At 45.6% G+C, this 72,089-nt stretch overlaps 1 pseudogene; it reads left to right on the forward strand.

Moving 5' to 3' along the window:
- Positions 1 to 501: 501 nt before the first annotated feature.
- Positions 502 to 55,528, forward strand: LOC121048308 (annotated as a pseudogene).
- Positions 55,529 to 72,089: the final 16,561 nt, after the last annotated feature.

Below are 72,089 nucleotides of genomic sequence, written 5' to 3' on the forward strand. Positions count from 1 at the left end.
AGGACTACAAGGTAGGAATGAAGCGGAAGTTGCTGCGACCAACAGCGGTGACGACTCATTTCCCATTGTATTCGTCGTACATGCAACCAGCAGGTTCAAAAAAGCCCAGAAAACTTGTTCGTGCGCCACCTAACGCGTTCACGTCGCATGCGAGCGGTAAAAGTCAACTACGCAAAATCCAGTTTCCTGCAGAAAGAAGACCAGCTGTTGATGAGTGCGAGGCTATTGAACCTTGCCTGCAAAAAGAGCTTGAAGTGGAAGAATGTCAGACGTCATTTAATTTGACAGGCTTCATGGAAGATGCCAAGAAAAATGCGCACCGCCTTCAAATGCAAGTCAAACGACTGAAGGAGTAAATGGAAAAACTGCGACAAACCAGCGACGAATTTCAAGAGAAATTAAAGCAGTGTGAAGTGGACAGAGCTGTGCAGGTCTTGATGAATGTTTCAAAAGCCGCATCGGAAGGGGACAAAACTGCAAACATTTGTCATGGAACAAATAATGAATTTTGACAAGGCAAGACCAGCATGGCAAGACCCAACCCTGAGAGAATGCGCACTATGGAAAGCGACATCATGCAAAAGATATGCTCACGTACGCGCAAGGAAACTGCTCAAGGTGCCCTGCCGAAGTACGTTGCAGAAGTTTGTCGGGTCGTCCACGGGAGAGACCGGGGTCACGAGCCTCATCAACAAACGGCTGCAGCTGGAGAGAAAATGTCTTCGCTCAGAGAAGGAGCCCTACTGCAGCCTCATCACTGACAAAGTGTCGATCCAGCAGAAAGTGATTTATGATCGACAATTTGACAGAATTTTCGGGCTTGTTGACATCAGATGAAAAGCGCGATCAAGAGCCACTGAAGTAGCCAACAGGCTCCTTTGCTTCGTGCAACGTGGGGCCTTCCACGGCTTACGTGATTCCAGTCCCCTACCTCTTTACAAGAAATCTGAAGCACGATCAGCTCCGGATTATTACGCTCAGTGTCATAAAGGTGGTTGAAGAGGCAGGATTTCGGATAGTTCGCATCGTCACTGACAACCACCAGACCAACACGGCGATGTTTCGACAGATGTCTGACGACAACACGCTCCAGCATGTTGTGCCGCATCCGGTACGTGAAGGTGAACCGTTGTTCCTTTCTTTTGACCCCAATCACCTCATCAAAAACCTCATGGCGAATCTGCTAGAAAGAAAGATGTTTGATGGATAACAAATCATCAAAGGTGGCCTTTTTAAGACCTGTACAGCATTAAAAAGAATCCGTTGGTCAAACTAGTGCGACTTCCGAGCCGAGCTCATGTGGAACCAAACAATCTAGAGAAGATTACAGTGTGCCGTGCAACGTTAATATTTTCACCTGTTGTAATCAGCACCCTCGAGTACCAGCTGAAGAATCCCCAGTCCCACGAGAGGGCTCCAGAATTCCAGGATTGTATTTCAACCATCATATTTATGAAAACGGTTGAAATGTGGTTCGACCTCCATAATATCTCTGGCTGGAAATCCAGACAAACGCCTTTCGTCAGAATAGAAGACGATCGGCTCTCATGGCTTGAATTTAATCTCATCAGCCAACTCGAGGATATTAAACTCGAAAGTACGAAGTCTTGGGTCAAGTCCCTCACGAAAAAGACCTATGAGGCAACCATAACGACAACCATGTCAACGGTCGCTGTCATTGAGTATCTTCTGGTTGACCTCAAGAGAGCAGAAACGTTTGCAGCAAAATAGTGTTTTGTAAGACAAAATGTTGCTTCTAGAGTGTATTTTTTTGCTATTTTTTTTCATTTCATTTCAGATTTAAGTACGGTCTGACGCAACCTCTCAACAGTGACCCGGTTGAGTCTCTGTTCACCTGCTTCCGCCAATTCAACGGTGGTAACGACCGAGTTGATGCCAGAACAGCAGTTTTCACGGCAGAAAAATTACCTCAAGGTTCGTTCGTTATATTGCAACCAAACTGATATTATGTCCGGCGCCCAGTTTCTCGAAAACAGTGTCAGTGCACACCGATCAAGTTTCCTAAATAGTCTCAATCTCGGAGCGCAGGTTGGCATTTTGGAGGCTGCCAGAAGTGGAAATGCGCTCTTTGGTTCTGAGTGCCAGACGGCGCTGAAATTTGCCAGCTCCTCGCGTGAAACAGGAAATCCTGCAGTTCCTGGGGCAGCTCTTGGTGTGCTTTGGAAAATTCAGCACTTGATGAAGTACAATGAAGTCCCTTCTGGTTCGCACCGCTAACTTACATGGATGGCTTCCTGGCCCTCGTTTGCAAACAAAAGGTGAACATTTTTATTTGAAGCAATTGTCGTTATTTCAAACTAATTGGCTGAAACATTCAGCCTTCCAAAACAATAGAAATGTCTTAGTGAAAGCAAGCAAGGCTAATGTGTAGACCCCGCTCAACTTTGCAGGTGACGTGTCCTGAATGCAAGCAGCAACTTAAGGGAAATGCACCACGTGACGGAGCATATCAGTTCGTGTTTAGCCTTCACCAAAGAGGACTCAGCTATCCACGACCTAAAGCTGTCTGGCTGTGCAAGCTCGTCTGCCACTTTTTCCAGAGGGCTCTACAGTCGGCAGAGATTTGTCGTTGTGGACGGATTTGCAAGGTCCTCTCGAGCGCTCTGCTTACACACCTTATGAACTGCCCGCTGATGTTGTGCAATAACTGCAGAGACCCGTACCACAACGAAGAGACCTGCGAGCTCGTTCACAGGAAGCTCCTCAGACCTGTTTTGGCAAAATGAGCTGGTGACCTAAACAGTTTTCTAAAGAATATATTGAGGCTTTCAAGGCAGCCACTTTCCCGAAAGGTACTCCGCTTGCGAACTATATGACTCCCTTGATCTGTTTGTGAACAATCCAGTTTATATCGCTGAAGTCATGCACGAGGAATCCGTTTCTTATTGTCCTTCACAGATAAATAAAAGGCACTCCTCGAGCGTGCTCCAGCGTCGGTTAAAACCTGGAATTATACGGCCTAGCTATATCCAACCGGAACCCCTATATCACAGTGGTATTGGAAAGGGGGCAACACTTACTGGAACAATTAAACGACTATTCGTTCATGCTGCCAGCTGAATGCGGCTCTAACGTGCAGCCTGCAGCTGAGTGAGCTCCTCGCAGAAAGAATCGCGTGCTTTTATTCAACACAGATTTCTCACATTCTTCATCCAATCTGGCACTCGCTTCAATTGAGACTTGTCGCTTCACGAAAAACAATCTAAATAGCCACACCGGGCCGGGTCGGACGGACTGCTCCTCTCTCGCCGATAACGACCGCCACGGCTGGCGCTGCGTAATAAAGTCGAACTATCGCTCTCACTGGCGGAGTGAAGTATACGGCAGGCTGCTCCCAAAGGGAGTCCTAATCGAGCGGTCGCGCTCCAACCTTGGCGTTCCAGGCGCGTGACGTCGTGCCTAGAGTCGCTACGTTCTCCTTTTGTACCGTTTTTTTTTTTTTGCTGTTTTTAAGCTGTTCGCAGATGACATATTATTCGCGATGGGTTTCATAGTCCACTCAGCGGACTCCCCCGTTGTTTTTGCGTGTCATTCCCCCCCCCCCCCTAACCCTCCCCCTTGCTGCGCACGTGACCGGTGGAGCTCGTGGCGTGAGTGTTTCGTAGCCGGCCAACTTTCTTCAACCTTGACACGCGACGCGCACTACGTTCACTGGAGAATTCGGGGTTTGGTGTAGTAAGAATGCATTCTACAATCAAAAAGCTTGTAGATTAAATTTATGTCTTTTATGAGTGTATATTTCATATAAAATGTCCACGAAGAGTGAACTGCGTGATATAAAACGCACGAGAAACCGCGAGCGTATTGAGTCATCATTAAAAATATTCTAAGATGTGTTTTTTAACTATTTGCAAAGGAACTTGTAACTAATTCTATGTGTCCCTTTCACTGAGTGCCTTCCAACATAATGTTGCGAGTCCTAGCAAAGGAGTTCACAAGTCAGATTGACTCCTTAGTCCGGAACTTGACCAATGCAGCTGTTCTGATCCTTGGCTTCATTTTGCGCGACGTACTCTCGAAATAATGGTGCGTGCTAATCAGCTTTTGTTAAAGATTCAACAAGATGAACAAACGTGGTAGGGATATAAGTACAGGTATTCCGTAAAACGATATAATTGTCATATTATCTGCAGAAACGCACACTCACGCATATATCGACAAACAAAAAAGTCTCACTGCATTTCTACCGATGATGGTCAGCCAAAATCTTGACCGTGGACTACACAAAACCTAAGTGAGGTACGCCGATGAAATTGTCTATTAAGAAACAGAAACAACCGTAGCTCCAGAGAAGGCGACCCTCCTAGCGAAAACGTGCATTTTACGAGCAGACATCCCACGCTTGTCAAAATCTCCAGGCACCATTTCCCCAGCTCAGAGGTCAAGATGTGAAGCAATAGGGCGGGTATTAAATACACATCGCTGCAGTCGCAAATATACGAACATACGCGTTTAACCAGCTCTGAAATTGGTTCCTAAGCTTCGAGCGAAGCGTGGACAACCCCAGTGAATCGAGGTTACAGCATTGTCCGTTGCTCATTTCAAGTAATTAAATTACTTGTAATGGATGACATTTTAAAGTAATTTTGCAATGATTTCATGAAATTTCATAGGATAAAATCGCAAAAGTGATGTGATTACATTTGGAAGTCCTAAAATATATTTTAACAATTTCTACTTTCCTTCCCCTTTCTAATTGCACTCTTGGTTCGTGCAAGTTTCCTACCAAGGAATCTTTAATAATAATAATAATAATAATATTAAGAATAGTTTTATTTACTGTGTCCACAAACGGCGCCGCGCCTTTTGTGTGGTACACAGCAAATGCCGACAAGATAAAAGTATAAGCATTAAAAAAACATAGCTATCCCAAGAATGAACTCGCAAAACAAACGTAGAACACTTAGCGACATTTGACAAGCAAGATAAGGTAACAGAAGAAGAGGCACTGAAACTACAAATACAAAAACCCCAAAAGAGCAAGAAACGCTCAAAATTGCAAACCACTGGGATCATGCAGGTAAATAACCCTCTAGATTACGCCAAAAAGTTGACTTGCCACTTAATATTTCTAGGAGTGAACAATCCAACTTATTGAAAACATGCTGCATTCGTATTAGGGGAGACGTGTGAAAAAACGTGCATGAATAGAAGAAGTTGCGATTACGGCTCGAACGTGGTGGGGCGTGAAAACATGCAGCGCTTGACAAGACAGGACAGTCCACAAGCCTATTGAGAAGTTTGTGTGAAAACAAAATATTCCGACAACATCGTCTGTCAAACAGAGTACATAAACGAAGTCTCTTGAGCAGCCGATCATGAGTATAATAAAACTTACGTCCAAAAAACAATAAAAAACGATGCGAATAAAATGGTTCTCTATACGCTCGATAGAGCAAGATGCTGTATCATTTATACAATTCCACACTTTAACTGCAAACTCGAGTTTCGATCGAATTCGACAACAGAATAAACAAACGATACATGCATAGGAAGAAAATTGCCTTACGAAACGTGGAATTGCTCCCAATGTTCTAGGTGATGCGTGGCATGTGAACTACACGATGATAAAAAATTCAACGCCTTATCTATAAAAACTCCAAGATCAAGAGCAACACCCACTCATTTGATGACGACGCTATCTAAGATATAACTGAACGCAAGGGGCTTTCGCTTTCTAAAGAGATCTATAGCCTGTGTTTTATGTTCATCAAGCACGAGATCATTATGAAAGCACAACCTAGCTATGTTATCAACATCGCTTTGAAGAAGTGTGCATTCAGAATGTGAACTAACATGAGGAAACAAGTTTATATCGTCGTCAATTAAAACCACTTTAAAATTTTTTGCCGAACATACAATGTCATTTACAAAGGTGAAAAACAAAAGTGGACCCAGGTTGCTCCCCTGAGGTACCCCTGACGACGAAATAAATGTTTTCGACATAAATCCCGATACACGAGCACAGTTTGTACGATCGTTAAGGTAGCTCCTAAACAGCTACAATACGTTGAGCAGAGGCCGTAGTCATCTAGTTTACGCAGGAGCCGATCATGATTAACCCTGTCGAACGCCTTCGACATGTCAGAGTAGATGACGTCTATTTGTTGATGCCCATGAAAAAATTGTACAGCTTAATCTAAGAATGTGCACAAATTTGTTTCCACCGACTTTCCCTTCAAGAATCTGTGTTGCTCAGGACGCTCGTTTTTACGGAAGTATTTCTAAAGACGATAGTTGCTGACAATTGTGTTATGGCCTCATTTAAATATCGGAACTATCACTGAGTGCTTTCATATAGACGAGAATCTGCCGATTGAAGAGACAGGTTACAGATATGAAACAATACCGCAGTTAAAAGATAAGCACATCCTTTTAAAATAAAACTCAATATTCCGTCTGCGCCAGCAGAAAACTTCGACTTCATCTCCCTTACGCATATCTTTATATCAAGCTCATCTATTGGAACAAACGAAAAAAATCAGAGGTATTTGGGCAATTCACAGCAGAATGCGCGTTAGTTCCAGAAGAGAAGCTTAACATAAAAAACTGAGCAAACATGTCCGCCAATTCATTTGGGTTCGATGTATAGCCGGAACTACCCCGTAAGAGGGAAATACTACTACTACGCTTGTTTTGGTTGTTGTTGTTGTTGTTGTTTTGAGTGGGTACGAATTTTAAAAGATTTTGGGTGTTTGAATTTAGAGCAGACTCAGTCAGAGAAACGTGAACTTTCTCATCTCTTTTAAACAGCCGCTTTGCAGAAAAGCGACACTCGGTGTCTCCGCCAGGAGGGTGATTTACGAAAATAGGCGAATGAAGAACATAATTATTTTATAATTCGTTGACTATAATTCAAGAATGGGCAGTACAAGACATTCGTTTTGAAACCGGGAGCAACATCTGTTGTTGTGAAAATTTAAAGTTATTATTAAAGTACCGGTTACTTTCTCAAGTTACCGCCAATTGCTTTTCCTCTGTAGTAATTATGGTCCTCTCAAGAAAGTGAATTATACACGCATAAATATTCAGAACGACCTCCACAAAACAGCCTATCGAAACTTCAGTAACTTTGATTGAGCGCCAAGACTCATGGAGAGCGCGTAAAAAAGGTATTTTAAGTACGCGATAAGGTTTGCGTAACCGAATAATGGTATGCCTGGAATGACGTTGCTAACTCCCGTGCTTGGCTGCCACTATAGCAGCCCCCCCCCCCCCCCCCCCCCCCCCCCACGTACTGATGAATAACCCTCGTACGCTGCCGAAACTAAACAGCTTCGCCTTTTAAACTTAAATGCGCAGAGGATCGTAAGCAACACTGATAAACTTGAACTTATTTTATTAAATTACGATGCACATGTCACTGTAATAACGGAGACATGGAGACATGATAATATGTGCGATGGCAGTATTGTTCCCCCATCTCGCAAGATATTCCGTTGAGACTGCCGAGCACGTGGTGGAGAGGTAGCTCTAATATAGAGAAGTAATATCTATACCTAGCTTTTAGATCAAATTGAGCAAAATCAGAGCTCGTGTATAAAGCTAAATTGTTGGGGCACCACCGTTGTTTTCTAGGGTGTTTAAAAGAGCAACCAATTCACAACCCGATTTTCTAAACCAGCTGTACAACCAAATGTCTCTTAACCAATACTATAAACTTGCAGTTATTGGGTATTTAAACCTTCAAATGAAAGATTGGGCTCGTTTTGCGGTAGATTTATGTCAGCACAGTGAGATTATTTTGACGCTAGGTTCGCTCATGATCTACAGCAGGTTATAATCGAAACCAGGCGAGATCAGGGTTCAAGGTGCTTTTTTAGATGTTCTCTTTCAAATCAGATGTATATCTGAATATACGGTCAGTATAGCAAATGGGATTTCTGATCGCAAGCTTATTTATTCTTTTGCACTTCGGCGGAAGGACATTCTTAAGGAAAAGCACGGTTAAAGCCATTAAAGACTTCTCAAAATCTAAAAAGGAAATATTTGGAACTAATTTGAATTACAATTTGATAGTTTTATGTTTTATGGAACAAACTCAAGACAATTTATCAACCTTCGTCTTGATCATTTTATTCCGAGCGAAATCAAGCGCGTAAGAAAGTCCAACCCCTGAATTAACCGAAATATAATTCATTTAAAACAAAGGATAAAACATCTGAAAGAGGCAAAACGTGATAATAACGGTCGCCCTGAGAACATGCGGGACGAGTTTGGAAGACATGTTATAGAAGCGTGTGATTATTATTTTTATTACTCTCACTAATATCCTTAAACACGAAAGCTAAAGGCTTTGGAGCATTATGAGCAATAGAAAAAAACCAATATTTCAAATATATGTTGACAAAATGCTGGTTGCTGATGAGACAGAGATCACTCGTCATTTTAATCGTTACTTTCAGTCTTTTTCTCTGACACTAAACATATGGGCGTGAAATCTTTGTGGCGTCACTTCTGAACACTGATTTTATAGCTCACTCTGGAATTTTTTTCATTGTATTAAACTTAAAAACAAAACCAAAAACTGTCGTTCATGAGAGGCTACCCTACGCATTTTTGCGTCGCTTCGAAGAGTCCTTAGCTGAATTTGTAACAGTGATGTTCCGAGACTCATTTTCATCCGTTGTTCTGCCGAATGATTGGCTTCCGGCACGAATTGTGACGCTGTTAAAAAAAGGTGAACGTTTGTCTTTGAGCAATTACAGCACGATTTCTCTGACACGTTCATTGTGTAAGCTATCAGAGCACGTTATTTAGAATATGATCAGTGACTTACTCAATAACATAAATTTAATCCAATTGTTTCAACGTGAATATCAAAAAGGGTAGTCGACAGTGACTCAGCTAGTTAGCACAGTGCATAAAAATATAGTCACTTCGTATAATTCGAGTCAAGTAGACGGTATATTACTTCACTTCAGCAAGGCTTTTGATAGAGTACCACACGGGAGCTTGATATATAATTTGGAAGGTGGTGGTCTTGACCCAGTCATAGTAAAATGAATGGACTCATAATTGAATGGCCGCAACCAATGCGTGGAGTCTGGCGCTGGCTGCTCAAAGATGCTAGACGTGACTTCCGGAGTATCTCCATGAAGTGTCCTGGGGCACTATTTTTTTAATCTACGTCAACGATATTACTTCTATTGTTGTCCCGTGCGTGAGAATGCCACTCTTTGCGGATGACTGCGTATTATTTAAGGATATAACATGTACTGATGGTCAAATTGCACTAAATACGAGTTTACATTAGAGAGTTTTAGTAATACGTATAGGAGCAAACGCAGACCCCATACGTTAACGTTAACGTTGCGTCCTCCACACTGCGCATGCGCCATACGTACGTACTGCGGCGAGCCTTGCGTGCGTACGCTCGCTATCAATTTTTGCGAACGTACGTAGCGGTCCCCTGCGTACCAGCCCGTTGCTCTCGTCGCGCACGGGAGAGCGCGAGACTAGACCAGTTTGAAAAATGGCGGCGGTGAGGCAAACCAGCGGAAGTGGTACGCGCATTGTACGGGTTCGCTTTACCATTGAAGATGACATCAACCTCCTCAAAGACGTCAACGCGACGAACCCTTTCGAGCACCCACAAAGATGGGTGTCGATGGCCAAGAACGTTGGCGAATCTACAGTTCACACCGGCTAACGGAAAATTATTAGCTTACAATACGCTTGTGAGATATACATTTGCATATGGAAGCACAGAATTCTGATTGGACGGACACAGTGGGTAAACGAGAACGGCAGGGCCTGTCCTTTGAACTCTCAGCCTTGAGGACGCGCTCCGTGCCCCCGTTGTGCTTTAATAATATTAATAATAATAATAATAATAAATCTTTATTCAATGTGTCCAAAAGCAACCACAGAGGTGTTCACTTTGATACACACAATAAAAAAAAAAAAACCAAGAGAACAAACACGGCCGACCAAAGGACGGGAAAGCATAAAATTGACCAGTGGAACAGAGGCGCGGAAAATACGCACGCTAATTGGTTGCCGTTGCTTTGACAGTGCTCGCGTGCTGGAGGTGCACGAGACGCTGAAGAGGTCATATCGAATAATGGCAGCAGTCAGAAAGTTGGATCAAAGAAAGAGGATTAAGTTGTAGTGTGTTCTTGCTCCAAGACCCTCTGATTGCGCGGAGACATTGCAAACGGTGCCGCAATTCGCCAGAGCACTAGCCAGGACCGATACATTTCCCTTTTGCTACAAGTGAGGGTGAAATAATCGAATTCAATAGTTTTGTTTGTAATTGTGGCCTACACAACCATTGGTCTGGCTCTCGTACTCGTGTTGATTTTCGGACAGGAATGTTCACGAATGTAGACGACTGCCCTCTATTCACATGACTGTCTCTAGTAACACTCCTAGACGAAGGCACTTGAACGTTAGTTCCTTCATGTCCACGTGCAGGGCCAGAGGAAAGTAAAGTGAGTGCTGTGTTATGTGCTTCAGAATGATTAGCCTGCTGGCTAAAATCCTCGTGAGAGGGATGGAGGTGCATCTGGTTTCGTCGCAACGCGTTTCTACCTTCGGTACTGGCCAGATAAGAACAATGCGCTACGCTTCGTTCCACTTGAGCATTACGGTGCCACCCCTATTGTCCGGGATCCTTACGACTTTATTTTCACCGACAGAAAATTGTGTAGATCTTCCTTGGGTGTACTGAGTAGGCTTGTGTACTGGTAGTGGAGCTTCTGCTTAAAATGCGGGAATGAGAAACCTTAATTCTTGACACATAAGCCGCTAGTTCAGACTTCTGCCATCATCTAGTGGTATAGATGTGTAATTTACAATCTCAGCCACCCATTTTCGTTCGCTTCACCAGCCCTATTCAAAATTGCTTTACCTATCTTAACACCTTTTTTTTTCAAATATTCAAAACGGAAAATGTGGGCTTGATGTAGATTGGACAAAGTCGTACTTGCGAACGAATTTCTGAAATTAGCGAGTTGAAAACCATGGTATATTAACTGCACGCCTCAAGCGATTTCCACGTCTGTGGAGCATACTGCGAAACTTCTCCACCACAGCCGGTGACTTTGTTCCGAAAAGTTTTTCTACTTCCAAAAGTTCGAGAATGTGTCAAAGGCTAGGAGGTAAGAGCAGCCAGCGGACTTGAAAATGTCAACACAAATTTGACTCCATGTAAGGTCGGACGCTGGTCTCATATTAAGTGGCTCACTTGGCCGGGTATACGGGTATTGCTGAAAGATTGAGCATCGTTGAACAAGACTTGATGTCTTCATTGATTCCAAGCCAAAACACTAGCTGCATTGCTTGAGCATCGCATGTATTGCATCCGAGGTGTCTGCTACAGTCTCCCGAGAATGTCGTTCCTCAGGGTGGGAGGAATGGCGATTTTCATGCCCTTGAAAAGAATTTCATCAACTACAGTTACCTCTACCTCAAAGACCGCGTACAGGCCTTGTATTAAATGCTGATCTTAGACACTATGGATCACCTGTGCGCAAGTTCCATCATTAGCCATCTCGGCTAGTAGTCATTCTGAGGTGTTTAGATTGGCCGTGCCGTATTGAATTCCTATAACCTGTATTTCAACGTCTAAGTCTGAATGGTCTTCCTTTTTACATTCCAGAAGCGCTCTTGAATACATATCAGGAAAAACCACACTGTTAGCAAAAATAACACGCCCAGACGTGTGAACTGTTGTCCCATAGCGGACGCGTCAAAACGTGCTCATTTTACAAGCAGCCATGTGTGTTATTCGTCTAGACATCAGGTGCCGTGTAAACTTTAACACGATACACCGTGTCTGCCTTGCGCGAAACACGATTGAGCGTGTTCCTTATAAAACATGGCGGCCAGCAGCTGAGGACAGGCGAGACAAGCCCAGCGAGCCGCGCGCCTTTCAGCCGAATTTAGAACACACAGGACGCGTGTGTTCTCGTTCGATATTTTTTATACACAGTAAAGTCTCCAAGCGGCGGACGTAGCTACGTGCAAAGGTACGAATACAGTGGCCCAATTTTCTTAATAATGTCAAGCGAGCGTCGACCGCCGGGACAGCCAGTACCCTGCCGCGGATGCTTGCGGCGACACGGGAGAGATTAAGCGCGTGCGCACAAAGCCCTTTCTGATGGGAGCGTCGTCTGCTAGTCTATTCCGTTAATCGCACACAGCCCCTGCTCCGTAGCAAAGGAGGGCAGGGCGCTTCAATGTCGAAGTGAATCACCGATACGTCCCTCCTCTTGAAATGCGGCCACAATCCTATTGAAGTTAGCCTGTGTATACGACCGTTGTTCCTATATCCCTTTGCGTCATGCCGTCCATCGACATTCTCACAACACGTTCCCGTGTTCCTATAGGCACTCAAGGAGGCATAAAAATGTGCACTTGCCCGCTGGTCAAAGAAAAGTGTAAAACCGGGCTACATAGGCTAGATGACGACAGCAACAACGCAGTTGATAATACAAAACACCAAGCGGAAACCCTGATCCTCCATTTCATTTAGTGTTGTATTGCAGCCGATGTTACGAGCCATCTTGGCCAGTCCATCGCTAGAAGTGTGTCACGTGGCCTCCCCGTCGGGTGCAGACTTGTACGTAATCCGTTAGAAGTAACGTTACTTGTAATCCCTTACATTTATCAGTAATTTAGTAACGGAATAATTACATATTTCCTAGAGTAACTTTAAAGTACTTCCCTTACATTTTTACGTAACGGATTCCTTGTAATTCGTTACAATTTTTTTTTCAGGAACAATTCCCCCCCTCTCTTTTCCGAAGAAAGTCTTTTTTTTTCATTTTGGCAAAGTCGGGCGCAGTGACACTGTCACGCGAATTTACCAGCACAGAGGAAGGCTTGGCGCTCTTCAGTTCCATGAAGCCTTTTTTTTTTTTTTGCAATACCAAGGCCCTGAATCTATTTTCTTTTTAGATTCTAACAACAATGTCAAAAAATCCAAATAGACATTTCTAAAAAAAAATGGGGGGGGGGGGGCAATTTATATCCGTTTTTATAGTCCCTTTGTTCTTTCTTTTGCGATCGAAGACGGGGAGAGGAGAAGATCAATTGAGTGTGTGCCTCTTCGAGAAGATCGAGGCGTTAAGTGCACAGACAAGAATTAACAATGCTCTTCATGGTTACAGTGATTACGACCATTTTCATTATGTCACAACACGAAACAACACTCCGTCTACCCTAATATCCACTAAGAGATGTGATAATGTGTAAAGGTTTTGTTGCCACAAGCACCATCGTTCGTTGCTGCACACTTATCGTCTTCTCTTATAAAACAGGATGTATTATTTTCTGCATCTTTCACATTAGTGGACCCTGTTTTAAAAGCCACTTACTTTTTTGTAGTCAAACTTCTAGGGTTCGCCCACTTAATTTGTGAATTCCTGCCAGGTTATCTGCATTTCAGTCACACTTTTTGGGAGTCAGTTTTTTGCGAGCACTTGGAAAATGGTAATAGTCCCTTTCTTCTTCCTGTCTTGCCCCAGCAGGACGCATCTTAACTCAAGCAGATATTTTTACAAATAAAACATATTTGTGGCTGATGTAGGCTTGATATTCTGGGATTGAGGAGAGACTGAAACTTGTCAGTGGGACTATAGCGCGGCTTACTTAGCACTCTGCCCTTCGCTGCTCATGGCATCAGCGGACGTCTGTCTGGAGAACACCGGAGTAAACTGCAGTCGGTTCGTACTTCGACGAACCGACGCCAAGAAAGGTACGCACGGCAAACGTGCGTTTACAATTCCTTACTTTAACCGACGTTTTACTTATATTGTTATGAGTGTCCTTTTTTCTCACTTATATTTATATACTGGACACTTCTTTTTTATTCACCAACGTCTAAACCCAGGCTCCACCTGTTCAGAACCAAAGGAAGAAGAATATCGAGCCAAACTTTATTTATTATTTATATATCACCTTACTGTTACAACTATGTTTTGCTATTGCCTGGCAATATATGTCGGTATTGTAAGAGGGACATAAATCAATTCTTATTCTAGTTTTGGCTAGATTTATGATGACTTGCACAACTTCGCGACTTAGGCAATGGGCAATCTTAACAGATCGGTCCGATCACTCCGATAACGATATCCGATACTTCACCGCTGTCTTTCCGCATTCATCATATCGTTACCGGGTACCGTTATCGCGGGTACCGGAGGTATCGGAACGATCTACTAAATCTGTCAGATATCAGGCAACGGCTGCAACGACGAAGCTTTGTTCTACATTCGAGTTAAATAGTACTTCCATTGTTTCGCTGAAAAAGCTCAATTACAGAGCATGCAGCATTCGGGAGGAACAATATGGCACTAACATCTAGTGCCTCAGTTCAAATCTTGTTCAGCGTAGCAGTCTACATATTGAGTAAGAAAGAACGCAAAATGTCTGACGAGACTTTCGAGAGCCAGCCGTTGCTCAAAATATTCAAGCTCATTAAATGAAACAGGTTGCAACAATAAGAATTTGAATAACCCTCTTCCCTTTATTTCTTACTTAAGGACAATGTTGAAAGTAACGCCACGAAAGTAACGGATTACTTTTCGGGGTAACGGTCAGTTACTTTTATGGGAGGGTAATTGTAATTGTAATAAATTACAATTTAGCCTTTAGTAATTGTAAATGTAATTCCTTACTATTTTTCAGTAAAGTGCACAAGTTTGGTTGGGTGCAACTGCACACGGAAGCACGATCACGTGGCAGGGTGAAATCACTGGATTGGTTTAGATGGCTCGTAGCGTTGGCTGCAGTATAGAGTTTAACGCATCGTTGCATTCAGTTAATCGCGTCACCGTTGTTTTTTTTTTGTTTTTTTTGTGTGTGTGTTCAAAAAAGCACACGCAAACACAAAAGGAGAAAGAAAAGTAAATTAAACTCGAGATGACCTGCGGTTTATGCCACGCCTGAGCAGTATCACGTAAGCGAGCGCTGTTCAGATCTTTGCTTAAAGGCGGTTAGCTATGCCAGCAGATAATGAACAGGGGCTGTGTGCGGTCAACGGAACACCCTAGCAGACGACGCTCGCAACGGAAAGAGCATTGTGCGCACGCGCCGAATCTCTCGTGTGACGCCGCACTTCTCCGTGGCACAACCATAGAGTTGTTATAATAAACGCTAGAGGGCTCAGCTGGCGCTGGTGTCTACGGGACTTCCTGTTGCAAATTGAAGCAGACAGCATGCAGTCTACTTTTCCAGTCTTCCTGTGTATTCCTATGGGAAAGCGCGCGTGAATTTTGTCTCTTCGCCGGAAAATAACACAAATAACTTTTGTCATTTCGGTTGTACCGGATAGTATGTACCTTTATTGGTATGGTGAAAGTGTGATTGATTTAGTTACAGCATTTTTCTTTACCACTGAGGGATGTTAAACTTCACTATATTTCAGGCCCAAACCTCTGTTCCATGGCAGGTATGTAGGAACGAGCGACGATTCTAAGCAAAATAACAATCGAAAGGAATGTAGAGTGTGTTCAAAGTTCGCCAGCATTCCGTTGTTGCTTATATATTGCTAATATGCCTGTCCTCTCACAATATGAAAATGACCCCGTCGTGCATCTTTACAAGTGGTTAAAAAAAAAAGTTCGAAACGTAAAGAATAAAGTACGTGGGCTACGAAAGGTGTGTTTTCTTATTATTTCCTATGTTGGGCCATTTTTATCGCGCACCTGTTCTCTGGCTTCCCCCTATTTGCAAAAATTTGGAGCGTACCAGTGATGATTTGAACCCAGAACAAGCATCTTCGCACATATTCATGAGCAGAAAGAATAAAGCAGTACTTGTTTATTGCAAATCGGACTATATTACGTGGCTTTCAATTTCTTTTGATCGTCTGTAAGCACTAGGAGTTACTTATCCAGTGTTACTGCGTAGTTCTTGCCGTCTCTCTTGATTTTCCACATGTCCTTCGTTCGTTTGGCACGTATATCCCCCAAGCTGGAAAGCGCCGTCGCCGTGTTCGCGCTAACAGTGTCCGACAGTGCACATAAATACATTTGAAGGTGAACATTTGAGAGAAGTCTCTCTGGTTGGGGAGCAACAATAATAATAAATAAAATATACACCAACCAAATCCTCGTATAAAAGCAAAACCCTACGTTTCGAGACCTGCTCGGTCTCTTCTTCAGGGGTTGACTGCGGCTATGGCCGTTGAGGAGCAATATTCTGTTTTCTTCTTCTTCCGCAGTGTCTATCGTTTTGCATCGGTGAGGTGGTGAAGTCCGTTCACGTAGCCGGTCGGCAGAGTTGGTTGGTGTATAATTTATTTATTATTACATAAATACATGTACGAAGCGGTTTTAGCACCGTTTTTATGCCACGATTTTAAGATAAAAACGCCGTAACCGACCATGATGAAAATAATCCCTGGAGAAGGGGAACAAGAAGGACAAAGGACAAACATAAATCTCCAAACGCAGCTAGGTGACTCGTGAGCGACCGAAAAAATCCGGCTGGTCCGGGTATCGAACCCGGGACCTCTCCATTACAGGTGGAGCGCTCTACCAACTGAGCTAACCAGGGGTTAGACGTCAGTAGAGCAAACGGGTTTTATCAGCCGCCACCAGTCTATCAAAGCATTCGGACGCTTTGATAGCCTGCAATGCTGCGGTCGTCGCCGAGGGTGATCCGTGTTTTCGAGGTCGGCTACACGGTTATGCGTGTATGACCGAGCCAAAACACGTTTTTTAGAACCTCGCATGATTTTTGAACGAATTATCCTTTACTGAACATACAAATTTAAGGTAATTAGTGTAAAAAGCGTGTTTTTCACTCCAAATATTCACCAAATACACGGGACTTGCTAACAGTGTAGGGTCGTTTGCAGGAAGATAGTTTAATTCAAAAGCGTACCTCATTAGTGAGAAAGAAAAAAAGACACTGAAATTGAGGTGCCATATCAGTAACAGTTTTCCTCGTCCAGAAAATAAACAGATTAATATCAGTTCTAACCAAACCTTTCTTTCCATATACCAATGCATCTCTCCAGTCCATAAGTGACTCCAAGAGTTTGTTTTTCAATTTGGTAATACCTTGGTTTGGTGCTTAAAAGGGCTCGCGATACGTAAGCAACTGGTCTGCACCAAGTCATGTCTAGTTGCAAGTTTGGGCTGGCTACTAGAATCGTCTTCAAAAGCTGCCCAATAAGTTTCATGCGAGCCGCCTCCACTCAAACACATTTTTATATTTTCTTAAGCTATGTAGTAGCTTATTTATTGACGACAAATTTGGTATGCACTTGCCAAAATAGTTAATAATCTCTAGCCAGCGCTAAGCCTCTTTCTTGTAATATGGGGTCTGAAAATCGTGGGCAATCTGAACTAGGCTTGAACTCGGCTCAAAGACGTTTGTTATGTTCGGCTTCTGTTGTATGCCAGACAAGTATGTCGTCAATGTACAGTTTAACTCCCAATAAACCTTCGAGTGCTTGTGGCATTTGTTTTTAAAACAGTTCCAGAGCTGACGCCATTTCAAACGGCAATTGCATGCACGTATTTGTACCACCCAAACGGAGTAAAGACGTACAGATGCTAGTGCTTTCTTCGTAAACTTTCATCAAATAATCACAGGAGCCAGAAAGTTGGATCGAAGATAGAGGACCAAGTTTTATGTCCTGTTGCTTTAATACCCTTTGAGTGTTCGGCGGCACTCCCAACTGTGCTGCAGGTTGCCAGAGCACTAGCCTGCATCGTTACAGAGTTGTCGAAGGAAGTTTGCTCTGGAGGCGGGATAACTGAAGCTCCTTCCTGTCGTTCTAACCTTTCCAGAGGTTATTCGCGCCTCCAGCAAGACGGACCGCACCTAGCGGGAAAATACGGAACTAAAAAAAGAAACTCGTCCTTTCCCGATTTCTGCTCGTCCGTTATGGTTTCCGGAATTACAAGTTGTCGGCGGTTGGCCCGATGGGACAGTTGTTCCGATGATTCTGGTATTACAGTCGAATAAGCATGTTTTCAGGTCGCCCAGAACGCAACCTGCGCTATAGCGTTAACCTGCTTTTATAGGTTTATCATCGGTCATCAGCACCGCAGTCCTTCAGTCCTTCCCCAAGGAACTTCAAGTCTCTGGAAGCTCGCTTACGCCACCACATCACCGAAAGTTGGAGACGTTTAAATAAAGAACTGGCAAACCATTCTGAGTCCAATGCTTGCCTGCTGAAACCTGGCGTTGTGCGTTGAGTTGGCACACAGCACGCACGACCTATTCAAGAGCGCCATATTCGTTCGATAGTGGCTACCCCTATAGTTCCCTGAAGTTGCGACTAGCCTTCGCGCCTACCCACCATCCTTCCAATCAATTCCGAATACCTTGACCTAATTCCTCATAACGTAGTCAAACCTAATGAAAATATACTGTAGGAAATGAGTCTTATTTAAAATATGTTGACCGATCGCGCTCGCTCATATGGTGGGAGAGTGCGCAGGAGCAGAGTGAGATTAGAACAAGCACTTGGGCATCAAAGAAACCGTAGAGTCGTAAAGTAGCGCGTCATGATGTGAGACTGCAAGGGAGAGGTTTCGCTTTTCCTCCCTATTGGGCTGCTATCATTGACAGAACATTCTTTAATGAACGTTACGGATAACAACTTTCCCGTAGTCGAGGCATCAATAGCGCACCGAGTTCAACATGACCGCGAAGCACCACGTGATGCACTCTGTGTTACCACTGCCTTTCCACAAAACTATTCACTGCTTTGCGTAACAGACAAATGTAGCGCCTCACCTTTTCGTGAACAGCCTTGAGCATACCCGTGTAGCTGCCGTCTTCTAGTATGGCTCCCCACATCGAATCTTCCGGAAAAACCACGCCGTAGCTAGAAGACAAAGGCTTAAGATCAAATATGCACGCGCACTTAGTGCATTAATTTTGTAGGACAATAATGTTTTTAATATTGGAAAGCAAATTGTAATTTTATTGCCTGCACATGTCTCGAAGGAAGTTATTTCGATCACCTATCTGCGGCTAACATGCAATGATTGTTATCCCTTCGGCCGCTCTGGGCTCTAGGGCGGTTTCACGGAACGTCTTTCAGTTCTTCCATGTTGATGAACAGCACACGGCTTTTTCACCGTCCTTTTGTACGGAAAACCTCCTTTTGTTGGTGCAGGCGAAACGCGCTTACATGTCAAGTAGCTCATTCGACGAGAGAGCTAAGTAAGTATTTGCGCGGCAGACATCTTGCTACACCTCTTTTTCTTTTCTTGAAGACGCTCAGGAGGCATTTTGTGGGGCCATTGTGGCCACCGACGTGTCTATTTTACGATCGCTCGTTCGACTAAAATTAAAATAAAAACCGGTATGTACAAAACTCTAGTAGCAGCCTGTGCTCCTTTATGTTCCCTACTACTCTGGCGCAGTTCGTTATCATATAGAACTCGAGCGAACTGGAGAAACACTGCCTCCGTGCATACAAGACGTAGGGGGAAGTTCATCAACATTGCGTCGGGCGTGTGGTTGAATCGGTAGGAAGTCACGTGAACCCACCCTTTAGGGCGGTTTCCCGCATCACTCGCACAGGCATTAGTTTTTAAAATGTGATTCACTTAAGATGCATCATAAAAGTACTCACCTCTGCCCTAAACATCCAGTCCATGCGCTCTAAATGGCGTTCGGCCAAATTACTACTGCCACGCTGGTCACTCAAACTCCTTATGTACTCTATCAAGAAACTTAGTAGGGCGTGCGCGGAGAATACACAAAAAAAGGAATCTTACGTGATATTCAATGCTGCGCTGATGTTGTCGAAGACTGAACCGGTGAGACCATGTAGTTGCATCTTCCCATTCTTCTCGTACAGCATAACGTATGGTGTGAACTACAAAGTTGAACGAGAAGGCGAACTTGGGTTGAATTAAATGCACTCAATTCCGATCCTTTTTTGCTCTTATTTTGCCCGGATCGCGTTTCCGACAGGTGTCTTTGGCGCTCTATTCATCGCATGCATCGAAATTGCTCCCGAAGTGGCAACAAATGACGTCACAAAAGCCGCAGTCTCCTACCATAAACACACCAAACGGACAGAATGTAGCGATTCTGTCGTTGGCCGTAGATGTTACTTAAAAGATCACTAGAGAATGCGTTATGGTGTTCTCACTCCTGGCTGTCGAAGCTTCCATGGACTGTTACGATGGATAGCAACCTGCAGCAGGAACTGACGTGTGCCACATCCACTGCCCCTGCTCTGACACCACGAGGACTGCGGCTGGTGGCAGCATGGACATTTAAGACGCCGCTGCTGCCGCATTTGGCGGCAGCAGCGGAAGTCGACAGCTGTACTTACCCTGCACTCTTCAACACAGATTCTACAACTTCGGACCTGCCAGGACCCTTTTCGGCAATCACGATCTCGCCGCGGGACTACGTTTGCTTCGCCGCACGTGTACCATCATCCTAGGCTGCTGACGTGGCTTGTGCGGTGACGTCTGTGTCCCAAGAACTGTGGTTGGCTAATCCACCAGCGCGCCGGCTTCATAAGCGGTGCCCGCAACCACCGGGTCTTCATTTGGCGGCAGCAGCGGCAGTCGACAGCTGTACTTACTCTGCACTCTTCAACACAGGTTGGTGCATTAGCTCCTTGCTGTGATTCTCTTTTTCTTGTTTTCCCGCTGCTGCTGCCACAGTGAAATTACATGTCCGCTTTCGAGATGCCTTCCGAAATCGCAAAACTTTTAAAGGACTTCAGGCAAGAAATGCGCGACATGAAGGCAATAATGGAAAAAGAACTTAAAAAAGAGTACAAAGACCTGAAGAGCTCGATAGTCTTTGTAAATGAGCAGTTTGACGAAATGTCAAAGTGTTGCACAAAAATCGAGAGGGAAAACGCGGCACTAAAGAAAGCAAACGCTGAACTTTCTACGGAAAATGCTGCGCTTTTTTAGGAGTCTGCATCGCTCAAGCAACACGTGGTTGGCTTAGAGCAAAGACTAACTGATCTCGAACAGTATTAGAGGAACCGAAACATTGAGATCAAGGGCCTTCCACTTGCTGACAACGAAAATCTACCCGAAATCCTAAAAAAACTCGGCGATGTCGTCAGCGAACGAGTCGCTGACACTGACATCGACGCTTGCCATCGCGTTCCGAGGAAAGACGGAGGCTGCCCGAACCTTGTCGTTCAATTTCATTCGCGAGCAAAACGGGACGCGTTGATCGAAAAGGCTCGAAAAAAGCGAGTTTCTACCTCTAACTTAGGCCCCTCAGGCCGGTCTCCCGTCTACGTAAATGACCATTTATGCCCTGTTCTCAAGAAACTGCTCGGTCAGACCATCGCACGAAAGAACGAGAAACACTGGAAGTACGCCTGGTCAAGGAACGGCAAAGTCTTTGCAAGGAAAACAGACACATCGCGTGTACTACGTGTCACTTGCGTTCAGGATCTAGATAAGATTGAGTAGATGTTGGCCTCAAACATCGTCCTTGATGCGGTGAACTGATATGTCTGACAGTGTGCTATCCCCATCTGACGTAACGGATCTCTATCAATCTAAGGAAAAGTGCACATCTTTTTTTTCATTTGAACGCACAGTCTGCTCGCAGTAAGGGCGATGACTTGCAGGCACTTTTTTCTTGTTTTGGTTTTTGTTTTGACGTTGTGATGCTATCCGAAACGTGGTATCAGCAGGACTCTGAAGTATTTAAGATGCCTGGTTACGATACCCAGTGCCTGAACCGCTTTGTCAAGAGGGGTGGTGGTGTACTACTGTTGATAAAAGATACTTTACGCTTCGAAATAGTTCAAGATTTCACCAAAATAACAGATGATATTGAAATCTTAACCGTCATTTGCAATAAAAATGTATTTGCTGTACTATACCGCCCCACCCCCCCCCCCCCCCCCCCCCCCCCGGAAGACTCGTATCTACTTTTCTGGCGTTGACTTGGGTTAATCAAAATAACTTCAATGTGGTTTTAGGTGGCGATATTAACATTAAAATGTTGGACGCGACAACATCACAGTGTGAACTGGTAAGATTATTAGAGTCAAATGCTTGCATTAACACCATTAGTGCGCCCACTCGCATTCAGAATGGTTCCGCAACGCTGCTTGACGTTTTTATTACAAACATAGATGCTGAGAAAGTGCTCTCCGGTGTAATAGCTGCTGATGTCAGTGATCACTTGCCCATTTTTTTTTATAACGTATCAGGATTCAATAATAAAATCATCTAAAGAAATGCGCCACGTGACATTTCAAGATATCAATCCACTTACATTAGACAAATTTTACAACGAGTTATCACAGATTAGCTGGGAAGTAGTTTATAGCAAAAATAACCCTGAGGACGCCTACGACACGTTTTTGTCTTTCTTTAAGTCAGCTTATATGAAGTTATTTCGTTACAAAACATCAAGAAATAAAAAGGCGCGAAAGCCTTGGATAACAAATAATTTATTAAAACTTATAAAACAAAAAGATGCTCTTTTCAAACGATTTTTAGAGACAAGAAGTTCAGAGGATCTACATGCATTTCAAGTGTTTCGAAATAAAGTGACTGGTTTCGTCAGACACGCTAAAAGAAATTATTTTCATAACCTTTTCAAGGCCGAAATAATGAAACGTAGTGATGTTATGTGGCAAAGAGTGAACGCAGTACTTTTTTCGTAAGCAGCAGCATACACAGTCTGTTCAAGAGCTTATATTAAATGGGCTACCAGTATCAGGAACGCCGCTGGCTGACTCGTTCAATTTTTTTTTGTATCACTGGCAAACAGCACACATAATCCACCCAGCCTTGAATACTTAAAATCCAGAAATCGTGAAAGCGCGTTTCTAAGTCCTACTGACGCTGACGAAATTCATCAGATATTTCTTTCCTTCAGAAACAGTAGTTGCTGTGATGCCGATGATCTGCAAATTCGCCCAGTTAAACACGTCTTAGATATAATTTGCCCTGTTTTAGAACACGTGTATAATCTTTCGCTTATGTATGGCGTATTTCCAAAACATATGCAGTTAGCTAAGGTGAGTGTCCTATTTAAAGGGGGTGACAAAAATGAATTATCAAATTATAGACCAATATCAATTCTTCCCGTTTTCTCAAAGTGCCTTGAAAAAATTATTAATCTTAGAATGACTTCATTTTGTGAAAAACATAGTATAATACCAGACTCTCAGTTCGGCTTCAGAAAGGGTCGCTCAACAGAGGCAGGACTTCTGACTCAAAAAGAACTTATTATCTCTGCAATAGAACAAAAATTACTCACACTAGGAGTATTTATAGACTTTTCGAAGGCGTTCGATAGAATAAACCATGAGACCCTACTAAGAAAACTCGAAATTTATGGTTTTCGGGGAATATTTTTAGATTTATTAAGAAGTTATCTTGAGTATCGCTGCCAGAAAGTTGTTATAAACAATAAAACGTCAGGTATTAAACCCATTTATTCTGGGGTACCCCAAGGCAGCACCCTTGGACCGTTGTTATTTAACATTTATATAAACGACATAACCTACATTGACGATAATACCCAATTTGTTATTTACGCTGACGACACTAGCTTATTTTTTAAATCTACAAATACTAAAGAATTAATTGAATATGCAAATAATGTGCTAAACAAGCTAGACAAATGGAGCATATACAATTCCTTAACCATAAACACATCTAAAACAAAGGCTGTCATTTTTAGGTCTAGAAACCAGAAAGTAAATGTTGAAACCAATCTTATGATTGGCACCTCAAATGTGGATATTGTTCCTTCAGTAAAAAACCTGGGAGTGTTCTTTGAGGAAAACTTAGTTTGGAATAAACATATTGAGATGGTTGAAAATAAACTTGCCCGCGTTGTTGGAGTTCTGACAAGGCTGCGATATTTTCTACCAACTAGTATAAAATTGATTATTTACAACTCACTTTTTCTCTCGAACATCACCTACTGTCATTTAGTTTGGGGGAACACAACCGTGACAAACACTTCAAAAATATTCTTGCTACAGAAAAAAGCCGTTGGCGCTATCTCTGGTTCAGCCTATGATGCTCACACAGAACCACTTTTTAAGTGTCTTAATGTTTGTGCTGTACAGTTTTTATATAATGACTTGCTGCTCAAGCGATACTATACGGGAAAAAAACAAAATAACAATTTTATTGAGCAATTATCCAAATTAAAAAGAAACGCTAGCAGCTATAACACACGTCAGAGTGAAATGTGGAATATACCCTTCGCACGTACAAATTACGGTACTCAATCAATTGTTTACACACTGCCATCATTACTCAATTCCCACACTCATTAGAAAGTATATGTGTTTTTTGATGTTATTATGTTTCCTTTTATACAACCTTGCTTTTCCGGTTTTTGTTTTCACTGCATTGTTGGCCTGACATATGCTAAGTTCTGTTTTGCAAACTGCTGTATAGATTGTTACTTGTTTACTATTGTATAATAGCCACTGTCGCTAATTAGATCAATCGGGGGCACAGACCTCGTCAAGCCACACTCCAGTGGCTTTTTGTCTGAGCTCCCGACATCACCATCCTTGTACGATGTGGTGTCAAATAAATTTGATTTGATTTTATTTGATTCATCAGGCGGAAATCTAGAGACCACTTTTTGTTTTGGAGCGGTAAACACACCAGTCAGAGGCGCGTTCTATGCACCGTACTGGTATTGCTTACCGGCACAGCAGTCACGTTCAGGGAGACGTTGCTGAACTTCACCATTTCTCCCTGGAAACTGAAGGCGTCATGGATTATTCGAGTGGAAACAACAGAACCGAGTCGCGTCATTCGATGTCAACTGCGGTAACTGGATGCGGACACTTGTTGCAACTGTATATGGTGCTATAGGGGATCTTCACGGTCCGTTATTATATCGGGTATTGTTCGCACCGCATTCTCAGAACCGTACACGGGGACAACGTTTTCTGTGCAATTCAAAAGCAAACACTGCGCGTGCAGAGCTTTGGTAGCTGCTCGAAGTGCTGGAACCATTCATTTTTCGTCTGCTCCTGCGAGGTACTGATGCGTATGCACGTCCAACGTTCATTCCACACTAAAGGGGAGCTATTTCTCAAGTGAATTCCGATCAGTAAACTTCAGAACGCGTGAAGTCACACAACTCCGCGCGGCAGTCCACATCCGTCCGTGTTTTCTGCCGGGAGAAAACTTCCCTCCGTCAACGTTCTTTTCTCTTCTTCACCGAGGCCTAGAGCGTGCTCATCACGTGAATCCGACGACAGCCAATCACGCGCTTTGTTGTCTGTTAGTGAAGGCCTCCGCCGCTGTTCAAAGCCGAGCTAAGCTAAGCAGCGCGAGAGGAAAAGGGCTAGGACATTTGTCTGAGAAGGTGAAGCCCCTTCGCGCGAGTCGAACCAGAACGGCTGGACTGGTTTGACCTCCCTCCCGTGGCAACGGCGCCCTTGGTCACGGCAGAAGGCATAATCAAGTCACACAATCGGCAAGTGACGGGAGACGTGAAGTCTGACGAGCACCGACGTCAGAAAAAAACAAAGGAGGCAAGGAGGAAAGCCGTAAGGTTTGGCTGGTGGATGTCCAAACAGAAGACAGAAGGCCGGACTTCAGCGTTCACTTCATACGGCGGTGAAATGTAGCTTCACGCGTTCTGAAGTATCCTGTTTGAACATCCCCTGAGCATGCGTTCCTAATACCGTCATACAAATATGGCGTCGGACGGGGGGGGGGGGGGGGCGGTAGTTGGTGGTAGGGAGGGGTTGGGGGGCCGAAAACAATTTCCCTCTGCTCCCTTGTAGCGTTTACATTAAATTATTGAAGTATATGGGAACACATAAAGCCCCTCCTGCCCCTCCCCCCCCTCCTCCTCCTCCTCCTCCCCCCCCCCCCCGTTCCGACGCAATTGCCCATGATCAGCACCTGAGTAACTCGCAGAATGACAGCGTCAGGAAAGATTTCCAAGTGCCCCACCTTCAGCGCTCTCAATACCGTCTACAATGCTCCGGCGTGTCGTGAGCATCACGGAAAGCCAACACACGCCGCAAAGGATCGAGAGCGTGCAGGAAGCCGGGCCTTCGAAAGAGACGCCCCGTCGTTCTCACCTCGTGCGGGATCTTTTACTTACCAGTCCCGAGCAAACACGAGTGACGCTTTATCGGATACGCACGCAGCAGTTTTCGTCTAATGGCCCCGCCAACTGAGAACGAACGCGAAGGATTCACTTCTCACGGACCGTCTTCTTCGGAGGGTGAAACGCTGAAGGATCATTTTGTTTTATACTCTAACAAACCAAGATCTTGTCTTACCGTGATCTTTGTTTATTCCCGTGCGCACAGATCTCGCAAAAAAACAGACAAACAAGAACCGAGCGCAACATTTGCATCGAATCAATGGGCGACTGAAAAGTGTATCCACTTTATATATGTATTTCTATATATTTTATGACGGATTGTTTCAGAAAGCTGGGAGTTTGGAGCGCCACCCATTTTGGCTCAATGTAGGGGACTATTATCATTCATGCGTTTAAGGATGACGACTCTAGATTACGAATTCGAGCACTCGTTGCCTAAGCGCTTTGATGCGTAAACAAAAAGGAAGAAACAAAAGATACCAACGCGAACGATAAGCGGTAATCAATGTGCACTATTGTGATGAAAATAATCCCCGGAGAAGGGGAACAAGAATGACCAAGGACAAACACAAATCTCCAAACACAGCTAGGTGACTGGTGAGCGACCGAAAAAATCCGCCTGGTCCGGTTACCGAACCCGGAACCTCTCCATTTCAAGTGGAGCGATCTACTAACTGTGCAGCTCGCTTGCACCCTTGCATTTAATTGCATTATAATTATAAGTGCACAATTGTGCTGGGGCAACAAGACGATGTGTATGCAACGTAAAGATTTTGATCCCTGACGGCAATGACAATCCGAGTTCAGTCAATCGCCGTCACGGGTGCCATTGTTTTAAAGCTTTACATATGCACAAAAAAATCACAAGTTGAGAGAAATTAATTAATTGATTGATTGATTGATCGGCTGGTTGGTTGGTTGATTGATTGATTGATTGGTTGATTGGTTGATTGATTGATTGATTGATTGAATGAATGAATGATTGACTGACTAGAGTTTCATGGCGCAAGGGCTGCTAAGGCCAAAATACACCAAGAGTTCAAACTATTCTTTAAGTAAAGGTCTGGAAGAAGAAAGAGCTATAGTAGCTGATGTGATAAAACTATGCATATCAGATTGTGTAATTGTATACAGGATGAAAATGAATTCGGATTATTGATTAAAATCATAGTCGGAGTATAAGGTCAATGCCATTAAAAAAATTAAGCAGACAAGCATGCTGAATCTGCGGCTGGTCCCCAAGTAAAATGACTAAGTGCAGTGAAGTATGTTGTTTATATATTTGCGAAACTTTTTTCTAAACGATTTTGGTCATACTTGGTAAACTCAAGTAGGATGAGTTACATTATTAGAGAAATGTTGCAGTGCTCACGCCCTGGGACATCCTCTACACGCAAGATATGCCCATGGATGAGACGCGCAAGGCCAATCCGTACCCAAATAGTCAAAAGTCTTTATTTCTCTCCGTTTGGAGAGGGTAGGCAGACAAAAAAGCAACTCAGTGTTGAATGACGAGCTGCTGCCCCCCCCCCCCTCCCCCTACAGCAAGATAGAAAAATATATTCGTACAAATGCAGTCTCTACAGTCTACACCAATAAAAAGAAAAGAAATGAGCTAAATCGTACAATTAATTTATGCCTAACTCTTCAGGAACGTATTTAAGAAAGTCATCAACAAAATAAGAACGTACATCCTTCCGAGTTCCACTCAAAAATCTTTATATTCAATTCTCTGCAACAATCTAAAAGGCGCGGTATAGTATATCTCAACATGTGATCGCCGTAGTTGGTCCTGGAGTGCGGTACTGCCCACGCATATTCAGAACGAGTGTGGTAGACCATTTCTTTGAACTCAAGATGTGTGATCGGTAAGAGTAAACTGTTGCTACAAAACGAATTTTTATGAGCAAGGACTAATTTGGCACTATACGTGACTAGTAATTTTCACAATATTATTTTTTTTTAACAACGGTTTCGTATGGCAGTCATAGCCAGTATGACAGTTAATACGAATCCCTCTCTTTTGGACAACATGCATTGGATTGATATATGTTAAAGTCGTATTTCCCCAATATCGATTTCCCCATTCCTCATATAGTGACGTCAACTTGAGCTTCGTCTGGTCGATTGCTGTCGATTGCGGGTATTTTATTGTTCTGACCACCATTGCTCTTTGCTTCCGCTAGGTTGCGAGAGGAATGTCATTGTTGAAGTCTCCAACTGGTGGTAGGCTCTCGACTGCATCGATCGGCGGCGAATGTTCAGCTGCGGCGACTGGTGGCAGGGTTTTGACTGCGTCGACATACTCATCGTCGACATGCTCATCGTTAACTTAATCAGCGTTGAAATACTCATAATCTCTCTAAAGTTGCAGGGTCGGCAGCAAGGACCTTGGCACGGAACTTTGGTCGAGCGATACCTTGTGTCCTTTTGTATAGGTTTGCAAAGCGATCAATCATATATCACTAAGGATAACTTACATTAACTGTATGTCTCGGGGTGAGACAAATGTAGCCATGTTTATGTCCAGCAAAATTCACATAGCACCATCACATATATAATGTAAAATCTGTGTAAATTCATTGCTTCTTCTTTGTTTGCAACTATTGCAAATAAATAATTTTTCAGCTAGACAGTTTCACATGTAATTGGGAACTATGTCCCGAACTTTGTACAGCCTATCACTAATGGGCTGATTGCCACATTAAGTTAATAGGATCATAAGAAATTAATGTATCGGAACTTGACATTGAAATTACCTGTGACAAAACTATGTAGACATAAGAGCAGGTTAAGAAACCACAAGGTAAGCTTGCCTGAATTGAAAGATATCGGCCCGATCAAATAAATGGATAGTCACCCAGCTGACAGAAAGGAGATGCGTTTGGTACATCCACCGCAAGGGTTTACGCCCATGTGTACTACGTAGTTTGCAATTGTGACACAAATATGACCAACCCATCACGCTGGATGCGTAATGTGGAAGTAGTCACCAAATATTTGGTTTTATGGTTGTCCACTACTTCCATTTCTTTTAGGCAATGATTGTACAAGTGTGGTTCCTATATTATGAATTGCCTCTGCACTTTATAAAAATGTGGGTCCAATAATGCATGATCTTGATTCTTGAGTGAGCTCAATGCGTGCAGGTTATACGTTTCTGGTTTACTGAATGCATTTGCTTTGTGACTACCTCGATCTGCTGGTGAACCGCTTGAATGAGCCGTGTGACCTGGGTCACCAGGTCGGCCTGGGACTCCACGAGGAGCTGCCCCGACTCTTCTCTGGACCGGGTGGGGAGATATCGGAGACAACCGGCACCACATTCTGGGCGTCTAGTTTGACCCTGGATAAAGAGAATTAGCGAATTAACATGTCATGCTTTCTAATCAAGATTAAACTGTGAGGCAAGTTCAGAGATGCCCAGATTCTATATATAATTTGTACCAATAAATTCAGGTTCATTGAAAAAAATGTGACTCCAGCCTCGTCATCCGGGTCACCGACTGGAATCGGATGGTCCCGGAAGGAGGTCGAGGTTGATGGCCCAGTTTGAAGGCCATCTTTGGCCGCTGGCTGAAATAATTTTAACAACACTATTAGTGACTGTTTGCGGTTACGTGTTTTATGAACGTTTTTTGACTGTCGGTATAAAGAGGAACTCGCACCAGCGTGCAAGCAATGGTGCCCATAGCCCAGGCCTTAGCATCTTGAAGTAAACCCGACAAAACTTGTCGAGGTGAAGACGACTAAAGCCCACCATGACTTTTCTCACAATTTTCTATTTGCATTCGCAGAAACTTCAAAATGGTAGGAGCTTCCACTGTACCTCCGACACTGAGAGCACTCTTCGCACCACATAATTCGTTCAGCAACACACTCTCTCTCTCTCTTTTATGCTCTGTCAAAACAGAATGGTGAGTTAAACAGGGAGAGATCTCGTCAGGACACGTTTGAGAACGACGGCATACTGGGCCGGTGGAACACCCAAGTTTTCAAGGCAGCTCGCACGGAACTGTGTCGAGTCATAGAGATGACGCAGCTGCGCGACGTGGTTAAAGCTGCTGACTGGCGGTAACTTTAGTAGTGCGATGGTGCGCGGTACTTCTTGTGTGGATGGGTACGATGAACCTCCCGTTTGGGCGGCGCCTTGGCGCTGTTCCCCGATGGCGGTCTTGTAGTCCAAGTGTTCAGCTGCATCAGTGGCAGTGTGGTTTCGCGCTAGAGCACAACGAAAGGGGTGACGGTGTGGCTGATGTTCACGTTGTACTCAAGCGCGCCAACACTCTCGGTTTCTAGGCCGTCATCATCCACGAAAGCGTTTATCTGCTTATCAAGGTTCGTCAGCCGAGCCTCCTTCTAGACGAAGAAATCGAGGTGTAGGTGCAGGTTGGGGGAGTCGGGATCTGAGCCTCGCAGAAGACCGGTCACTAGGTCCAGCGTAGACATGACGGCTGAACGAACGACGTCACGCGTTCTTTTGAGGCGGTTCATGAACATCGGTTGTCGTGCTGCAGCGGGAGCGGTCCTTCGAAGTTTCCCGCTTTTCGGGAACCAGATGTTGCGAAGGACGAAACTAGGACAGCTCCGTAACGACTTCGTCCATTTAATTGAAAACAACAAGGTCGCGCGTGTTCGTGCAGGTGTGGTCGTTTTCCAGTCTGACTATAGACGCCTTTTGTCTTTAAGACAGATGACCCGATGATTTGTCCTTCCTTGCCAATTATCGACAAGACGATAGTGCTGCCCTCTTCGCTTGATTTTGCTCGCTTCGCGTGGCAAGGCCTCCGAATGGGGAGTTCCAACTTCCCCCTCTTCGCGGCGAAACTGGAGCGAGAGAAGTGTTTTCCATTTTTCGCGCGGGCGTCGTCGACGAGGTATGAGGCCGAAATTTTGGCAAAGTGTCGCATATAAAGCTATCGCTTTAATATTGCTGTATGTTTATATATACCGAAGTTATTCTGCCTTAGCGGGCGTCTAGTGCCTGAGCTGTAGATGAGCAATTTAGCCGGTGTGGTAAAACCGCTAGCCTGGGTCTTTAACATGCACCACGTAATAGTAATCACAACCGCACGCAAGTACGATGCTCATTCATAACAAAAAGGGCAGGCGTGAGGATTCAGCCCTGAATACTCGTGGGTTTTTTATTTTGGGCTTTCGCTCCACGTGCTTCTAACTGCTCTGCACTAGTCCACTCGGTCACCGACGACCCCTGGCGCAACGAGATGAAATTTGTTTATTTTGATTGGAACATGTAGGGTAGTAATGTCGAAGTAGGGTCGGTCTCTGAAATATTCAAAGCACGACAATCGCATAAATGTAAACCCAACAGTTAGCAACATATTTAATTATTTATTTATTTATTTATTTATTTATAATACCCTCAGGGCCACAAGTGGCGTTACAGTGGGGAGTGGGTTTACATGAAGTAGTTGGTGAAGAAAGGAGGCAGAGAAAAAAGCAACTGACACGCTGCTTTACTAGCCTCTGCCTCCCCCCCTAGCAGCCCAGGGAAGAACAAACATAAACGTAAACACACTTGCATTTGACATATTCAATATAGCATGAGAAAAACATCATCAATATTGCTAAAAAGAAGAATGTAAACAAAAGGGAGAAAAAAAAGGAACGAAAAAGTATGTCAAAAATAACAACACGCGCAAAACGCATACAATCGTGTTATACTAAACTTTCTTTTTTTTTTTGCATGGGAGTAACCATTAGACAAAAAGTGAACATATTTGTTTGGCGGACATACTGAAGATGTCTATATTAAGCTCATAAAAACGGTTTAGTTGAGGGGGTGAACGCTACCCGTTGTTTTCTTATTTAAGTGTGCGTCTGATTTTGTGCGAACAAAAAAACAACCTATAGCGTGTTTTATGTAACATGAATGCCTAGGAATAATTCTAAGCGCTATTTGCCAAAACAACAAAAAGTGTTGCATCGGTTCCAAGGGCGAAAAATTATGATAGTTGTGTTCTGCCCTCGCCAAACTCAGCTACCTCGTGTCACGTCTTGGGTGAAGGAACGCCCGTAGTTTCTCTCCGGATCTTCTGCGCAGCACCTCAGGGCTTTCTCTTAACTTGTGACTGTTTAGTGCGTGTGTAAGACTTTAAAACCTGGTACCCGGGACTTCGATTGACCGAACTTGGATTTTTATTGATGTCTGGGATCGAAATCTCTACGTTAAATACACATCCTCCTGTTGCCCAAGCCCAATGGTGGACATTGATTACCGCTTATCGTTCGCTTCCGCATGTTTTGTACCGCCCTTTTTGTTTACGTATCAAAGCATTTATGCAACGAACGCTCGATTTCGTAATCTAGAGTCTTCATCCTTAAACGCATGAATGGTAATTGTTCCCTGCATCGAGCCAAAATCGGTCGCGCTCCGAACTCCCAGTTTCCTAGAACAAGCAGACAAATAATATCTAGAAATACATATGTAAAGTGGGTGCACTTTTCAGTCGCCCATTGACTCGATGTGATGTTTATTTTTATGCGTATGTTCCGCTCTGTGCCTGTGTGTGTGGTATTTTGCAAGGTGTGTACACACGTCAATAAACAAAGGTCATCGCAAAAGATTTTGGTTTGTTAGAGTATAAAAAAAAGTAATCACTCAGCGTTTCACTCCACAACGAACCCTCTCCGGTAGAAGTGAATCGTTTGCCTTCGCTCTCGATAGTCAACGTTGGAAGAGGAAAACCTCTGCGTGCATATCCGATAAAACTTCACTCGTTTTTGCACGGGACTGGTAAGTAAAGAATCCCGGACGAGGTAGAGAAAGACAAGGCGGCTCATTCGAATGTCCGGCTTCTTGCACGCTCTCGTTTTCTTTTGCCGTACGTTGGCTTTCGTTGAGCCTCACAACATGCCGGAGAGGTGTAGAACTGGTGAGAGCGCGCTGAAGCGGGACGCTCAGAACTATTTCCTGGCATTTTCATTTTGTGTGTTACTACAGGTGCTCTTTATCGGTATTTGCGTCGGTATTTGGGAGGGGGGGGGGGAGGGGGGGGGGGGAGGGGCGGGGCAGGAGTGGCATTCACTTTCCTTCAGGTATCTAGGAAAATTAATATAAACAGTACTGAAAAAAGGTGGAAAATTATACTCGCCCCCCTCCCCCTTTCTACCATTACCGTCAGCCTCCCCCTCCGACACAGTATTGTCTTTTCTGTATTCGGAACGCATGTTCAGGGGATGTCAACACAGCACAGTTCAGAACGCACGAAGCGACACTTCACCACCGTATGAAGCGAAAGTTGAAGTCCGGCCTTCCGTCTTCTGTTTGCACATCCACCAAGCAAACATCACGGCTTTCCTCCTTGCCTCCCCTCTTGTTGTTTTTTTTTTGTTTTTTTTTTGATACGTTGATGCTCGTCAGACCTGAAGCCTCACGCGAATCGCCAGTTGTATGCCTTCATTATGTCTTCTGCCATTAAGAAAGACCGCCGTTGCAACGGAGGAAGGCCAAAGCAGTCCGGCCGTTCGGGTTCGGCTTGCGTGAGGAGGCTTCGCCTTCTCAGAAAGGTGTCCTACCCTCTTCCCTCCCAAGAGGCTCCGCTTAGCTTTGCTTTGAACAGTGGCGGAGGCCCTCACTGACAGGCAACAGAGCGTGTGAGTGACTGTCTGATCCCTTGTATTCAGCATGCCCTGGACCTCCGTGAAGGACAGAAGGGAACGTCGGCGGAGGGAAGCTTTCTCCCGGCGGAAAACACAGACGGATGCGGACTGTCACGCGGAGTTGTTTGGCTTCACGCCTTCTGAAATATACTGGTGGGAAAGCCCTCGATAAATAGGTCCTATTTATCGTCTTAAATAAACAACGATTTTGAAAGTGTGGAATGAACTTTGGACTTGCATACTCATCTATTCCTCGCAGTAGGAGAAGAGAAATTTATGGGCACTCGTGCGCTCCAGCACTTTGAGCGGCAATCAAAGCTCTGCATGCGCGGTGTTTGCTTCTGAAATGCATGGAAAAAGTTGTCTTCGTGTATGGTTCTCAAAATGCGGTGCTTACAACGCCCAACAATATGGCGGACCGTGAATATCCCCTTTAGCACAACATGCACTTACTTGCAACCAGTGGCCACATTCAATTACTACAGTTGACTGCGAATGACCGAACTCTCTTCTGCTGTTTCCACTCGAATAATCTATAACGCTTTCAGGTTTCAAAAAGGAATGATCAAGTTGATGAAGTTCAGCAACGTCGCCCTGAACGTGACAGCTGTGCCGGTGAGTAATACGAGTACGGTGCCTGGAACGCGTTTGCGACTGGCGTTTTTGCCGCGCCAAAGGTGTGGTCTTCCGATTTCCGCTGATAACGTCATAAAATGTTCATGCTGGCACAAGTCGCGATCCTGGCGGTTCGACAGAAGCAGTAGTGGATGTGGCAGACGTCTGTTCCTGCTGCAGCTTGCACTCCAGCTTGACAGTGTGTGGAAACTTGGACAGCCAGGAGTTGAAACGCCGTAAAGACAACGACATTCGCGTTCTCTAGTGCTCTTTTAAATAACATCTACGACGAACGACAGGATCGCAACATTCTTGCGGTTGAATGTGTCCACGGCATGAGACTCCGGGTTTTGTGACATCAATAGTTCCCACTTCGGGAACCTTTTCCATGCATTTGATGAATAGGGCGCTGAACAAACCATGCAGTCGGTAACACGATCCGGACATCATAAGAGCAAAAGGAGATCGGAATTGAGTGTATTTAATTCAACCGAAGTTCGCCGTCTCGTTCAACTTCGTAGTTCTCGCCACAAGTAGTGCTGTACGAGAATAATGGAAAGATGTAACTACGTGGTCTCAGTGGTTCAGTCTTCGACAACATCGACGCAGTACTGAATATCACGTGAGATTCGATTTTTGTGTATTCTCCGCGCACGCCGCTATCGAGGTTCTGGAGTACACAATGATTTTAAGTAACAAGCGTGGCACTAGTAATTTGACCGAACGCCATTTGGTGTGCAGAGACTGTGTGTTGAGGACAGAACTGAGTAATTTTATGATCCATCCAACGCGATTCGGATTTTTAAAACTAATGCTTTGCGAGTGACACGCGAAACCGCCCTAGAGGGCGGTTTCACGTGACGTCAATCGGGTTTAAACACACGCCGGACACCATGTTGATGAAATTTCGCCTCGCGTCTTGTATGCACGAAGGCAGTGTTTTCCAGTTCGCTCAAGTTCTTGTGCATCATGATCAACTGCGCCAACCAGTAGGAAACATAAAGGAGCACAGATTGTTACTAGATTTTTATGCATAGCGGTGTTTTTAAACTTTAGACGAGCGGGCGATTGTGAAATCGACACGTCGGTAGCCAAAATGGCCCCAATAAATGCCGCCAGTGCGTTTTCAAGAAGGGAAACAGCGGTGTAGGCACGACGCGTGCCGCGCAAATGATATCCCAGTCATACTTACTGAGCTCCGTCGTCTACTGAGCCACTTGACATGTTGACGTGTTTAGCCAGCACCAAAAAAGCGATGGCCTTAACTAATCGTTTGCGCACAAACAAAGGGTGAACGTGGCGTGCGCTGTTCATCAGCATGGGGGAAATTAAAGGACTTTTGTAAAACCACCCTAGAGCCCAGAGCTGCCGAGGCCAAAATAGTCATTAAAAATTACCAGCAGATCAGTGATCTAGAAAATTTCCTTCGAGATATATGGGCAGACAACCAAGCTACGATTTGCTTTAAAATAAAAATAAATGGCTTACGAAATCACTGCACAAAGTGTGCGCGCAGATTTGATTGTAAGCCATTGTCTTCCAGCTACGACGTGGTTTTGCCGGAACATTCGATGTGGGAATCCATACCAGAAGACGGCAGCTACACGCGTATGATCAAGGCTGTTCACAAAAAGGTGAGGCCTTATATTTGCCTCTTCCGCGAAGGAGGGGATAATTTAGTGGAAAGGCAGCCGTAATACAGAGCACATTAGAGTTTGCTTCGCGGTCGCGCCACAAGGTGAACCTGGTACGCTGAAGAAGTCCCGACCATGCGAAAGTCCCTGTGCGGAGTAACTTTGAAATATATTATTTGCCAAAACTAGCGCTCCCATGGGAAGGAAAAGCGAAGCTTCTCCCTTGCAGTCATACATCTTCACACGCTACTGCACAATCCCGTTTCTTTATTTTTTATTTTTTTTTTTACGCAGCAAGCGCTCGTTTTTTTTTTTTTTTGTTTTTTTTTTCTCTCATTTTTTGCGCACTTTCCGGCGATATGAGCGAGCGCGGTCGGTCAACACATCGAAAATAAGGTCTGCTCCCTACAGTATCCTCCCACTACTTTTGATTAAGTTATGAGGAATTAGGTCACGTTATACACAAAGAAACAGAAGCAAGGGAGCTGATGAGAGCGTGAGGGCGGAAGGGTAGACGCAAACGGTGTCCGCAACTCCAGCGAACTGTAACGGTCGCCATTATCTAACAAATATGGCGGCCTTAGACAGGTCGTGCCGTGCCATGTGCTAACGCAACGCACAACACCTGGGTTCTAGCAGGCAAGCATTAGACTCAAAGTGGTTTCCCTTCTTTTTTTTTCACCACCTTTCAAAGCTGCGCCGATATGGTGGCGTAAGCGAGTTTCCAGATTCTTCACGGTTTTCCGGGGATGCGATCAAGGACTGCTGTGGTGATGAACGATGATAAACCCACAAAGACTGGTCCACGAGGTAGCGCAGGTCTCGTTCAGGGCGACCTGGCAACATGCTTATTCTACAGCAATACGAGAGTCATCGGAACAACTGTCCTATCGCGCCGAGAGCTGCCATCATGTAATCGCGGAAGCCACAAGGAACGAGCAGAATTCAAAAAAGGGCCTTTTTTTTAGTTCTACGTTTTATCGTTAGGCGCGGTCCGTTTTCCTGGAGGAGCAAGTAGTCTCTGACCAGCTGAACAAGACAGAAAGGAGTTTCAGCCTTCAGCGCGAGCTTCCTTCCACAACTCTGTAACAGTGCGGGCTGGTGCTGTGTCAACCTGCAGCACCGTTGGGAGCGCAACCGCTCACTCACGGGATATTGAAGCAACAGCCCATAAAACTTGGTCCTCTATCTTCAATCTAAGTCCCTGGCTCCTGTCATTATTCTATACATGATTGACGACGAAGTCGCGAGCACTTGTACGTTTTCCACTCTGTTTGGAATGGCGTAAGCTCCGGAACTCTTTAAAAAACAAATTCCAGAAATGCTGAAAGCTCTAGCGGGACTCAAAGCGTATATCGACGACATACATGTCTGGGATAGAGGAGAAGCTGAACATAACGACCGTCTTTAATTCGAGTCTAAGCGTAGCTCAGAGTGTCCACGACTCTCCGAACCCAGATTTAAAAAAAAGAGGCACAGCGCTAACTAGAGCTTATTTTAACTAATTTGCCAAGTGTTTACAAATTTGTCGTCAATCAATAAGCTATTACGTAGGCGAAAAAAAAATAGGGGGAGTGTATGTTTATATAGCCTAGAACTTAGTCTGCGTCAACGGGTGGCTTGTCTCCCAGATTAAGACGATCAATTTAGCCAGTGCGGTACATTCGCTGGCCTGGGCTCTTTAACGTGCACCGCGCAGTAGAGATAAATGACCACACGAAACCGAAACGGGCAGGGGTGGGGCTTGTGCACAGGATCCCTGTGTTCTGAAGCGCGAGCTTTTGCTCCACCTGCTAATTAGTACACGAGCGTGCTTAGTGCAACACAGCAGGAGCTGCGAACTTTCTCTCGGTGTAGGTGAAGTCGTAAGGGTCCAGGACAATCTGGGGTGGTACCGTAAGGCTTAGGTGGTACGAAGCGTAGCGAATACATACGTGGCTCCGCATGGCGACCAGAATCAATTTCGGCCCAGCGCTCGATCTTGCTGTTTCACCGACATCGACGCCTGCGACGCTAACCTACTTCTCTTTACTTTTGGGCACAGGTTCACCCCATTAAACAATAAGTTTATTTAGCTATTTGCCGCCTCATCACTTGTCATTCGTGACAATATTGTTGTACATCTTGTTTAAAACGTCGGGTTGTGAATTGGGGGAGCTCTGTAAACACCCTAGAAAACAGTGGTGGTGCCCAGCAATTCAGCTTCATAGATAAGCTCTCATGATCCTTAATTCTATCTAAAAGCTAAGTATGGTTATCACTTTTTTTTTAAATTACAGCAACCCTTCCACCACATCATCGGTAGTCTCTACAAAATAACTTGTAAGATGGGGGAACAATAATGTCATCGCTTATGCTCTCATGTATCCGTGTTTCGGTTATCACAGTGATACGTGTATTGTTATTTAACAAAGGAAGTTCAAGATTATCAGTTTCGTTTACAATGATCTGTACATTTATGCTTTAAATGCAAAACTGTTTAGGTACGGCAAGGCATGAGCGTTATTCATCAGAACGTGGCTGCGATAGTGGCAGCCGAGCACGGGATATAGCAAGGTCATCCCAATATACCATTCCCACTAATACAAGGTGCTCTACATGGAAAATGGCTTTAAATCCCAAAAATTGTGTGCATTTATGTTTGACTAAAAAGAAGAGGAAAATTGAAACCCAGTATTATATAAATACCAATATAGTAAAAAAGGACTCCAAGTATAAACACTTAGGTGTCACGATATCAACTGACTGTTCATGGAATTCACATGTACATGACATGGTTGTAAAGGCTAGCAGGACACTGAACTTCATTCAATGAAGCCTAAAATGTTCACTCCCTAACTTAAAGGAAACCGCGTATCTAACATCTTTTAGGCCGATTTTTGAATATGCCTGTGCCGTCTCGGAGCCGGAACAAAAACGTTGGTGGACAAACTAGAAAAAATACAAAATAGAGCTGCTAGGTTTGTTCTGGGACGGTACGAGCGGATAGACAGCTGCATTCGAATAAAGACTGAACTGAATTGGGAACCTCTCTCAGCCCGCCGCAAAAATTGTGTTTAAAGTTTCAGTTTATGATATTTAAAAATAAAGCTGGAATTAACAGTGAAACTTATTTAAAAGAACCATATTACATTTCTAAACGGCACGATCATGCTTTCAAAATTAGAGTACCACGCCAGGACGAGCATGTACGCCAACTCTGTTTTCTTAAAACGATACGAGAGTGGAATGGGCCGTCGGAGCTGCAAGTGTGCAGTGAAAATGATGTGTTTTTTTTTTTCAGCATTGTAACCCCCCTGCTGTAACGCCCTCGGGAACTCCGAGTTATCTTTGAATAAAGAATAAAGAATGTCATTGTTGAAGTCTCCAACTTGTGCTAGGCTCTCGACTGCATCGATCGGAGACGAATGTTCAGCTGCGTCGACTGGTGGCAGGGTTTTGACTGCGTCGACATGCTCATCGTTCACTTAATCAGCATTGACATACTCATACTCTCTCCAAAGTTCCAAAGTCAGCAGCAAGGACCTTTGAACGGAACTTGGGTCGAGCGACACCTTGTGTATTTTTAGTATAGGTTTGCAAAGCAATGAATCATATATCACTAAGGATCACTTACATTAACTGTATGTGTGTGAGGGGGGGGATCACTGGGATTACACGGTTACCTTAATAACGTAAAAAGTTGGGCTAGTTGGTTTTGGTTATACATAATGACAAATGCACAGCGCAAAAGGACAAACATTTGTCCTTTTGCGCTGTGTATTTGTCATTACGTATACCTTCGGCAGCGTGAACCGTGGTAGCATCGCTCAAGGTCCTGCGGCGCTTGTCATTGGCGGTGCGACCCACGGGCACCATAGCTGACGCAAAAAACGGCCAGCGCGTGAACCACAAACTGTTTCACCAACAACCAACCCAAGAGCCTTGAATCATACCACCAAGATCCGGCTAATGTATTCGACAGCCGCAGGTTTCTGTGCAAATCAACTCACCGTCGTCAGCCGTCTGCTTCCAGCTGCTCTGCTCGGCAATAGACGCTGATCTAGCGGTCGCCGTGCGTTCCAAGGGGTCTCGGCACGTAGCTTACAGCGCTGCCACCGGGTACATATTTACGCTTGCCGCGGTTCGTAGCAGTAATGTGATCGCGCCCCCTCAGTGACGGGCACCACGGGTGCCTTGAATTGTGCCGCCAACTGCAGACGCCAGCCATTAACTTCCATCGGTGTCTCAGTGAGAGTAGCCTGCAGTCATTAGTGGCGTGGTCTTTTTGGCGCGTTTCGGGGGATCACGGTGAAAGTGGTCGGTGTCCCTGAGAATACATGGCTCCCGTGAACAGCGTGCCTCGTGGCGGCAATTTTCGGCGTCGGTCAGGGCCGCCGTGATGTTGGTCACATGCGGCGGCACGCGCCACTGCTGCCACGAAACAATAGACAGGGTGAGTCACGAATCGCGCATATGTTCACTGGCAGTCGCAAGCTCCTCTGCCGAGACACTGCGGATCAGCTCAGCGTCCGTTGTCGTCCTGCGCCGTGCCGTTTCGCAGGGCACAGAGTGGTAGTCGACACTGGTCTAGCGGTCGTCGCACATTTCAAGGCGTCTAGGCATGAGGCTTCCAAGTATCAGTGATAAATGCTTCTTAGCAAGTGGCTGGCAGGAGTTCGTGACGTTAATGGTTCACACGTCCTCGGTGACGAGCCCCATGGCCACGGCTCGCCTTAAATGACGCGGCCGACTGCAAACGGCAGCCGTGTATACTCCTGTCGGTAAGCGTACATGGCGCTAATTTATGGCATGATTTCTGGTTCTCGCATCAGTCGGCGGCGGCATAATGGTTTGGCAGCAGCGGCTTGCACTTCCTGTGATGGGCACTATGGCCACAATTTGAACGATGCCGCTTGTGGCCGCCGAGAGCCACGCCACCGACGGCAGACACATACTCTCGGGGACACCATCGTTCTATGCCGTAATCCCCCTGTTGTACTTCCAGGCGGAATAATTCGTTCGAGGTTGTTGAATCGAAAAGAAATGCACTCATTTACTGACGGGATATTTACATATGTACAGGCAACTGTCCAGGGGAAGCTTTTCCGAGGTCCTCGCGCATCAGTCCATTCTTTTCTCGACTTCTTTCTTCTTCTCTTTTTGCCCGCAGCCTCATGAGCTATTTCGGCAATTTGCAACACGCTCCCCCCGAAATGAGCGCACCAATAAACGCTCATTCATTCTACAAGTTCTAAGGGGTACACCAGTTGCATTGGTCGCTTCAGCACTTGTGCACCCGGCAAGGCAACGGAGCATGAACGTACGACTCCGTCCCTTCCGTGAAAAAGCTCTTGGACACGTCCTGTGCGCCACAAATGTCGTGGTGTCTTTTCCTCTTCTATGAGCACTAAGTCTCCAGCCTGTATTCTACTCAACTGACGGTTAGGCGACTCGTGCGCGGACCGCAATTGAAGAAGATACTCGCGGCGCCATCTAGTCCAGAAGTGATCTAGCTGCCTTTGATGGTGCTTCCAAAGACAAGTGAGGTCGTTGCTGGTGTCGATTTTTGTGTCTGGTTCGCATGATGTTGGAAGCGACGTCAGGCGCTTTCCGGTCAGAAAGTGTGCGGGAGTTAGCACTTCCTGCTCACCTGAAGAGGCATGCAGAAACGTCAGCGGTCTAGAGTTGACAATGGCTTCAACCTCATGGAGAATAGTAGTGAGTTTCTCGAAGTTGTAGCGATCTTTTCCGAAAACTTCCCGGAGGCAGGTCTTCACCGTTCGCACCATCCGCTCCCAAAATCCTCCCCACCATGCCGCTCGTTCCACGATAAATTTCCATGTTATCCGATGCTCCGAGTAGTGCTCCTGGACACTTTTGTCTCGGATTGCATTCCATAAGTTGCAGAGATCTCTCGATGCCTTCTTAAACGTTAGGGCATTGTCTGTGTAAACAATCCCGGGCAGTGCCCGTCGTGATGTAAATCGTTGAAATGCCATGATGAAAGCCGCAGCCGATAGATTTGAGACAAGTTCAAGGTGAACTGCTCTCGTAACCGCACAAGTGAACAGTGCGATGTAAGCCTTCTCGTCGGACGGCTGGGACTCCACAAACAGCGGTCCGGCAAAATCTATCCCACCCACTTCAAATGAAGCGGCTTAACTCACTTGCTCCTGCGGAAGTGGTGCTGTGGGAGCAGAGGCCCTCTTTGCTCTCAGTCTAGCGCAGCCATTACACCTGTGTATGATCTTCTCTGCGATCTGTCGTCCTCTCGGCACCCAAAATCGCTCTCGCAGTTGTGCTGTGGTGTCCTGGATACCTCCGTGGGGAGTTCGTAGATGACAGTCGTGCACAATCAGCTCTGTAAAAGGATGCTCAGGAGGAAGTAGGAGTGGGTGTTTCACTCTCACCGTTTCGTTAGCGTTCTGGAGTCGTCCACCAACCCTCAGAAGTCCGGTTGAGTCGACGAAGGGGCTTAGTGAGTGTATAGCAGATTTTTCATTGTTTCCTTTGTTGTCAGAAATATCTTTCATTTCTTGTGCGTAAGACTCCATTTGGGTTTGGGAGATCCAATAAGCCTCTGCTCGCTCGAGCTCCTCCGCTTTCAAAGGGCCGTGATGTTGGTTCTGTTTCCTACAATTCTTGGCGAACCTCATCACCCAGGCAGTGATGCGAAGAATGCGTTCAAGTTTGCTGTAGTCTTGTAACTCCAGGAGGGGCGGCTCCCGTTCTGTAGTCGTTTGGAGCGCCTGATGCACATGTCGCCTTTCGTCTTCAATAGCCGCATTCGGGACAGTCTCAGTGGTAGGCACACCGGGCCGAGTGTTTTCATTCATTGAAAGCCATGTCGGGCCTTTCCACCATACTTGACTTGTCAACAAGTCTTCTGCGGTTATTCCCCGTGTTATTAAATCCGCTGGATTATCCACTCCAGGGCAGTGTTTCCAGCTTGATGGTGTCCCTTTAGCTTGGATCTCGGCCACCCTGTTTGCAACAAAGGGCTTCCATTTGTTAGCATTTCCTTTATCCAATGGAGAACGATAGTACTATCTGTCCAGTATAACGTGTCCTGACAGCTCAGGATGTCTTCGAGGTAACGCCCCATTCGTCTCCCGACCACTGCCGCCATCAGTTCAAGTCGAGGAAGTGTGAGCCGTTTTATCGGTGCTACAGGTGACTTTGAGAGTACCAGATTTGCATCTACTTTCCCATCTCTGTCCTTGACTCTCAAGTAAGCACAAGTTCCGCAAGCCAGCGGGCTTGCGTCACAAAAGATGTGTAGCTGTAGTGAGTGAATGCATTTGCTTGGAGCCTTTATAATACAGCGACCTGTCACTACGTCTTGTATACGCTGTAGTTCAGAGCACCATCCTTGCCATTGTGACTCCAAATCGTCTGGTAGATAATCGTCCCAGTCAAGGCCCCTTTCCCAAATGCGTTGGAATAGTATCTTCACTCTCATTACGAATGGAGCGATCATCCCCAACGGGTCGAACACTCTGGCCGCTGCTTGCAGTACGTGACGTTTGGTTTTCTCGTTCGACGTGGCGAAGTTCAAGATGTTAGTGACGGGAATCATTAGCTGATCATTCTCGCGTCTCCATCGTAGCCCAAGAACCGTCTTAGATTCGGCGAACAGTGTATCTGAACCTCCCTCAAACAGGTTTTGCAATTCTCTTGAATTGGTCGACCACTTCCGGAGCGTCATTCCTGCATCCTTCAAAATTAGTTTTGCTTGGTCATGTGTGCTAGCTGCCTCTTCGGTAGACTGGGCCCCGACCAACAAATCATCGACGTAGAATGATTCTTGGAGGAGCTGAGCTGTGCTCTTCCACTCTTCCTTCACGTTTCGCAGGTGATGGACCAGCGTCGCGGTAAGAAGGAATGGGCTAGCGGATGTTCCGAAAGGAACGCGCGTCATTCTCCATTCTTCGATTTTCGGAGCTGTTTTCAATGAGCTCACCTCGTTCTTAAACCAAAGGAAGCGTAGTGCATCTCTGTCTTCAGGTCGTACACTGACCTGCAAAAACGCCTTCTCTATATCCGCTGTAACGGCGATTGGATGCAGACGGAAGCGTATCAAGATCTTGACAAGATCAGCGTTCATCTTAGGTCCTTTCTCAAGGTGTTCGTTAAGGGAAGTAACCCCAGGTTTATGCGAAGACGCGTCAAAGACTACACGTAGTTTTGTGGTCTCTGATTCGCTTCGAACCACTGCTTGGTCAGGCATGTAGTATAAACGCTTACATGGAGACTCGGTATCTGATGATCTTGTGGGTACCTTCTCCGCGTGTCCAGCGGTGATGTAGTTTCTGATGACTGTTTCAAGAGGCTCGTTCCGCAAAAGTCTTCTTTTCAGTCCTTCGAGTCGTTTGACAGCCATCGCTCGGTTGTCCTTCAACTCCCCTGTGTTTGTCCTCCAAGGCAGGCATACTTCGCACCGTCCTTCTGACTTCGAGATCGTTCGACAGAACTCTTTGTACACTGCACTGTCTTCTTCATTTTGAGCACAAGTTTGGTCTGTTATTCCTATACTTTCCAGTTCCCAAAAACTGCGCAGCGTTGATTCAGTTTGGTTGTTTTCAAACGCTGTGATGTTCAGAACGCAGGTCGTCGTGGTGGCACTGCAGGTCAAGGAACTTTGGAGTGATATAGGACCCTGAAAAGTCCAGCCAAAGATGGTATTGGTAGCTGTCATCTTTTCGTTGTTACAGCACCGTTGTACTTGATCTTTTGTGATCTTCCATAGCTGATCAGATCCAATAAGCATGCTTATGCCAGGTACAGACGGCCTGCCTGGGAACAATAGTTCGTCCGCGATGTGCCCTTTTTTTTCCTCGACACTACGAAGAAATTCGTAGTCTGTTGGCACTTGCGTAATGTCCTTGCAGATGAACGGTATTTCCACCGCCTCAAGGAGACACTCAGTCTTACCATACTGACTACGTAGTCGTACTTGTACGATTCGCAGTTGTTGAGCTAGGGCGTTTGGGTTCCCAAATGTATTCAACCGAAGACTTGTCTGCTTCAGCACCTTGAGATTAAGTTTGCGGGACATATCCTTGCGAATGAATGTCCGCTGGCTCCCTCCGTCGATGATGGCACGGAAATAGCAGCTATCGTCGTCTGTAACAGCCCATGCACGGAATGTTTGGAGAAGAACTTCGTTGTCCAGGCAATTATCTACCTTTTTGGCGCAGGTGTTCTGCACGCTTGTAATCACGGTCTCTTCACCAGTACCTTTTGAGCGCGGTTTCCAGTTGGGGTCACACATTGACGTGACATGTCTTCCGGAGCAAGAAGAACATGAGACCTTTCCACGACAGTCCTTTGCTCGATGTCCCTTCTTAGTGCATCGAAAACATCGCATGTCACCGGATAGTCGCGTTTTCTTTTGCCCAAGAGGTAAAACGCAGGTCTCAGTTGAGTGCTTCGTTGATTTGCAGAAGAAGCAACCTGCAGGTTCCGTGTTTGTCTGCAGCACTGCAGCTGCTGGCTTTCTGGATCGCCGTGCTTGATCTTTCTGATTCTGTCTCGACACTAGGCTTGTCGTCTCAGTTAACCCGGCTCTTTCTCTATTTTCCACCTCGGCCCGAAGGAAGCTCAGGATCCGTGAAAGCTCTCCATCAACAAGCGGAGCTGTGGGGATGGTGCTGGCCGAGATATCAGAGCTGTGACTTCAAGCTTGTGCTGCTTCAGGTCTTTGCTGGACGGCTTCAGTTGACGTTGTTCGGTAGGTAAAGCTAGTTCGTCGGTAGTAATCGACGACTAGGTCTTTCGGTAGTGCTCTCAGTATAATGTCAGCCATCATCGTGGAATACGTGTCTGACCCAACCTTGAGAGCCTTCAGTCCGCGGATGTTTATCTGTAGGTGGTCGTACATTCGTCGTAGACCTCTGGTGTCGTTTGATGAACTGACAGATGGTAACGTCCGCAGTTTTGTCAGATGGTCTTGTTTGATTCGTCGTCTGTCTCCGAATCGACCAGAAAGAATCTCTATGGCGTCATCGTAGCAGGCGTCAGTGGCTTGTAGCCCTGCGATCGCTGCAGCTGCTGGTCCGGTGACAAGAGTGCGCAGATAGTGAAACTTCTGGCAGCGCGGGGCGCTCTCGTTATCATGGATTGCACTAGAGAACTGCTCCCAGAAGCTCTGCCATCCACCAATGTCGCCGTTGAACGTCTGGAGACGTAGCTTGGGAAGCTTTACCCCCGTGGCTCTATTAGCTTGCGCTGTTTCTCCGGTCGCTGTTGCTGACTGCGTCGACACCGATGGCGGAGGCGGCGGTTCTCTTTCCTTCTCCCGGAGCGTAGCTGCCCTACTACCCAGCGCGGCGATCATTCTCGTAGCCTCTTTCATCGTACTCGACTACTGCAGTGTACTCTGCTACGAGGTCTCCATCGCTGATGTGGTCTTCGGTCTCGGTATTGATTTGACGGAGCTCGTTGTTGCTCGTAGTCAGTCGTTCGAGCAGCGATGTCAGAGTAGCCAGGTCTGCAGTTTCAAGAACTGCAGTAGCTTCGTTGATGAGCCGGGTGTTTTGCGAACGTCGGACGGTGCGCTTCGATTTCAGGCGTTCCATATGTATCTGTCCAAGATCCCACAGCAGTAGAGTGTAGTCGATCGGCAACGTTCGGAGTTCCGCTTACGCTGTTCGATCCTCAATCCCGGGTTTCGGCACCATGTTGTACTTCCAGGTGGAATAATTCGTTCGAGGTTGTTGAATCGAAAAGAAATGCACTCATTTACTGACGGGATATTTACATATGTACAGGCAACTGTCCAGGGGAAGCTTTTCCGAGGTCCTCGCGCATCAGTCCATTCTTTTCTCGACTTCTTTCTTCTTCTCTTTTTGCCCGCAGTCTCACGAGCTATTTCGGCAATTTGCAACACCCCCGACACGCACAGCAGTGATCGCCTAGCGCACTCAGCTAGCTGACCCAGTCAGCCCAGAGCAGCCAACCCCTTTTGGCTGACTCAGCGTACTGCCAATCTGTTGAATTATGTTTCTGGTCAGCTGTGTTGCTATTTCCCTGGGGTGCTGTGCTTTTTCTTTGATTTTCTCCAGGTCCTCGAGGACAGCGGCTAGCATTTCTAAGTACTTCCAAGGAACTTCCTCAATAACCGACAGAGATTGAGCACGAAATGTGCTGTACAGCAGATATAATCCTAGCTTCAACAACGCTTCCCCCCGTGACTTTACTGAATGACGATGGCAATCATAGCCTTGCGGTGGCCACAGTCGCGGAACGGGCAGAAAGCGGAGATCCACGATCCAGGAAATTGTTAGAAGAGATCAGTGGTTTGCACTATAAGGCATATATAAAGTTGCTGAAGACACGGGGGACTATTTCAGTTGTTTATGCCGTGCCCGCACGATTTTGAAGGGCGAATCAACTGTAAATGAAAACACGATTTCCGATAATATGTAAGAGCTGTAAAAGGATATATCCTCTAGGAACTTTTCAGTTTATATTCAATCAAAGTAGTATAAACAGGTCATGCACCCAGCCCATCTTGTGATTAGCTCAAATGTGAATATTTCACTCTAGTTTAGCATAACAGGACCAACACAATCTAGGAGCTCCCAGATCTGCCTGTATTTGGAATACCATCAAATAAGGATTTTCAGAAAAAAATGTACGTTCTAGAGCGGGAAGAAGGTCTTCAACAGCGACAGCCAGCCGTTTCTCCCATGCTCCACTTGTGCTTGTGCTTCATGTGCCCTTGCCTCGGCCTCCTGCGCCCCTTGGCAGGGCCCGTTCCACCCTCTCTTCGGCCACCCTTGCTCTTTCTTCAGCCTGTCTTGCTCACCGAAGGCAGCTTCAGCTCGCTGTTCAGCACCGTTTTCAGGTGGAGGTGCATGCTGCTACTACAGACAACGGCAGAGGTTACCACAGATTTATAGAGCAAAAGTGTGATACTGACCATATCCGAATACCCGTGACCTGCTCTGTTTTTCAGCTCCTGGCGAATTTTCTTGAGAACTCGGTCCTCCACCGTCTCTTTCCTTTTCGCGACTTTTTTTCTGTATGATTTTAAAAATAATAAAAAAAGTTAGTATATTTCTACAAAATTCTAACATACATTTAAAGTTCAATTAATAAAGGTGCTTGCCTCATTCTTCATACCCTGTCCAGAGTCAAGCTGGTCGTGCATCCTACGCAACAGCTCATCAAGCTCCGGGCGGGACACTGACGAGCAATAAAGTGAAACATACCAAAATGAAAGTGCCAGTTAATTGCAGACATGCTGGCAGCAACTACAAACAATAATTGATAATTTCACCATCACTACCCCAATTTATAATTTTCTATCCTTTACCTATAAAACAGAACCGTGGGCAAAGCCGACACTGCTGCAGGAGCATTCAGGCTCAGACTGCAGAAGCATGTCATTCTGGGTGGTTTCGAGGTTAGCAGCTATTAGCATCCAGCTGTCTGATCTTGCCGCCACCCAATATTCAGTAGCAGTGGTTCCTCTCACTGCTGACATGACCACGTACATACTCCAAGGCTGCAGGCTCCTATAGCTATGTCTGCAACTGTATAATGCCCGCGCAATTTAACCCAACAGGAAGTTGGTATGGCATCAGAAAGACACCATCTAGTCTGTTTTTGTTCACTCTGTAAATCAGTGTACTAACTCCTGTATGTCTCAGATTCCACACACACAGAGCGTAGAAACAAGGTCAGCCTAGACAAGCACATTGGAACAGGGCATAAATCTTCAGAATTGGACTTTACAAATCTATTATTTTCCGAATTTCCACTTTTATTGTTTCTGGTGCGAGTTGGAGCTGTGTTTTCGCAGTGCAAGTACGCACTCGTACAAAATAGAAGGGGTGGACAATGTGGAAAGCGAGAAGCCCTGTCTTTAAGTTACAGATCGAGGTACACGTTCGGAATCAAGAAGCCTGGACCAGTTCACACAAACATTTGCCGCCATGCGCCATCGTTGTCTCGTCAGCATACAGATGAGGGGGGCTCACATATAATAGCCAGTTTCAGTAAACCGTGTTTCCCCTGCGCTAGCCCTCCGCTACGAAGAAAGCACCACTGCGCATGCGCTCCGATGGCCTTGGCTGTAGTGTTCCGGGTAGCGGAAGGGCTTAGCGGAGGGGGAAACACGGTTTACTGAAACTCGCTAATCATTAAGTTCCTCTTCATGCGGGCAAGCACATGCATACGTGCGTGCCCGTGTCCCGCGTGCGTGCTTGCGCTTAAGTCGAAACAAATAGCGCACGGACTGTGCGGGCGCTGCCGAGACCGACCCGCTTTTAGCGCTCACCAAATTGGGGCCTCTATGCCGACATGTTTTCTTGACAAGATTATGCCGCCATACCATGATGTCGAGCCAATGAATCTAGCAAAGACTAGTTTATAAAAATATAAGCGTCCGGGAGGACACTGGTGCGTCTAAAAAGAGTCTGCCCAATGATCTCAGTGAGGAAGTGAAGCGAATGAAACAGGTAGAATGAAAGAAATGAAGGTCGGTTATGGCAGCGATGCACAATTCCATAGAAGCGCCTATACCTATCAATGAATAACGATGTAATTTAAAAGCTCGACGTATTGGTAGTGATACTCATGAACGTCTCAGCCCAAACTGAAAGCGAGAAATCATACCTCCAAAACGGACGACCTGGGCGGTGTACAGAGTCGTGGTCCCTGTTGCTTTGCCGGACTTTTCGTCGGGCCAGACGACCTTTACCTATTTTTTTTTCTTGCGACGGATCCTTGTACTGCGGCCATAGACTCGCGTTGTGTTCCCAACGGTTGTACCCCTGGATAAGACTGACGGACGCCACTGCCAAAGAATCGTCGTCGAAGCTTTAAAAGGCCAGCGTGTCCATGGCGAATCGGTTCAACTGGTTCAACGTACGCGCGCAACCGCCCCAACGCCAGAACAGAAGAGAGCGCGAAAAATTCTTACATCCGGTATCTTCATTTAGGATTTTGGATTTGAATATGGATTACGGAAGTTACTTCGAAACCGAAACTACACGTGGCCCATGGGTCCGTTAGCTGCTTCGTCGCCTGTGAGCAGCTGACTGACTTGGGGAGACAAAAGGGACTACCAATAAAAATACCAATAAAGGTATACTAATGCAAAGGTTCAGTGCACCGTCTTGCATCCGCAAACAACCATTCGGACATGGATACCGTTAGAAACGCGTGTTTAGCGTGCTTTTATAGCACTTAATTGGAGCGCTTCCAATCTTGTCGCGTGCCGAACGTGCATTTATACCTAGAAATTTTCGGCGATCGTAATCCGCAACGCTAATGAATCTCGGAGGCAACCGCGACTGCTGCGATTTGAATTTGTCGTGAACGAACAAACTATTTTAACGAACGCGCGCGCTTTCGAGCGACGGATTCGGCTGGTGCCTTCCAAATACAAGCGCTATCTCGAAGAAGATGTGCCGCTACCACCGAGGACGGCCAGAAGAAAAAAATGGCATGCACCACAGGTAAAGAATTTCGTATTTTACGAATAAAAAATAAGAATAACATTTGACCGCCGTTCACACATTTACAACCGAGTTCGACCGAGAGAGACAAGAAGCCTCTTAAGACGTCTTAGGACCAGCTCCGTATCAGCGAATCCGGTACTAAGACGTCTTGCAAGAGGCTTGAAAACCGGTATTGTTTCTCTCGGTCGTACTCGGTTACAATTGTGTGAAGAAGCCTTTACAACACCCTGTAATGCCGAATTAGAGCGTAGCTCTTAGCAGCTAGGAGGAGGGAAGGGCACTGAGGGAAGTGTACCCCTCCTCCCTCCACCTCATCCTTCCTGCTACTCCACCTCCCCTATTCTCTTCTCTTCCTGCCCCTCCTCCTCGATCCTCCTCGCTCCACTCTCCCTCCCGTCCCCATCCCCCCCTCCCCACGCGTTTCATCATGGGACATTTTCCATAATGCACTGCACGCTTACGCCGACGTCGACGCCGCTCAAACCGGGAATGGGCGCCTAAGAGCTGGGCTCTAAAACAAGTAATTATATGGCATTCAACAAGCACACAAACAGGTGTTTTAGGGCACAGTAAAAATTTAAAAAAGCGATGCATATTAGTCCTCTGTTTTAACAATAATCCAAGAGCTGCATTTCATACACGCGTGTAAATGATTAGTATGCTAATGGGAACTGGTATGTGTGCATGCAAACATTCTGCATTAGGATAATCAATTATGATATTGCAATGTATATTTATGATGAGCTCATGTAACACTTTAATGATTTAACAGGTGAGTAGCCTGGTGACCAACAACGATGACGGCACGTCCCACAGACAATACCTTCTTAGCGCCTTTTTTTGCAACCATTTAATGGTAAGTTTGCGAAATTAATTTAAGAGTTTATAAGAGCCTACAAAATTAACAGGATTGGACACACACTTTAGTCACACTTAATTGTAGTATTCTGAGGAGTAGTATACTGCAAAATCCTTGCAGGGTTCACACCAGCAACTTTTCACTGCGCTGCGTGCCATCCTCTGACGGCTCAGCCAGGCGCACTGGCCATGTCGTACGACAATGGAATGACAACCTTTGGGAGCGCGCAGGCGAACCTGTGACACTTTTGAGGCCTGGCTATACTTCAGCGAGTGAAGAGTGGATAACTTGGCAATTCCAGAGAGTAGAAAATGCGCATAAAGGCTTATTCACACGATGCATCTTTTCAACCCGCCACAGTTTAGCGAAACCAAGATTTCGCGAAGTCGCCCTGTTCACACGTGGAGTTTGACACGCGAATCCTGTGACGTATTGACTCACGAGAATTTCGCCAAACCTTTTCATCTGCACCGGGAATACCAAGCGTTTTGAATCAAAATTATATGAAAAACGCACGATGTGAAGAGACAGTCTATTTTATTAATATCACTCAATGAAATTCGTCAGATGCGGCTCACTCGGTTTACTAGTCCTGCCAAACATGGGAAAGATCGCGAACGTCAAAGAACAGGTGGATGATCTCGAAGCATTTCGGACATTTTTGCACAACTAATAAAGAAAGTTATCTGCAGCCATCATGTTTACACGCGGTGCTTGCACTCGTCGCAACTGTTGATGAATAAGCACCACGCCACCAACCCGCCATTCACACACCTGAAACAGAGTAGGACCAAGACTCATCGCCCATACGCGCCGCTTCTCCACCTGTCGCTTGCCAAGTTTGTTTCTTCTCTTTTGGCTTTGGCCCGGATATGGAATCGGCCAAAAATCACTCCTCCAAAAGCTCGCTCCTCCTCACAACTCAGACGCCATAGCGAAGCCGAGCGGCCATTGGCAGCGTCCACATTTCTCCTTCGGGTGATTGACAGGCCTCGGTGAGGTTTCAGCGAAAAATTGCTCCAGAAGCGAGGAACACGCGCCACTTTTTTCGGAGGCGCGCCACTTTTTCGGTCGCGTTCAGACGGGGAATCTGTCTCGCGAAACCTAGTTTCACGACACAAGATTTGCCAACAAGATGCATCGTGTGAATAGACCTTTAGACTTTAGCAGTGGATACCGTTTAGTCACAATTAATCGTAATATTCGGAGGTGTAGCATGCTACTATATCCTTGCAGGTTTCACACAAGCAACCGCTTGCTGCGGACCTTCCTCAAACGCATCAACCAGGTGCACTGCCCGTGCCAGACGACTACGGAAGCACAACCTTTGGGAACGCGTAGGTAAGCCTGCGACACTTTCGAGGTCTGTTTATACTTCGGCGAGTGAACAGAGTGGATAACTTGGGCAATTCTAATAAGTTTATGAAGAACATATGATCTTGACAGGAGTGAACATACATTTTAGTGACACTAAATTGTAATGTTCGCAGGTGTAGCATACTACTATATCCTTGCAGGGTTCACTCAAGCAGCGTCTTGCTGCGGACCTTCCTTAAACGCATCAACCAGGTGCACTGCCCGTGTCAGACGACAACGGAAGCACAACCTTTGGGAAAGCGTAGGTGAGCTTGCGACAGTTTCGAGGCCTGTCTATGCTTCGGCGAGTGAACAGAGTGGATAACTTTGGCAATTTCAGAAAGTTTATGAAGAACCTATGATCTTGACAGGAGTAAACATACATTTTAGTGATACTAAATTGTAATGTTCGCAGGTGTAGCATACTACTATATCCTTGCAGGATTCACTCAAGCAACCTCTTGCTGCGGACCTTCCTCAAACGCATCAACCAGGTGCACTGCCCGTGTCAGACGACAACGGAAGCAGAACCTTTGGGAACGCGTAGGTGAGCTTGCGACAGTTTCGAGGCTTGTCTATGCTTCGGCGAGTGAACAGAGTGGATAACTTAGGCAATTCCAGAAAGTTTATGAAGAACCTATGATCTTGACAGGAGTGAACATACATTTTAGTGATACTAAATTGTAATGTTCGCAGGTGTAGCATACTACTATATCCTTGCAGGGTTCACACAAGCAACCGCTTGCTGCGGACCTTCCTCAAACGCATCAACCAGGTGCACTGCCCGTGTCAGACGACTACGGAAGCACAACTGTTGGGAACGCGTAGGTGAGCTTGCGACACTTTCGAGGCCTGTCTATGCTTCGGCGAGTGAACAGAGTGGATAACTTCGGCAATTCCAGAAAGTTTATGAAGAACCTATGATCTTGACAGGAGTGAACAAACACTTTAGTGATACTAAATTGTAATGTTCGCAGGTGTAGCATACTACTATATGCTTGCAGGGTTCCCTGAAGCAACCTCTCGCTGCGGACCTTCCTCAAACACATCAACCAGGTGCACTGCCCGTGTCAGACGACAACGGAAGCACAACCTTTGGGAACGCGTAGGTGAGCTTGCGACACTTTCGAGGCCTGTCTATGCTTCGGCGAGTGAACAGAGTGGATAACTTCGGCAATTCCAGAAAGTTTATGAAGAACCTATGATCTTGACAGGAGTGAACAAACACTTTAGTGATACTAAATTGTAATGTTCGCAGGTGTAGCATACTACTATATCCTTGCAGGGTTCACACAAGCAACCGCTTGCTGCGGACCTTCCTCAAACGCATCAACCAGGTGCACTGCCCGTGTCAGACGACTACGGAAGCACAACTGTTGGGAACGCGTAGGTGAGCTTGCGACACTTTCGAGGCCTGTCTATGCTTCGGCGAGTGAACAGAGTGGATAACTTCGGCAATTCCAGAAAGTTTATGAAGAACCTATGATCTTGACAGGAGTGAACATACACTTTAGTGATACTAAATTGTAATGTTCGCAAGTGTAGCATACTACTATATCCTTGCAGGGTTCACACAAGCAACCGCTTGCTGCGGACCTTCCTCAAACGCATCAACCAGGTGCACTGCCCGTGTCAGACGACTACGGAAGCACAACTGTTGGGAACGCGTCGGTGAGCTTGCGACACTTTCGAGGCCTGTCAATGCTTCGGCGAGTGAACAGAGTGGATAACTTCGGCAATTCCAGAAAGTTTATGAAGAACCTATGATCTTGACAGGAGTGAACAAACACTCTATGCTTCGGCGAGTGAACAGAGTGGATAACTTCGGCAATTCCAGAAAGTTTATGAAGAACCTATGATCTTGACAGGAGTGAACAAACACTTTAGTCATACTAAATTGTAATGTTCGCAGGTGTAGCATACTACTATATCCTTGCAGGGTTCACACAAGCAACCGCTTGCTGTGGACCTTCCTCAAACGCATCAACCAGGTGCACTGCCCGTGTCAGACGACAACGGAAGCACAACCTTTGGGAACGCGTAGGTGAGCTTGCGACACTTTCGAGGCCTGTCTATGCTTCGGCGAGTGAACAGAGAGGACAACTTGGGCAATTCTAATAAGTTTATAAAGAACCTATGGTCTTGACAGGAGTGAACATGCACTTTAGTGGTACTAAATTGTAATGTTCGCAAGTGCAGCATACTACTACATCCTTGCAGGGTTCACACAAGCAACCGCTTGCTGCGGACCTTCCTCAAACGCATCAACCAGGTGCACTGCCCGTGTCAGACGACTACGGAAGCACAACTGTTGGGAACGCGTAGGTGAGCTTGCGACACTTTCGAGGCCTGTCTATGCTTCGGCGAGTGAACAGAGTGGATAACTTCGGCAATTCCAGAAAGTTTATGAAGAACCTCTGATCTTGACAGGAGTGAACAAACACTTTAGTGATACTAAATTGTAATGTTCGCAGGTGTAGCATACTACTATATCCTTGCAGGGTTCACACAAGCAACCGCTTGCTGCGGACCTTCCTCAAACGCATCAACCAGGTGCACTGCCCATGTCAGACGACTACGGAAGCACAACTGTTGGGAACGCGTAGGTGAGCTTGCGACACTTTCGAGGCCTGTCTATGCTTCGGCGAGTGAACAGAGTGGATAACTTCGGCAATTCCAGAAAGTTTATGAAGAACCTATGATCTTGACAGGAGTGAACAAACACTTTAGTGATACTAAATTGTAATGTTCGCAGGTGTAGCATACTACTATATCCTTGCAGGGTTCACACAAGCAAACGCTCGCTGCGTACCTTCCTCAAACGCATCAACCAGGTGCACTGCCCGTGTCAGACGACAACGGAAGCACAACCATTGGGAACGCGTAGGTGGGCTTGCGACACTTTCGAGGCCTGTCTATGCTTCGGCGAGTGAACAGAGTGGATAACTTCGGCAATTTCAGAAAGTTTATGAAGAACCTATGATCTTGACAGGAGTGAACATACACTTTAGTGATACTAAATTGTAATGTTCGCAAGTGTAGCATACTACTATATCCTTGCAGGGTTCACTCAAGCAGCGTCTTGCTGCGGACCTTCCTCAAACGCATCAACCAGGTGCACTGCCCGTGTCAGACGACAACGGAAGCACAACCTTTGGGAACGCGTAGGTGAGCTTGCGACACTTTCGAGGCCTGTCTATGCTTCGGCGAGTGAACAGAGTGGATAACTTCGGCAATTCCAGAAAGTTTATGAAGAACCTATGATCTTGACAGGAGTGAACAAACACTTTAGTGATACTAAATTGTAATGTTCGCAGGTGTAGCATACTACTATATCCTTGCAGGGTTCACACAAGCAACCGCTTGCTGCGGACCTTCCTCAAACGCATCAACCAGGTGCACTGCCCGTGTCAGACGACTACGGAAGCACAACTGTTGGGAACGCGTAGGTGAGCTTGCGACAATTTCGAGGCCTGTCTATGCTTCGGCGAGTGAACAGAGTGGATAGCTTCGGCAATTCCAGAAAGTTTATGAAGAACCTATGATCTTGACAGGAGTGAACAAACACTTTAGTGATACTAAATTGTAATGTTCGCAGGTGTAGCATACTACTATATCCTTGCAGGGTTCACACAAGCAACCGCTCGCTGCCGACCTTCCTTAAAACGCATCAACCAGGTGCACTGCCCGTGTCAGACGACAACGGAAGCACAACCTTTGGGAACGCGTAGGTGAGCTTGCGACACTTTCGAGGCCTGTCTATGCTTCGGCGAGTGAACAGAGAGGATAACTTGGGCAATTCTAATAAGTTTATAAAGAACCTATGGTCTTGACAGGAGTGAACATGCACTTTAGTGATACTAAATTGTAATGTTCGCAAGTGTAGCATACTACTATATCCTTGCAGGGTTCACACAAGCAACCGCTTGCTGCGGACCTTCCTCAAAAGCATCAACCAGGTGCACTGCCCGTGTCAGACGACAACGGAAGCACAACCTTTGGGAACGCGTAGGTGAGCTTGCGACACTTTCGAGGCCTGTCTATGCTTCGGCGAGTGAACAGAGAGGATAACTTGGGCAATTCTAATATGTTTATAAAGAACCTATGGTCTTGACAGGAGTGAACATGCACTTTAGTGATACTAAATTGTAATGTTCGCAAGTGTAGCATACTACTATATCCTTGCAGGGTTCACACAAGCAACCGCTTGCTGCGGACCTTCCTCAAACGCATCAACCAGGTGCACTGCCCGTGTCAGACGACAACGGAAGCACAAACTTTGGGAACGCGTAGGTGAGCTTGCGACACTTTCGAGGCCTGTCTATGCTTCGGCGAGTGAACAGAGTGGATAACTTCGGCAATTTCAGAAAGTTTATGAAGAACCTATGATCTTGACAGGAGTGAACATACACTTTAGTGATACTAAATTGTAATGTTCGCAAGTGTAGCATACTACTATATCCTTGCAGGGTTCACACAAGCAACCTCTTGCTGCTGACCTTCCTCATACGCATCAACCAGGTGCACTGCCCGTGTCAGACGACAACGGAAGCACAACCTTTGGGAACGCGTAGGTGAGCTTGTGACACTTTCGAGGCCTGTCTATGCTTCGGCGAGTGAACAGAGTGGTTAACTTCGGCAATTCCAGAAAGTTTATGAAGAACCTATGATCTTGACAGGAGTGAACAAACACTTTAGTGATACTAAATTGTAATGTTCGCAGGTGTAGCATACTACTATATCCTTTCAGGGTTCACACAAGCAACCGCTTGCTGCGGACCTTCCTCAAACGCATCAACCAGGTGCACTGCCCGTGTCAGACGACTACGGAAGCACAACTTTTGGGAACGCGTAGGTCAGCTTGCGACACTTTCGAGGCCTGTCTATGCTTCGGCGAGTGAACAGAGTGGATAGCTTCGGCAATTTCAGAAAGTTTATGAAGAACCTATGATCTTGACTGGAGTGAACATACACTTTAGTGATACTAAATTGTAATGTTCGCAGGTGTAGCATACTACTATATCCTTGCAGGGTTCACACAAGCAACCGCTTGCTGCGGACCTTCCTCAAACGCATCAACCAGGTGCACTGCCCGTGTCAGACGACCACGGAAGCACAACCTTTGGGAACGCGTAGGTGAGCTTGCGACACTTTCGAGGCCTGTCTATGCTTCGGCGAGTGAACAGAGAGGATAACTTGGGCAATTCTAATAAGTTTATGAAGAACCTATGATCTTGACAGGAGTGAACAAACACTTTAGTGATACTAAATTGTAATGTTCGCAGGTGTAGCATACTACTATATCCTTGCAGGGTTCACACAAGCAACCGCTTGCTGCGGACCTTCCTCAAACGCATCAACCAGGTGCACTGCCCGTGTCAGACGACTACGGAAGCACAACTGTTGGGAACGCGTAGGTGAGCTTGCGACACTTTCGAGGCCTGTCTATGCTTCGGCGAGTGAACAGAGAGGATAACTTGGGCAATTCTAATAAGTTTATGAAGAACCTATGATCTTGACAGGAGTGAACATACACTTTAGTGATACTAAATTGTAATGTTCGCAGGTGTAGCATACTACTATATCCTTGCAGGGTTCACACAAGCAACCGCTCGCTGCCGACCTTCCTTAAAACGCATCAACCAGGTGCACTGCCCGTGTCAGACGACAACGGAAGCACAACCTTTGAGAACGCGTAGGTAAGCCTGCGACACTTTCGAGGTCTGTTTATACTTCGGCGAGTGAACAGAGTGGATAACTTGGGCAATTCTAATAAGTTTATGAAGAACATATGATCTTGACAGGAGTGAACACACACTTTAGTGATACTAAATTGTAATGTTCGCAGGTGTAGCATACTACTATATCCTTGCAGGGTTCACTCAAGCAGCGTCTTGCTGCGGACCTTCCTCAAACGCATCAACCAGGTGCACTGCCCGTGTCATACGACAACGGAAGCAGAAACTTTGGGAACGCGTAGGTGAGCTTGCGACAGTTTCGAGGCCTGTCTATGCTTCGGCGAGTGAACAGAGTGGATAACTTTGGCAATTTCAGAAAGTTTATGAAGAACCTATGATCTTGACAGGAGTGAACATACATTTTAGTGATACTAAATTGTAATGTTCGCAGGTGTAGCACGCTACTATATCCTTGCAGGATTCACTCAAGCAACCTCTTGCTGCGGACCTTCCTCAAACGCATCAACCAGGTGCACTGCCCGTGTCAGACGACAACGGAAGCAGAACCTTTGGGAACGCGTAGGTGAGCTTGCGACAGTTTCGAGGCCTGTCTATGCTTCGGCGAGTGAACAGAGTGGATAACTTTGGCAATTCCAGAAAGTTTATGAAGAACCTATGATCTTGACAGGAGTGAACATACATTTTAGTGATACTAAATTGTAATGTTCGCAGGTGTAGCATACTACTATATCCTTGCAGGGTTCACACAAGCAACCGCTTGCTGCGGACCTTCCTCAAACGCATCAACCAGGTGCACTGCCCGTGTCAGACGACTACGGAAGCACAACTGTTGGGAACGCGTAGGTGAGCTTGCGACACTTTCGAGGCCTGTCTATGCTTCGGCGAGTGAACAGAGAGGATAACTTTGGCAATTCTAATACGTTTATAAAGAACCTATCATCTTGACAGGAGTGAACATACACTTTAGTGACACTAAATTGTAATGTTCGGAGGTTTAGCATACTACTATATCCTTGCAGGGTCCACTCAAGGAACCTCTTGCTGCGGACCTTCCTCAAACGCATCAACCAGGTGCACTGCCCGTGTCAGACGACAACGGAAGCACAACCTTTGGGAACGCGTAGGTGAGCTTGCGACACTTTCGAGGCCTGTCTATGCTTCGGCGAGTGAACAGAGAGGATAACTTTGGCAATTCTAATACGTTTATAAAGAACCTATCATCTTGACAGGAGTGAACATACACTTTAGTGACACTAAATTGTAATGTTCGGAGGTTTAGCATACTATTATATCCTTGCAGGGTCCACTCAAGGAACCTCTTGCTGCGGACCTTCCTCAAACGCATCAACCAGGTGCACTGCCCGTGTCGGACGACAACGGAAGCACAACCTTTGAGAACGCGTAGGTGAGCTTGCGACACTTTCCAGGCTTGTCTATGCTTCGGCGAGTGAATAGAGAGGATAACTTTGGCAATTCTAATACGTTTATAAAGAACCTATCATCTTGACAGGAGTGAACATACACTTTAGTGACACTAAATTGTAATGTTCGGAGGTTTAGCATACTACTATATCCTTGCAGGGTCCACTCAAGGAACCTCTTGCTGCGGACCTTCCTCAAACGCATCAACCAGGTGCACTGCCCGTGTCAGACGACAACGGAAGCACAACCTTTGGGAACGCGTAGGTGAGCTTGCGACACTTTCGAGGCCTGTCTATGCTTCGGCGAGTGAACAGAGAGGATAACTTTGGCAATTCTAATACGTTTATAAAGAACCTATCATCTTGACAGGAGTGAACATACACTTTAGTGACACTAAATTGTAATGTTCGGAGGTTTAGCATACTACTATATCCTTGCAGGGTCCACTCAAGCAACCGCTTGCTGCGGACCTTCCTCAAACGCATCATCCGGGTGCACTGCCCGTGTCAGACGACTACGGAAGCACAACTGTTGGGAACGCGTAGGTGAGCTTGCGACACTTTCGAGGCCTGTCTATGCTTCGGCGAGTGAACAAAGAGGATAACTTTGGCAATTCTAATACGTTTATAAAGAACCTATCATCTTGACAGGAGTGAACATACACTTTAGTGACACTAAATTGTAATGTTCGGAGGTTTAGCATACTACTATATCCTTGCAGGGTCCACTCAAGCAACCGCTTGCTGCGGACCTTCCTCAAACGCATCAACCGGGTGCACTGCTCGTGTCAGACGACTACGGAAGCACAACTGTTGGGAACGCGTAGGTGAGCTTGCGACACTTTCGAGGCCTGTCTACGCTTCGGCGAGTGAACAGAGAGGATAACTTGGGCAATTCTAATAATTTTATGAAGAACCTTTGATCTTGACAGGAGTGAACATACACTTTAGTGATAATAAATAGTAATGTTCGCAGGTGTAGCATACTACTATATCCTTGCAGGGTTCACTAAAGCAGCCTCTTGCTCCGGACCTTCCTCAAACGCATCAACCAGGTGCAGTGCCCGTGTCAGACGACAACGGAAGCACAACCTTTGAGAACGGGTAGGTGAGCTTGCGACACTTTCAAGGCCTGTCTATGCTTCGGCGAGTGAACAGAGAGGATAACTTGGGCAATTCTAATAAGTTAATAAAGAACCTATGATCTTGACAGGAGTGAACATACACTTTAGTGACACTAAATTGTAATGTTCGGAGGTTTAGCATACTACTATATCCTTGCAGGGTCCACTCAAGCAACCTCTTGCTGCGGACCTTCCTCAAACGCATCAACCAGGTGCACTGCCCGTGTCAGACGACAACGGAAGCACAACCTTTGAGAACGCGTAGGTGAGCCTGCGACACTTTCGAGGCCTGTCTATGCTTCGGCGATTGAACAGAGTGGATAACTTCGGCGATTTCAGAAAGTTTATGAAGAACCTATGGTCTTGACAGGAGTGAACATGCACTTTAGTGATACTCAATTGTAATGTTCGCAAGTGTAACATACCACTATATCCTTGCAGGGTTCGCACAAGCAACCGCTTGCTGCGGACCTTCCTCAAACGCATCAACCAGGTGCACTGCCCGTGTTAGACGACAACGGATGCACAACCTTTGGGAACGCGTAGGTGAGCTTGCGACACTTTCGAGGCCTGTCTATGCTTCGGCGAGTGAACAGAGAGGATATCTTGGGCAATTCTAACAAGTTTATAAAGAACCTATGATCTTGACAGGAGTGAACATACACTTTAGTGACACTAAATTGTAATGTTCGGAGGTTTAGCATACTACTATATCCTTGCAGGGTCCACTCAAGGAACCTCTTGCTGCGGACCTTCCTCAAACGCATCAACCAGGTGCACTGCCCGTGTCAGACGACAACGGAAGCACAACCTTTGAGAACGCATAGGTGAGCTTGCGACACTTTCGAGGCCTGTCTATGCTTCGGCGAGTGAACAGAGAGGATAACTTGGGCAATTCTAATAAGTTTATAAAGAACCTATCATCTTGACAGAAGTGAACATACACTTTAGTGACACTAAATTGTAATGTTCGGAGGTTTAGCATACTACTATACTCTTGCAGGGTCCACTCAAGCAACCGCTTGCTGCGGACCTTCCTCAAACGCATCAACCGGGTGCACTGCCGTGTCAGACGACTACGGAAGCACAACTGTTGGGAACGCGTAGGTGAGCTTGCGACACTTTCGAGGCCTGTCTATGCTTCGGCGAGTGAACAGAGAGGATAACTTGGGCAATTCTAATAAGTTTATGAAGAACCTATGATCTTGACAGGAGTGAACATACACTTTAGTGATAATAAATTGTAATGTTCGCAGGTGTAGCATACTACTATATCCTTGCAGGGCTCACTCAAGCAGCCTCTTGCTGCGAACCTTCCTCAAACGCATCAACCAGGTGCACTGCCCGTGTCAGACGACAACGGAAGCACAACCTTTGGGAACGCGTAGGTGAGCTTGCGACACTTTCGAGGCCTGTTTATGCTTCGGCGAGTGAACAGAGTGGATAACTTGGGCAATTCTAATAAGTTTAAAAAGAACCTATGATCTTGACAGGAGTGAACATACACTTTAGTGATACTAAATTGTAATATTCGCAGGTGTAGCATACTACTATATCCTTGCAGGGTTCACACAAGCTACCGCTTGCTGCGGACCTTCCTTAAACGCATCAACCAGGTGCACTGCCCGTGTAAGACGACAACGGAAGCACAACCTTTGGGAACACGTAGGTGAGCTTGCGACACTTTCGAGGCCTGTCTATACTTCGGCGAGTGAACAGAGTGGATAACTTCGGCAAATCCAGAAAGTTTATGAAGAACCTATGATCTTGACAGGAGTGAACAAACACTTTAGTGATACTAAATTGTAATGTTCGCAGGTGTAGCATACTACTATATCCTTGCAGGGTTCACACAAGCAACCGCTTGCTGCGGACCTTCCTCAGACGCATCAACCAGGTGCACTGCCCGTGTCAGACGACAACGGAAGCACAACCTTTGGCAACGCTTAGGTGAGCTTGCGACACTTTTGAGGCCTGGCTATACTTCAGCGAGTGAACAGAGTGGATAACTTGGGCAATTCCAGAGACTTTATAAAGCCCTTATAACTTTAGCACTCAACATACGCTTATAAAGCCCCTACGACATTAAGTGGTGTCTTGATAAGTCAAACCTAATTGTAATGTTTTGAGGTGTAGTATTGTACCGGTTCCCTTGAAGGGTTCACAGCAGCAAACGTTCGCTGCGGACCATTCTCAGACGCGTCAGCCAGGTGCTCTCTCCCTGTGGGACGACAATGAAGGCAGGGCCTTCGGAGACGTGCAGGTGAGCCTGCGACAATTTTGAGACCTGGTTGTACTTCATCGAGTGACCACAGTAAATAAATTAGGCAATACGAAAGAGCTTACAGAATCCCTAGACGTTGAGATATTTTAAAATACCATTTGCCTTTTGCATGTAAACCAAACTCGCTTAGACCCCGAAGTTAGAAAAAAATTGGTTCTTCTCTGATTGCTGCAAGAAAAAATAAAATCCAATCTACGCTTAAGGCTGCGGTACCACGGCGTTAGTTGATGTGAGCAAATGCTGCAAAACCTGCGCGCCAACTCGAAACCCTTTTTCCCGTCGCTTGCGACCTCGAGTTTCCTTCTCCACTCTTAGCCTCCCCCGCCTTTCATGTGTTCACCTTCTGGCGCGTCGCGCCCACGTTCATTGTTGAGAGGACAATGTACCGGATACTAATCCCCAACTGGAGGCCCCCTGCCCCAAATTGTCCGGCTGCCAAGTGATTTGAGCGAGATACGGTTTTGAAGCGGTATGGAAAAGTGGGACCGTCAATTTTGAACTATGCTTTTTCGGTACCGCATAAGTTGTGTACGGGGCTTGCAAAGGCACGGGCGCGAGGACGTAACAGTATACAATGCTTGGGTTGCAGGAGCACTCGCCCGTAGAATTGGTAGGAAGCGCTTTCTGAAATCACACGCCTACATTTCCCAGCGTTGCAATCCTACGAGTAAAAAAGAGTACACCTTCGACAGTGCGTCAACGTTTCATGAGTTCATGAGCGCAACAGTATACATCTGAGCGCTCCCCGGATGCCGGCCGTACGAAAGGCACACCTGGGGCTTCCTGTCACCACTGCCTCTGCTTGCACGCGCTGCCGATTGGCGGTACTTTATTTTGGTTCGTCAGTCTTTTGAAAATACTGAAACTAATATTTTCTCAGACCCTGCTCATCGTACCTCTGCACTACAGTTGTGTAAACAGATTGTGATGTAATTTGAAATATGGGACGGAGTGTCTACATTCTTATTTCGTGTGTAATGCCGGCATAATATTCCTTTGCTGCAAGAGGGTCAAAAGAATGGTAGGGTCGGCAGCAAAAACTATTTCAATGGCCGAATTATGATCAAACACCAGTAAGAACATAAAAAAGAAATCACATGGGGACAATAAAAAGATTGCTACAACAGGATGGTGCGCGGGTCACAAACAATATTCGGAGTGACGTTGAGGGAACGCGGCAAGCCAGATCTTTCCTGATGGCAGCCGTAAAAGAAAGCGAGGTAAACGTTGATCTGGTGCCTCGTTTTGATCGGCTTTGCACGAAAACTCGTCGACTACCGACTATCTTGTCAGTGGTGAACATAGTGAACATGGACTGGATGATTTTTTTTAGTTGTTTTTGTTTCTGTAGCTAAATGAGAGTATGGAAATATGAGACGTCCGCTGACGCTTGCGTCGGCTAACGGAACCTCAATCGCCGATCGCGGTCGATGTCATGGGTGTATACAAATACATCAAGTCGTCTGGGCGGGAGCAGTTGAAGCGTTGCACTTTTTTGGCCGGTCAGTTGAGACTCCGCGAATTCTGACTCGAGGCTACTCTGTGCGGAGGGAGCCGCTACTGAACACGACCAATCGGAAACAAAGGATGGCTGAAATTTCCTAATTGCCATGAGATTTGCAAATTCGTTCTTCCCGTCGTAGTAAATTCGTCCGAATCGCCATTCGATTTACTCATTGATTATTTGGATGAAAATATATATTTCAAAATTCGTACGTGGCCCACCAAATGGCAATACAATTGGTATAGGATTTCAAACCTATATAGTGTCACCCTAATTTACAAACTTGTTTCACTTGAAATTAGAGTTCACGCGCAAGCGAGCTGGTGGAAGCCTATACTAAAAAGGCCAGAAACGGGAGAAGCAAAAAATAAATAAATAAGAGCGGGATAAGCGCAACACAGTCTCAAATCACAGCTGAAAATGGTTACTTGGTGAGTGTAAATGTCCAGACATTGTATTAGCAAAATATATATATATATATATATATATATATATATATATATATATATATATATATATATATATATATATATATATATATATATATATATATATATATATATATATATATATATATATATATAGATACATATAGGTAAAGTAAGGTAAATATAAAAACAATGGACCGGGAAAAGTTAATAAGTGAAAGATGCGTACTGTCGGAGTTACTAATTCGAAGTTTATTACGACGTTTCGAGCGGGGACCGTTCTTCATTAAGTGATGAAGAGTAGTCCCCTCTCGAAACGTCGTAGTAAACTTCGAATTAGTAACTCCGACAGTACGAATTTTTGCCTCTATATATATATATATATATATATATATATATATATATATATATATATATAGAGAGAGAGAGAGAGAGAGAGAGAGGTAGATAGATATTTTTCACTATTTGCTGACGGCCGAAACTAACTATGCAACATAATTTTCGATAAAGGCTACTGTTATTTACAACAGATGACGAGTGTAGTTATTATATCTGCAATAATTTGATAGCAGAAACGTAATTCGATCAAGCATTGTCAAGCTACTTGATGAGTTGGCGTTCAATGAGGCGGTGTCCGATGAAATGTCCACTATTCGATGAAATGCCAATCAATAAAACAAAGCTTCATCGGACGACGATGCCAAGCGGTTGTGAGCCGCAATATTTCGCGCAAAAACGAAAGACACCAGAATAAACAACAAGTAAAACCACAGTACTGCCCTGCCTCATTTCACCCTCAGTTGGAGCTCGGCCGACACATTGCGCCGATCAAGCATCACCAACAGCTCAACACCTAAACGCCACGGCGTTTACTATCTTTGTTTGGGTGTTTTCACCCACTGATATAACAACGCATCCAATGCGCCGTGATAAAGCGCGTTTTGTCTTTGTGTATGTGTTTTCGTGACATCTAACCTTTGTTGGTGCTCAGACTAAAAATGAAACCATGTATACTAAAATATCGATAGTGGTCTCTAATTTTAGCAACGCTCGCACACGTAAACGATGTGCTTGTCTTTGACGCAGTGGCATACTCATCTCCCATACACGGACAATTGGACAAGGTAGGTTGGTCGGCCTTCCCTCATTAGCTGCGAAACATTTTGACCGTGACGCATGAAAAATACAAAGAAGCACCGACAGGCGGGCGCCCCTTTGAAAACAAATCATGCTCGCGTAGAGATATTTATATAGACCGACGCGTGGAGCGGCTCTGTTTACCAACACGGCCGGAAGGCCGCGCATGCGCGATAGCTATGTGGGCAAAAGCAGCCCGGCTCTCCGTGTTTTCGCCATTGCGCTCTATGGCGTGCGCTCGTTGTCGACGTTGTAGGGACGCTTGTATCTTTATTTGTGCGTCGTATTTCCTCACAACGTATGTCGTATGCTATGCCCGACTATTTGAGCTCGTTGCCCGAGCCTGAACGGCAGCGGTATCGAAACAAACTGTGCGTGGACGGCGTTGACTACGAGGATCCGTACGCCGCATAAGCAAGACCTGCTGCACTTCCGATATGAAGTTTCTGCCACCGACGTCGATGGCTCACGTCGTCGTTTATTTAGTTTTTTCGCCAAGCCAGTTCACGGCCGACACGGTGCAGGCGTACACGTCTCTCTCAAGGTCTACGATTACTTCGAGTTGGTTTCCGCACTGCCGGCGGGATGAGCAGCCTTTGGGTCCGCGTAAGTGTGTGTATTCATTAATTGATTAAATACACACAGCGTCTTCAAGTCAAGGTATGATATTTTCCCTGCCCTCATGACCACAAGGCATGACAAGCAGTAACGCTTTGTCCGTTCTGCAGTCTTGGCGGTAACAGGTTACAAGTAATGGCGTTGTTGGTAACGCATTACTTTTTTCAATAACGTAGTAACCCACTTGTTACGTTTTCGACACAGTAACGGGTAACGTACTTGTGTTACTATTTCAAGTAACGTAGTTACGTTACTCGTTACTACTTACTAAGTCTTAAAGAAATTACACTTCATTTTTTTCCGTGTTTGGGCGTCAAGCCATGATTTTCTGTGCGTTTTTTCTCGTAAGTATTTAGGTGAAACCGTAAAAATAGATAAAGTAATTATGTTCAGTTTCTGCATGAACATAATGTTTCTTGATATATTACCTGTATCGTCAAAACCGTAAAATGTGTTAAATCATAATTTAAAAAAAGCAACGCAGAATCAGAAGTAACGTGCGTTACTTTTTATCAGTAGCGGTAACGCGTTCCTTTTATTTTTAGGTAACGTAGCTCAGTAACGCGTACTTTTTATTTGCAAGTAACGAGTAACGTATTTCGTTACTTTTTTTTCGGTAACGCCTACAACACTGCCGTTCTGTTGCCGTTCCCCTTCTACTGGGTAGCACGGGCGTAACGAGCCTCCGACGAGCGCTTGGCCGGTGCTTTGTGCGCGAACACCATGGGAACAAAATCCGGGTGGTCTCGATCAGACAACGGTTTCCCTGCACATAAACAAGCCTCGGGACAGAGATTGAAATGGAAGCCGCACTTGGCTTCAAGAAAGTGTTTGCCGCGCAAACGGTCGTTCGCGCGAGGCGACCATAATTTTCGATCCACGGATATTATCCACCTTCTATGCCTTTCAGAGTCTGCCGGGAACTTGTGGAAACTCACTCCGCTGCTTTTCTTGTACATTTCAGTGCATTTAACGGCAACACAGGTTCGCGGCATGCTGAAATGCTATGACGCCCATGCGAAACGTGCGCGCTTTTGCCCACACCCCCCGGCTCCGGCGCGATCGCAGCGCCGCCACAGCTCTGTGACGTCAAGCCCGCGTGTCGGTCTATAGAATAGTCCGCGGGTATTTATTTCTAGGCTAACTTGCCGGCGTCAGTCGGTACAGGCGCTGGAGGCGTGATGAAAATGCTGGCAGATGTCGGCTTGACAAGCCCCACACTCTCCCGTTGTGGCAGATGGCAAATAAACCCAGAACAATATCTGTCGGCGGGCAATTGATTGAATAGGCCAATCGGTAGTAGGATGACTCGACGAAGGGTAATTCATCAAAAATTCCAACTCGTTGACAATTGTATGTGAGGCCATTCAGTTGCCACATTGCGCTCATCTTGTGTGTTAGAACACATAACCATGTTAGAAATTTTCATATAAGCAAGTTTGGGGCACCGGATAATTTTCTGAAACGCTGTTTCACCAAATTTCGCATCTCTCGGTTCGTCGAATTTTGATATGAAATCATAATATAATTATTATACTTGTCACTTCTTCAGTTAGAATTGGTTACACATAAATATAAAATAAAAGTAGGCTTTCACAAAAATTATGTCGATTACAGGCTTAGCCAACGTTGCCGAACAGTAAAAAAATGTTATGAGGGTGTGTTGGTTAGGGTTCAGGAAAGACAAAGGCGATTCTTCAAATGAGCACTGGTCACACAGGCCGACTGGTAACATAATTAAAATAAAATCACCGACTTCACACAACAGGAAAAAAACAACTTCATTAGACGTTTCGCCTCCCATGCGGGAGGCATCTTCAGAAGTTGCACAAGAATGCCCGTGTAAGCATCGTGGAGAGGGCCGCGGTTTTTGTTACACACGGATGTGTCCCTGCGAAGAAACCACGATTCTAAGAGTTTTCGGGACCCCCATCTGTCCTCCCTCGCAAAGGTAGTCGCGGCCGGGAAGTCAAAAGAATGCCCCATTGTCCACGCATGGTACACTAGTTCAGTCTTCAGTCGGGTCGCGTGGGATGCGTACGTGACGTCATGCTTGTGTTTACAAGGCAAATGCAAAGTTCAACCTCAAATCAACGCTATTTATCAAGAATGTCCATATAAGCTTCGTGGAGAGGGCCACGGTTTTTGTTACACACGGATGTGTCTCAGAACAAACCACAATTTTAGGAAATTTTCGGGACCCCCATCTTTGTCATAGGGTGACTCGTTCATAGGACTGTTCGTCACAGCGAGAGTGCAGGGAAGGATAATATTTCATACCCGATATCGTGCAAAAGAGAAGAATATTAAAAAAAATAAAAGCAACTCTATACGATAAGGCAGTCGCGACTCACGGCAATACATGTAACGTAGCGGAAATTCCGACCTCCCTTCTTGTGGACAGGACATTTTAGGTGAACATGGCTTCCTTGTTTGATTCGCCGAAGTAGCAACAAAGCGGCATTTTACGATCGAGCGAGCACCGTCGGAAACACTGCTCAAAATCATTTTATGTGGAGTTTCACGGCTTTCCACTGCGGCATAAGCACGTGGATAGAAAAACAAATATTGACAAAAATAAATGTCGAATATTTTTGGCACGCTCACACCTGCTTTTTCTTTATAATTTGATGACTCATATGCAGATTTTGGTTGCGCAACCGTACTTCTGACCGGCAATTTTATTGCGTACGCGAAGCTTTTGCGTGCGATCCACTAAAGTTCATTATTTTTGGGTGTCCAAGTTGAAGCGGTGCGTGTTATTTTTTTATCTCTGTCCAAATGATACGAAGTTTCACGTTTTCACCCTGTGAGTGAAGTGAGTTGGTCGGTGATAGCATCGAAGGCTTACTTTGAACTCTAATTTGGAAATAATGCCTCTCCTGCATCGCGGAAAAAGATACATATGCTCTTATTACTGTAGCAAAAGAATATGGCAAGATTTGTGCTTTTGTTATGATTGTGTACCATTGTAGTCGACGTCATCCCAGCACGGCGTATCGTTTTTGTATTCTGTTCAGCCCTGCGAACCACACTTAGAAAAAAAATAAAAGTTTGCATTTTGTTTGTTCGATTTTTGTTATACTGCAGAAACACGTTGCGCCCCGTGTTTTTGAAGACAAGGTATACGGTGGGTGACGGTGAGGTGGCCGACCCTCATGTCCGCCGGCGTCTCGCTCGACCTCCTCGGAGGACAGGTCGGTTTTGCTGGTGACTGGTGTATACGTGGAACAACTCCGCGCGCATTGCGTTCTCCATCTCGGAGAACGTAACACATCACTAGGATCTATCTCGTCATTGCTCCAAAATGACAAGTGGAATTCGCAACTGTAGTCGGTGACAGGTCAAGAACGAAGTGGAAGCTCCTCCCACACTTTTCCACTTCAGCGGAGCGAACGGTGGAGAGGAGGTCACCCCCTCTCCAGCGTTAAAAAGTCAAAATTGGGGGGTTTTACGTTCTAAACCAACGACGGGCATCTGGCACGCCCCAGCGGAGGGCTGAGTATTAATTTCGACCACCTGGGAATCTTTTGACGTGCAACCGAAAGCTCGGATACCACGGCGCCTTCTCCGCAATAAGCCTCCGTCAGATTGCGGGCACCTCTGCCGGGATTTGAACCCGCCACATGGGGATCCGTAGGCCGGCGCTCTCGCCTCAGAGCCACCGCTCTCCAGCGTTCGCAAATGGCAAATTTTAGTTTATTAGGCCACTAACTGTCAATTTACGCTCGTTCCTTTACGTCCACCGCAGCCGATAATGTTATCCCGCAGGAACACTAAAAATATATTTTCTTTCAGAAAAAAAACAACATAATAATAAAACGCCCACCCTACCAAAAAAAACGGTTTAAAAATAAACCGGAATGAATCCGGAATTTTAATCCGTCATATGGGCCCCTAAGCAAACCGGATTTCTAGAAACCGTAAATGAACCGGAAATACCCAGTCCGGAAACCCAACCGTAATTGGTCGAAGCGGAAGCTGAACCGTACCTGGCCAATCCGTAGAGCTTCACCGGAGTGGGTCTAACCGTATATTAAACCGTATCAGGCAACACCTGAATATAATAGAAATAGTTTAATAGAGTGACACACCTACTGTTTCACCTTCCGATGTACTGCAGCTGATGCTACAAGCCATCCCTTACAAAAATGTCATATCTAGACTTATAATGAAAATACAGATATTCATATATAAGGAATTGGGCAGATATGACCACATATGCATAATCAGGCCGTATATGGATAGATATAGACATATCTGCCCAATTCCTTATATACAATATATAGACTGCTTTATATGATCCCGTGTTTGGGCCTGGCAAATAGGGTACCCACCCCATATAAATCAATTTTCATGTGATGCTCCTTCTAGCATCACATTAAAATTATTGCCATGGGGCAGGTACCATACTTTCAGGTCCAGACATGGGATCATACGATGCATTTCTATGAATATCCACAAAATATACATTTTACTGCTATCCCACACTGCCAAACGTGTGTTTACGTAGATACATCGGCAGAATAGGCCACTGACCAATCTTTATTGGCCTGGTTCGAAATTTGTAATTCCGACAAATATGTATGCTACAAAAATAAAATGCACGCGATCGCTAGTTAGCGAACATTGTAACATATCATTCGACATCTGAAAGTCACAGCCCTTTGGCGGGATTGGTTGTCGAGGGAGCAGACAGATATGGTTTGCAAAAAAAGGTTTATACATAAAAGCGCCAAAATTCCAAACAAGCACTTCCGCCGTTCAAGAAAAAATAATAGTAATATCACACGAACAACCATTAAAATAAACTAAAAATGTAATAGCACACAGACTCCTATTAAAATAAAACAAAAGGAAGGCGACAATTAAGCTGCAAACTATACGAAAGTTCCAAAGTCGTTGATCCTTACTCACAGGGTAAAGTTCTGATTCAACTCTCCGGTCGAGCACAGCAGTTTTGACATGGGCTAGCTTGCTAGCCTCGTCGTTGAAGTCCTACCTTGCACCGTGCGATGTTCAAAGTCCCCCAGTCGCTCCTCGCTGGCCTTGTTTTTCCGTTCAGTCCCGAAATCATCCCTTGTGACCAACACACACGCACAGACACCATTGTTCGCCGGAAGCAATACAAGATGAAAAGTTCATTACTGCTCCTTGAACACGACGAGGTCACCACCGTTTCCCGGACTGGAAAATGACGAGGGCATCATATTTTTAACTAAAACTTAATAAAAGAAAAAAAAAATAAATAATGAACACATAAGTAACAGAAACCCGGA

This window comes from Ixodes scapularis, unplaced genomic scaffold (genome assembly GCF_016920785.2).
Source record: "Ixodes scapularis isolate PalLabHiFi unplaced genomic scaffold, ASM1692078v2 PGA_scaffold4__175_contigs__length_147842914, whole genome shotgun sequence".
NCBI classification, from domain to species: Eukaryota; Metazoa; Arthropoda; class Arachnida; order Ixodida; family Ixodidae; genus Ixodes; species Ixodes scapularis.